This window comes from Nanorana parkeri, unplaced genomic scaffold (genome assembly GCF_000935625.1).
Source record: "Nanorana parkeri isolate BGI_ZX_2015 unplaced genomic scaffold, ASM93562v1 scaffold577, whole genome shotgun sequence".
Taxonomy (NCBI): Eukaryota; Metazoa; Chordata; class Amphibia; order Anura; family Dicroglossidae; genus Nanorana; species Nanorana parkeri.
Genome location: NW_017306845.1, coordinates 406,416 through 478,504, shown reverse-complemented (window position 1 = coordinate 478,504; position 72,089 = coordinate 406,416). Strand labels below are relative to the sequence as shown.

Here is a 72,089-nt window from a genome sequence, read left to right as displayed (position 1 = left end):
TGGATGCAGGCATTGTTCAGGTGTTTTGACAGCCAGCGGGGCCAGCTAGCAAGATACTGAAGTTTGGCCCATTCCTACATGGAGGAATCTGTTGCACTTTTTCCATCTGACCATAGAAAATCTGCAGAAAATCTATAGGTGTACGGCCAGCTTAACGTATGACATTTAGCTTACAGTTCTGCTGATCAACTGTACTCTTAGCAGCCACTTCTTGCCTACATTCATGTACAGGTACATCAGCAATGGCTGCATGGGATTTCTCCGAACGGGCTTCCTGATGTTAACTGTGTAATGTGTCTTGAAATAGTAATAACAACAGTAGCACAATCAGGAGATGAGGACAGAACCTTGTCACGCTACTGTATAATAGGAAGTACCTGAACAAGGACCTTCAGGCCCTATTCATATTTATTATGTATGTGACTGTGCCCAAAATCACGTGATTTTGCACTCATTCAAGAACAATGTAAGCCCTGTTTGCAGTGGCATTTCCAATGCAGCAAGCAGGGCATGCAGTCAAAAAATGTACAAAGCTTGCAGCTGAAACACATGAGCCACATGAGCTTCTTTGCGGCACACACTGTAGGGGCATAATAGAACAGGGGACAGCTGTTGCACACAGCTGAATTCCCATTGAATGACACTGAGGGCAGCTTCAAGGATATACCAGTATACAGAATAACTATAATTAGAAAGTGTTCTTTAAACAATGCATCACTAGTATTAATAAAGACACTAAGCATGAGGATTGTTACATTCACTCATGTGCAGACTTTTGTCAGCGGCTCTCTGTGAACTTCCATTCCCCTTTAGGTCTCATTCACACAGACATGCACAGAAACCTGCGCCCTTGCACATCCGTACAGGTAAAGATGCACACCCTTGGACACAGATTGTCTGCATCCAAAGGTGTGCCTCCATACATGTATGCATGTGCAAGTTTTGGTTAGCATGTAGCCATGTAGTGTAATTAAGTTGTACAGGTGGATGCACAGGGTCATACACAGCACCTGTCCCTCTCAGGAGCAGGTTTTTGGATGGTCATGCACACTGTACAGCTGTGCACGTCCATGTGAATGAGACCTTGTAGTGAACAGATGTTTTTACATAAAAAAGGCATGAAATGAAGTTTCTTGGTAGGGTTGTCATGTATAGTTAGTCATAGTAAGATTGAAAAATATTTGGCAATTTAATACCCCAGAGTAGAGCTAATACTACACCGCTAATCTATTTGGATTAGCGACAGCATTTTAAATAGATGACCCATATACTGTAAGGCTCCCATTGGGACTCACCTAAGCATACTTACCTTGGAGGGGGCGCCAGGGCATACCCAGAATATAGTAAAGGAATTATATATCTACCAGCTAGCCATGTAATTCCTTAGAATTCCCAAGAATATTATTCTTCTATGCCCAGGATTTGCCAGGCATGAACAGAGCACATGTTTACATTAAAATAAAATACAGTTAAACCCTCGATTTACGCCAGGGTTAGGTTCCAGAAGGAATGGTTGCAAATAGAAACCGATGTAAATTGAAACCCAGTATAAAATGTATGTCAATGGGAAGTGAGGGAGTTAGGTTCCAGGCCTCTCACAAAAATGACATAAGTGACATAATACACTATATTTAAAGCTTTGAAATTAATGCTCCAATGGTAACCCTATGCCCCTAGCGTGGCTCAGTGTGCTTCCATATCTCCAAATGAACCTATCTGTACCATATCTACAAGTGTACCTCTTTGCTCTTCTGTATCTCCAAGTGCACCCCGTTCTCCTCTGTATCTCCAGGTGTACCCCTGTTCTCCTCCAGATCTCCAAGGGTAGACCTGTGCTCCTCCATATCTCCAAGTGTACCCCTGTGCTCCTTCATATCTCCAAGTGTACCCCTGTTCTTCTCTGTATTTCCAAGTGTCCCTCTGTGTATGTCCATGTGTACCTCTGTGCTTCTGTGTATGTCCAAGTGTACCTCTATGCTCCTCCATATCTCCAAGTGTACTCCCTGTGCCTCCAGCATGGCTCTCTGTGCCTGTGTATATCTATATATGTATCCCTGTGCCACCAGTGCATCTCCATGTGGGCACCACCATACCTCCAAGTGTCCCTCTGTGTGTCCACAGATTTTTGATTGCTCAGAACCCCTTCCCAAGCCGCGATCCTCCACCTCTGCCCCGGTCTAGCTGCCAGAGACTCTGCACAGTACTGTGCTGTTTTATTATAGCCACTTGCAATTGTATAACATAACACTAGGTGGCGGTGTTGTTTCAATGGCGGTCACGTGACCGCCAAAAAAGGGCGCTATTTTCTCTTCAATATGTTTTATTAGGTTTGTGAGATACAAAGAGTTCAGATAAACATCAGAAACATTTGTGTGTCGGAGCAACATAATGCCCGTACATTGGGCGGCATAAAACAATAGGCATAGTCAAAAAAGGGGGGGGGGACCCATGGGAAGGGCGCTATTTTGAATTGGCGCAAACATGAGCAGCGTAGTAGAGATGCACCGAAATTGAATTTTTAGACTTTAGAAAAAAAATACATTTGTCAGGTCAAAACCAAAAATTACATTTTTTTTCCAACCTTTTTAAAAATGTTTACATTATTTTTTAATTGTTATTTATTTATTTTTTTACTTTACTGTCGGGGGCTCTGGGGAAATATTAGGGGTCTAAAAAGACTCCTGATATTTCCCTTTTAAAATAGAAATAGAGAATGAGGACACAGAGTCCTAAATCTTGTTTTCTGCAGCCCCAGTTATGAATGAACAGGAAACCTCTTTACTGAGTGCTCCTGTCCATTCATAAACTGCAGAGATAATATCAGTTTCTATGTCCACAATAATGAATGAACAAGAAGTGATGCAGAACACTTCCTGTTTATTCATAACTGGGGACACAGTAAGCATACAATGCCCTCCGTTATTTGCTAACACATCAGCTATTCGCTGAGTGCTTTTAAGCTGCTCTCCATCCTAACTCTCCGCCGGTCACAGGAGTCGAGCGGGGAGGTGCAGGAGGAGAGCTCGGCCTCCATTGACAGCTGTGTCTGCCCTACACTACCCCGGTCGGCATCCTGAGCTGTCTCCTCCCCGTTTGGCCTCCTGAAACCTTTTCTTCTCTCCGCTGGGCACCAGTCTGTGTCCCCTCGGATCCCCACTAGCTGCTGATATGGGTGTGGGAGAGCAGCGAGCATCGGAGGGGACACAGACCGGCACCCAGTGGGTAGGAGAAAAGCAGTTAGGATGCACTGAATTTGTGGCTGATATGGTACTTTTGGCATGTTTTGGTGCCCGAAATTTCAGTGCATCTCTAAAAAAAAGTGGTGAAAGCAGTATTTCATGGAAAAAAGAAACATGGCAATTGCTTATGATACACAGTGCTTTAGCAAACTAAATATCATTCAAGTGTAGAGATGTAGTATTTTTGTAAAGTCTTTTTTTTTGTATTTTTATGATCTTATAGTGAACTTTAGTCAGCTTAGAGTGTAAGTTAGTATGCCTAAAGCTGGTCATACACCTGTAGTTTTTTTTCTGTCAAGCTATTGTATTATAACAGCCGGCACCAGCTGCTTTCAAAATACTCAAACAGTGACTGCAACTGTTTGGCTGCAGTCACTTAGGGCATATGGATGTGGGAAGCTGCAAGGGTCTCCTCTCCTGGGAGGACTCCTTGAAAATATTGACTGCCATGGAGTGCTTTTTGGGTCTAGAGGAAGCAGACTGCGGTCGTCACCCAAATGGAGAAGGTGAGTGTCTGAGTGAGTTAGAAAGCAACACAGGAACGTTTCCATTGCTGCCCTGCCTTGTAGTTTAAGACCACTTAAACCTCAGTTTTTGAAGTGTAAGGGCCCATTCACACCAGATGTATTGGGGCTGTGGTGGCCATTTTTTCCAGCTGGCCGTTTTTCCAGCGCAAAACCCAAAAAAAGGCCATTTGCCTTGTCACGAATTAACACCATTCACAGCACCTCTTTGCAGTGGAATGCTGTGGTGTGCGCTTGAAAAAATAAAATAGCATACAGTACTTTTTTTTAGTGCAGCAGGATGTATAGGAACTTCCTATACTAATCAGCTCCATTTAGGGGCGCTAGTGCCGCGTGAATGATAGCCAGGTGGAACTTTTATAAACCCCTTCATTTTATTCTTCCCTGACATTACTGTAAGCACTGAACCTCCAGCACTGAGACCAACAGTTCTGGATCTCATAGGGTAAAGAAGAGGGTATTTTACTCTCAATGTTCCTCTGCCCTTGTCAATTTACAAGAGGAGAGGAGGATGAACATCAGGACCTCTGCTTGTCCATTCACAAGAGGAAGGTGGGATGAACATCAGGACCCCTGCTTCTCCATTCACAAGAGGAGGGTAGGGTGAACACAAGGACCTTTGCTTGTCCATTCACAAGATTAGGGTAGGATGAACACCAGAACCTGCTTGTCCATTCACAAGAGGAGGATCGGATGAACACCAGGACCTCTGGTTGTTCAATCACAGAATGCCTTGTATTCTCGGTCAAAAAATACACAAGATGCTCTGTGAATGGATGAGGGGAGAGAAAGGTGGAGAGCAAGCATTTCTCTTTTTTACTGTATGAAAGCTGGAACTGTCAGTCTCAACGCACAAAGCTTGACGGTTACACTGGTGTCAGGAAAGAAATGGTACACTCATCATTAGGGGCCCATTCACACTTGCCCATGCTGCATTTTAGCTAATGCATTGTGGCAGCTCTGGCAATGTGCATTGTATAGCACTACATTTTCTTTATTTATTGGTGGTGTACAATGTGTACACTCCATTCAGCTATTCACACATCAGTGCAGTGGGCTGCACTAAAACAAAAGCAGCATGTGTGCATTTTTCTGAAGTGCACCACCCATCACACCCGCATTGTGGTGTGAATGGGACTCAGAAAACATGTTATCTTTGTCCTTGTAGTTACCTGCACTGATCTGGTTTGCTACAACGCAGGTCACCAAAGTATGTGTGAAGGGGCCCTAAAGGTAAATTATTTTTACATAGCAAATGTGCAAATCTAGTTTCTCCCTTCAGAGTTCAGCTTTAACAGATTGTACTCCAAGACCAAAATTCGGATATACCGTAGTAAAAACAATTTATTCCACTTGCGGAGTGTGGACAGGAATTAAATTACTCTTTACTAGTGACTGTTTTGTATGATTTTGGCTCCTCGTTCACCCAAACTGTGTCCCTTCATAGCAAATAAAAGGATCATATTTAAATGCTTTGTATTCAAAATTACATAATCATCCTACTGGTATCCTTAATATAGTACCTATGCAAATTAAAACAATACTTGTTCTGCCTGAAAAATACATACTATGCAAAATTGTATGAAAATTTTTTTTTGCATAAACTAACTCAATTTTCTGCAAGACCTACAGCTCAAGACAGCAGCTGTCAGAATTTGGTAGATAATGTATAGAGGATGTTTACAGACAATAGTTAATGAGAGGAGAATTGTTGTTTAAAGCAGAACTCCAGGCACATGTTTTAAATTAACCCTTGCATTGGGGCTTCCCCTGCTCTGCAAGGGTTAAGTTCTTGTTTTTGTCTAGGTTAAAAAAAATGTATACTTACCCGATCCTCCGAGCCTCTCTTCCCCTCTGCTGTAGCAGTCTAAAGTCCCATAAACCATCACGTTCTGTACACAGTGTAGAGAGGTGAGGAAGGTGAGGAATATTCCAATGCTGCAGCGTAGAAAGAGAGAAGCTTCAGGGACCGGAGAAGCAGGCAGCCGTCTCGGCGGTTCAGGTGAGTATAACTTTATTTTTTAGCATCTAGATGAGCACTTAAACCTTTCATTGCGGGGTGCAATAAAATATATACAACTATATATTCCCTATAATGCCCTTCTGGTGTATGTTCTTTATTAAAATCCAGGAATTTTCATATCATATCCTATTGAGGATACATTGCTTTTTTCTGCATTACACTGCTGGCCTCTGTACTCGGCATTACACCACACCACTGGCCATTGTACTATGCGTCAACCCGGCTGGTCTCTGTACTCGGCATTACACCACTGGCCTCTGCACTCTGCATTGTTACTGATCTCTGATCTCTGTGTCACACCACTGACCTGGCGGAGTTAAGGGCGGGGCACGGTAGGGGTCAGGTGGCGCGACTGGTGGCGAGTAACTCTTAAGGCCTGGCTAGTAGCTCAGGACTTGAAATTTTGAGCCCTGTCCTATTGGCACCCTCTCAGGTGCCTTGTGTGTAGAAAAATGGGAAGTGAGCCAATACTGTAACAATGTCATGATTTGTAAACACACCCATGGTAAAGAACTGGCCCAATGTACTAAGTATATTTAGGAGTAAAGAGCCTGTGTTGGTGAAAATTGTCTTTTAAAGAATTTCATATTCCCCTACATGGGAGTGGACAGGAGTGGTCTGGTATGAAGCAGTAGATATGGCCCTTTGTCTTAATAATTCCCCAATGTGCACACTACATTCAGATTCCCACAGGGCAAAGTATGGCACTGCACTGCTGTGTGGCGAAGTGTGCTGTGATAAAATACAGCATGTTTGCATTTTTATCACAGCGCCCACTGCTTTGTGGTTTGGATGGTACACATAGAAAACAATTGTAGTTACGGTATAATCACCATTCACATAGCTGAAAGAACAAAGCATGTACACTGCCTGTCCAAAAAAAGTCGCACACTCTAAAAATGTATTGGACTGCCTTCAGCTTTGATTACGGCATGCATTTGCTGTGGCATTGTTTCAATAAGCTTATGTAATGTCACAACATTTATTTTCCCTCCAGAGTTGCAATCATTTTTCACCAAGATCGTGTAGTGATGATGGGAGAGTCGGAGCACTGTGTATAGTCTTCTCCAGAACATCCCAAAGATTCTCAATGGGGTTAAGTTCTGGACTCTGTGGTGGTCAATCCATGTGAGAAAATGATGTCTCATGCTCTCCGAACCACTATTTCACAATTTGAGCCTGATGAATCCTGGCATCTTGTAGTATGACCGGCCATCAGGGCATAAAAAAACCCATTGATGGAAAAACCTCGTCATTCAGTATTTTCAGGCAGGCAGTGACCTCTTTTTGTTGGGCACATAATGTTAGAACTATTATCCAAAGGAAGACGCTTACCTGTTTGCTTAGCTAAATCCAAGTGGTGACTTTTTTTTTTGGAGAGGCAGTGCATGTATATATTCCCAGAAGTAGCCACTACACTTTATTTGTAAGGTAAATGCCCGGGTGTACATCTATACAAATATCCATACAAATCCAAAGTAGATAAAGAGCGACTTATGGATCTTGTAGCAGAGATAAGTCACAGAATCAATGTTTTATTGTTGATGTTTCCATGGAATAAAAAGAACCCCTGTGTGTATACAGATCTATACTTAAAGCCGAACTAAAGTCTGCTATACTCACCTACTATTCAGCAATACAATGTCCACAAGCTCCGTCACCCATGCCACCATATTCCCCTAGTCTTCTCCTAGGTTCGACATCTTCAACCATCTTCACTGGCCAGCCCAGGATGACCTAATTCCCGCACATGCGCACTGGGGTTAATTCATCCTGGCGCCATGGTGTGTTGAGAACATAAACTTAGCAGCACATGCATGTACATTCTTAAAAAAGTTTGTGAAAAGCAAGGTAAGATGCTTTTATTGCAGAAGGCAAACATTGTTTTCTAAAGTTCTGCTTTGAGAGTAAATACCCTCAGCAACGATCTTATTAGGTATAGCTATGTGGTATGAATAAAGGGATGCACAAGGTCAGGAAAAACACCAAGGTACATCATGTAGTGGCAATCATATGAAGTTAATTTGTATGAGGTGTATGTGCAGGGGGCAGGATATAGAGGAATGACTAATGCAGGGGTAGGTCCCCCAGCTGTGGTGAAACTACAAATCCTATTAAGCATTGCAAGACTCTGACAGTCATAAGCATGACTTCCAGAGGTAGAGGTATGATGGAACTTGTTATTAGTGAAGAGTTTCCAGGACCCTTTTACCAAAATAACAGTGGCAGGGGTCAGCAACCTGCGGCTCCAGAGCCGCATGTGGCTCTTTTATCCCTCTGCTGCGGCTCCCTGTCCAGGTGTTCAGTCCTGGAACAGCTGTTCGGTCCTGAAATGTCACTTCTATCCGACTTTGTGAGTGCGGTGGAATGTGAGTTTGCACTCACAGGGTCGGATAGAAGTGACATTTCAGGACCAATCAGCTGTTCCAGGGCAGATCAGTTCTCCTGCACGTACGATTTGCGATGCTGATCTGCCATAGAACAGCTGAGAAAGCGTTGGAATGCTTGACCTATGCTTGGTCACACATTCCACTGCCAAAAAATCGGGGCGGGATTACATTGAAATGTGTGACCACGTCACCGGTCACACATTGTAACGTAGTCACAAACTTTGATAGAACACCAGGGGGGTACAGCCGGTACCCATGTGAGGGGTCTGGGCAGCCTGGGGGGCCTCTTACATGAGTATCAACTGCACCAGAGGTGGTATGGCAGAGGTGACGGGAGAGGGGGTGGAAGAGGCCAGGCCCCAGCAGCAGCAGGTAAGAGGAGTTGGAAGGAGGTACAGGGAAAGGGACCCCGGCGACCAGGCCACCTGAGGCCCTGCAGAGCCCACCATAGAGAGTCTCGGATGGCTGTGCAGGATCTATGGTGTGCTCTGCAGGGTCACTCTCAGGTGGGCTCTGCGGGTCTCAGGTAAGCCCAGAGTCCAGTGCGCTACTAAGCCCAGAGTCCAGTGCGCTACTAAGCCCAGAGTCCAGTGCGCTACTAAGCCCAGAGTCCAGTGCGCTACTTAGCCCAGAGTCCAGTGCGCTACTTAGCCCAGAGTCCAGTGCATTACTAAGCCCAGAGTCCAGTGCGTTACTAAGCCCAGAGTCCAGTGCGTTACTAAGCCCAGAGTCCAGTGCGTTACTAAGCCCAGAGTCCAGTGCGTTGCTAAGCCCTGAGTCCAGTGCGTTACTATGCACACATATACCTATATACATGCTATACATAGCATAAAGGTAAAAAACGATATATATCGTGTTATCTTCATTTTAGATGTCAAAAGTGTTTTGTGGCTCCCAGTGTTTTCTTTTTTTGTGGGAAACGTGTCCAAATGGCTCTCTGAGTGTTTAAGGTTGCTGACCCCTGAACTAGGGGCAAATAGGTTGCACATAAATCCCCTCGCCAACTCTACATTCCTATACCACTGTTCAGAAAAAAGCCCAATGACCATCTGAACGGGGGTGGTGTTTTGAGAGGCATGCCTCATTTCAGGGCTCCCTTCCTGAAGTATATAGTGGTACTGAAAGTAATAAAGGATGTCATCAATATGGAGGGAACCATAAACTCGAACTCCGTGGGGAAAGCAGTCTTTATGTCTGGTCGTCTTGGACAAGGAGAGTGATGACTTCTGAAACATTTTAACAAACACAAACAAGTTAAAAACAAATGGGAGGAGGAAAACAGATTATGAAAAAATATTGTCCTGTGACTTTTTGTACACATACTGCTTTACAGCAAACTGAATCAAAAAAAATAATAAGACATAAGATCAAGGACAACTAGCCTGCCCTAGGGAAGCATATAATATTTAAAGGATGAATCACTGCAACTCTTCATTTTTGTCAGATATGATTCACTGTAATGCACGGTGCATTGAAGGATTCAAATAGAAAGCTAATTAGCCTTCATTAGCCCTCAGAGGCTTTCTAGGATTGTGAAAAGAGCAATTAAATAGCATGCAGTCCATTACCAGTCATAACAGGAGCTTACTTTGTAATTATCAAAAACTTTTATTGTAAGGGTTTAAAGGAAACTTATCAAATTGGCTGTTAACTGTACCATCTGGTGATAGCGAATGCCTGGGGTTTCAGATGTGATTGTTAATTTCAGTGAACACCAGTGTAGTAGCACACATGGCAACATATCTGCTTCAGGACTAGTAGCAGTCCCAAGAGTCAGGCAATAGTAGAACTGCTTGTGAGCCTCAGGTGTGATAGGCAACAGCTTACTTGACAGGGTCCCTTTTAAGGTCTCTTTAGTCAAAGAGATTGTTATATTAGCAATACTGTCTCCCAGGTCCCCTAGTGGAATATCAATATCAATAGATATATATGAAAAATGCTGCTCACAACTCTCACACACAAGACAATTGTTGTATTGATCAGCCATATGCATATTAAATTCCAGCTCTGATGAAGGGGAAACTCTCTGAAAACGCGTTCAGTTAAGTCAGCTAGTTTCTGCTGGTCTAGCAGCATATTTGGATTGTTTTCGCTGACTGCTAGGAATCTGCATGTATTTATGTCCAACACGCTTTTTATCCACCTCTTTTGTGAGTACCATTTATCACTTTTAATCTTAATCTTTCTAAACAAATAAAAGGATTATTTGCACCGGGAAAGGCGCTTGGTGTTTCTTTTTTATATTAAATTCCAGGTATAAGAATATTCAGGTCTTGATAGAGAAAACAGTAACACAGTTTGTCTGTCTTTAAAATGGTTTTAAAATGTTGTGCTATACAAAAATGACTTTGTAAAAAGAAATTAAAAATTGCAACTGTATGTCAAGTTGATAAATTATGTTGGCCCTCTTAATTACCTTTCAGGTCTGAATATCAATGCTGATTTGAATCCTAGGTTCAGCTATCGTTGCTGGCAGGGGCGTAACTAGAAATCACAGGGCCCCATAGCAAAATTTTGTATGGGGCCCTGTGATTTCTAGTTACGCCCACCTGATAACCCAAACAGCCCACCTAAGGGTGACCCTGCAGAGCCCACCATAGACTCTCTATGGTAGGCTCTGCAGGGTCTCAGGCGGGCGGTCAAGCCCTCTTATCTGTCAGCCCTGATCCTCTGTTCCGCCTCCTTCTCCTCCACAATCGACTCCTCCGTCACTGGGCCCCGCCTCCTCGATCACTGCCGATGACGGGCCCAGCCACCTCCTGCGAAGCTGCTGGTTGTCCCCAACTCAGCAGCGGCTGTGAGAAAGAAACGGAGCGTTCCTCCTCACAGCCGCCAGTGACAGCCAGCAGCCTGGCTGTCCGAGCAAGATGCCATAGAGACCCAGGCGGCCCGCATGGCATCAGGGCGATGCCCTGGCCGGGCACCGCCGTGCCTCGGGCCCCATAGCGGCCGCCTTCTATCATATTCTAAACAGTGGGCGGTTCCCTTAGTACCATATCTGCCAGCCCTGGTCCGGAGTTTTTTACTTGGTTAGGACAGCAGTGGTACATTCTAACACTCCAATCTGAACTCCTTAGGAAAGTCAAATTGGATCAAACGCGTAGTTTGTGAAAATGATGTGATTGTGTGTGACCTCATCACTCTGATTGATGCTTAGAGACTCCGCACACATGTAACATGTAATGGAGCACCTTGGGGCACATGCGGTCTATGTTGATGCTGTCTTAAAGCACAGATACATGCGAGTGGTTTTATTTGTTTTAAGGTGTTGCTAATAAATAATTTTACTACACTATGGTGCGCATTTCTCTGTTTTCCCTGATGTGAGTTTAAAACAAAGTACGTTTTTTGATCATATTGTCCAAGGATCTAACGTGTTTATCCTGGTGACTAGTGATGGGTCAAACACCTCCCTGTTCAGTTCGAATTTGAATGTTAGAACATGTAAAAAGTTTGAATTCAAACTCAATGCAAGTCTTTGGGGGTAGAACTTTAAAAATCAAATGTCCCAATATTGAAGCCTTATATGCAATTTATTGGCCATAAAAAGGGTATGGGGATCCGGGTACTGCCCTGGGGGACAGGAATCAATTACATTATTATTATTATTTTTTTTAAATACCATTTTTAAAGGAGCAGTAATTTTAACATCACTTAAAGTGAAACAATAAAATAAAAAAATTCCTTTTAATATTGTGCCTGGGGGGTCCCCTTAAACTGCCTGTAAAGTGGTACATCTGTACGATGTATAGAACCTACTGCAACAAAAATGACATTTGTAAAAGCTGCAGTTTTTAAAGCAAGCAAAATACTTTCTTGTATTAAAAAGGGGTATAGACTCTAGAGAGAGAGAGAGAGAGACATAATCCTGCCCCTGTACAAAGCATTAGTAAGACCTCATCCGGAATATGCAGTTCAGTTTTGGGCGCCAGTTCACAAAAATGGATGTTGTGGAACTGGAGAAAGTGCAGCGAAGTGCGACTAAGCTCATAAGAGGCATGAAGGAGCTCAGCTATGAGGAAAGATTAACTGACCTGAATTTGTTCTCTGTGGAGAAGAGGCAATTAAGGGGGGACATGATCACCATCTATAAATACATAAATGGTCCATATAGTGAGCTTGGTGACAAAATTATTCACTTTAAGGTCACTGCAAAGGACAAGGGGGCACGCTTTGCGTCTGGAGGAAAAGAGGTTTAACCTTTGCATACGGAAAGGAATCTTCACAGTTAGATCTGTGAAAATGTGAAATAGACTCCCCCAGGAGCTAGTTCTAGCTAGCTCAGTTAATTGTTTATAAGAAAATCTGGATGTATTCCTAAATGCACAAAATAATACTAGATATTGAGTTCTTATAGGTATATTAAGCATCAAAGATTGTTGATTCTGGGAATATCCAATTGGCTTATGGGATCAGGAAGGAATTTTTTCCCCCTATTGGAACAAATTGAACCATGCTTTAAAGCCTTGGTTCTCAACTGGTGGGTCGTGACCCAAAAGTGGGTCGCTACTCCGTGCTCAGTGGGTCACCGCATGACTTCCACTTTTCAAGGTGAGAGGTTCCTCTGCCTCCCCCTAGTGCAGCACTGTCAGTTCTCGTGCCAAGCAGCCATTTTGTGTATGTATGTCCGTGTTTTTGAATACTCGTTCACATTAGTACAGTGCATTTATCGCATAGTGCCTTGCGATTAACGCACAGTATCACGCAATCACACCTACCGTGGATTCTGGTGTGGGAGGTGTGTTGCGTTGCCCATCATTTGAATGGTACCCCAAACGCACCTCCCACCCACAGGTCATACGCCCGCACCGGAAGGCGTGGTGCCCTAATGCCGTACGTTCCATTGCAGTGCGACTTGGGTCGCAACTTAATGACCAAGGACAAATGTGGGTCCTGAGGTTACACAGGTTGAGAACCACTGCTTTAAAAGGTTTTTTTTTCCCCCTTGCTTCTGGATCAACAGTGAGTAATTGGGGGCATAGGGTTCTGTTTAGGCTTTTCTTCTTTGTCTTCATATCTCTATAGGTTAAACTCGATGGACATGTGTCTTTTTTCAACCTGATTATGTAAAGAAAAAAATAACATTTGAAAAGAAAAAAAAAACTGTGCGGTTCTCCCTCCCAAACAATACCAGACCCTTTAGGTCTGGTAGGAATTTTAGGAGGAGCCCAATTTAAAAAACAAAAAGAAAAAAAATTGGGTGGGGTTTCCCCTCAAAGTCATATCAGGCCCTTGAGGTCTGTTAGGAATTTTAAAGAGGAACCCCACCCCCAAAAATGGGGGAAAAAAACATGGGGTCCCTTTTAAAATTCCCAACCAGACCCTTGATCCAAGCACAGGCCTGGCAGAGCAGCAAAGGGGGGGGGGGGGATTGACGAGCGAATGCACCCCCCTCCTCCCTGCAAAACCGGGCCACATGCCCTCTGCACTGGGAGGGTACTTTTCCAGGGTCGCCCCTGGAAAAGCACATTGTCCCCATGCCAATGGGAACGAAGGCCTCTTCCCCACAATCCCTGGGGCGTTGGTTGTGGGGGTGCAGGCAAGGGGCTTATGGATCCACCAACGTAATCCAGGGTCAATCACGATGTCCAGCGTTGTCCACAACGATGATGGCTTGGCGAAATAAAAAATACATTGAAATAATAAAAAATAAATAAATAAACGACGACCGCCGTCCCGTGTGCTCGTGATGAACTCCCACCCAACTGTTTACAGTTTTACGGCATCTGACAGGTGAGACATGATTGGGCAAAGTCATCATGACTTTGCCCAATCATGGCTCTTACAGAGTACTGGGCCCTGATTGGGCAAAGCCTTGCACCTGACCTGTGCTCAAGTGCAAGGCTTTAACCAATCAAGGCTCCACAAGGCACTGCACTGGGCGCAGTGCCTTGCAAGGTGCTCGGCGGGCGGAAAGCCTGCCGAACGCCCTGACAGTTTGTGTGTTCGCCGAACAGACGATGTTTGAGTCGAGCCGAGCCCATCACTACTGGTGATGCAACTATTGGGGGATCCAGGTGTGAATAGTATAATGCTTATTTGGCCTTCCAGGGATCAGTCTAATCTGGTGAGTATTCATTTCTGGTGGAGGTTTCATCACTGTGTTTGGATGCAACTTTGAAGCTTTTCATGGATTTGATTAGGGCTGCAACCAACTAATTGATCGATAATAATCGATAATGAGAATTGTTTCAACTATTCTCATTATCGATTAGTTGGTTGGATCCCCTACCTCTCGTCTCCATGCTGGGAGCCAGTGTTTCATCAGCTCTGTGTGCCCTTTAATAGGAGAGGACACAGACTCCTGCAGCCAGCGCCCAGTGGTGAGGAAAGCACATCCATACCTCCCCTAAAACAAACCACCACCACTCTGCAGCTCTCTCCTTCCTCCGCTGCACAGACCACTACAGCCAGTACCCAGCAGGGAGGGCAGACCGATTGTCAGCCAATGCCACTGTGATTTTTCAAACCCCCGCCCCACAATAGCCTATTTCAAATTGCAATAGCCAATAGCAGGCTGGCTATTGCACCTGCCCACTGCCTGCTGGCAATCAACAGAGGAGCGGACCTCAGACTGACAGCAAGCAGTAGGTGGGTGCAATAGCCAGCCTGCTATTGCAATTTGAAATAGCCAATAGTAGGTTGGCTATTGCACTAGCCCACTACCTGCTGTATTTCCATTCAGCTGCCGTCTGCGGAATCTTGCCTCTGGCAGCTGTCATTCCCTGGCTGAAGCTATTCAAGTGTCATGTGCTAACAATCATTTATAAAAATTTAAAAAAAAAATGGAAAAAAAGGTGGGAAATAAGTTATTTTCGGTTTCAGCCTGACAAATTCTGTGGCACGATATGGGTTGCGGGTGCAATTATGTCAATGGTACCCCAAATGCGCTTCCCATCTGCAGTGTGATCGCCTGCACTGGAACGCATGGTACTGCAATGCCATGCATTCCAGTCCATGCAATTGCAAAAAATTGTACATGTAGTTTTATTCTGAAGTAATCTTTATGTTTGTGTATTTTTTCATTTTTTTGCACCCATGCTATATTCCACATTTTAGGCCTGAAAATTACTTAAAACCCCCAAACATTATATATTTTCTGAAAGCCAACAGTGAAAGCAAATAGTGGCAGTTGCAAATTTTTATGTTGCACAATATTTTTTTTGTAAAAAAATAAAAGATGAGGCTATGACTAGTAAATAGATACCCAACATGCCTAGGTTAAAAATAGTGTGTGTCTGTGAAACGGCGACCAAATTCAGTACGCCAAAAAGTCCATAGATGACGCTTTAAAAGCTCCTGCAGATCATCAGTTTAGGGATACATGTAAATATTGGCACTATTGGCACTCTGGTGTGTGTGGCGATATCCAACATGTTTAGCGCGATTGTTGTTTTCGTATGTAGGCGCACCTGTTGCTTGTTTACGTCAATATGCACGCGCTCGCGGGGTCGGGGTACTTTTAAAAAATGTTTACATTAATTTTACATTTTTTTTATTTGATATTATTTTTAAAAACTGTTTTTTTTTCTTTAGCTTAATTGCTATCATATAGGGAGGCTTCCAAGCCCCCCATGTGATAGCATATTGGCAGTGACAGGTCCTCTATAAGATGATACTGGTGGTCCAAAAGACCCCTAGTGTCACCTTTCCATTCTAAATAAGCTATTGAAGTGCAAATCACACTTCACAGGCACTTTACCGGCCCGTGGAAGCGATCTGGTGGCTCACACTACCACAACGCTGTGGTTTGCGCTAAAAAAAAGTACCACATCCCGCATGTCAACACAGCATATTGTGACATAATACTTTGTGACATTTCAATATAGTTAAAAAAAAGTTAAGTGTGATCCATTGAAATCAGCACATTGCACATCGGATCACAGTGCACACTAGCAGCTGTGCAGTAGTGCATGCTGCTCGTGTGAACAGGTCCATAATGTCGCCTATGGAATATTTTACTGCATTTTTAAACGTTTCACAGGCGCACAAGATCTTGAGGCTTGACATATTTGATACCCATGTACTTGACACAACCTCATTGTATATATTTAATCCAAAAATGGTGAGTATATTGTGATTATGTGCAATAGGTTCGTTTGTGTGTATTTTTTTTACTGTAAAGTATCTTGTAATGTAAAAAATTGCACCTTCCACCATTTTATTCTACAGGGTCTCTGCTTTCAAAAAAACAGGTAATTTAAAGGCTACTCCCAAACCGCAAGGGTTAACTGCTGGTTTTGTCTGCAAGATCTGGGCAAGGGCTTGTTCACACCAAATCTGGATGCGTTTCTGCACAATGTTGATGCATTTTTTACGTGTTCTGGTGGGTTTTTTTTTCCAATTGGTTTTGCCTGCGTTATAAGCTCCTAACAGTGCGTTCTAGTGTGTTTAGATGCATTTTTGTGCATTCCAGTGTGAAGAAAAAATGCAGCATACTGTACTTTTTTATTAAAAGCTCTGCACCTGAACACAGTGGTGTGAACTGACCTCATTTAAAACCATTGAAATTACTGTGTATGCATTTTTGCTGCAAAACATTTTGGCCTGGAGATTGTGTAAACAGGCCCTCAAGATCTTTTATTTAGTTGTTCCCCACTCCCGCTGGCTCCAAATCCGGTGCGCAAGGCCTACTGTTGTCCTCACGTACAATGCAAGGCTTATAGCCTTACATTATACATGAGGGCAGTCCACAAGCTGGAGCGGAGGGAAGAGAGGTGAGTGCTGACAACTGGGGGAGCATGTAATTAAAAGACCTTTGCACAGGTCCTCTGTACAAAATGAGCAGTTAACCCCAAGTGTAACTTCGCTGTATAGGTAGTGTTTTTTTAAGCGACAGATCAAAATTAAATTAAGCATAAATTAGGCTTTCAGGTGCAGTCCAGTGCGTTTGCATGCTTTTTTGATGCATTTTTTTGCGTTCAGGTGCAGCTAAAATGTGGCAAGCAGGTTTTTTTCTGACTGCATCGGAAATGACTGCACTGGTTGAATAGAGCACCAGAAATCCCTTTGGAAAGCATTGTGATGTGATTTTGATGCAGCGGCCAAACTGAACAGACTGCATCACAACTGCATCTAGTGCGAACTAGCCCTAGGTGTGTAATTATGTATGCGATATGCACCTTAATATGTCTGTGCAAAATACAAACAAAAAAAACTGGCAGCAAAAAGGTTAAACCACTGAAGCTCTGAGCTCCTATGCTGTTTCTCCTACATATAGTTCACGGCTGACTTTCCGTTCTGACAGAATAATTACAAATGCAAAAAAAAAAAAAAATCCACATTATAGAGCAATTAATTTTGGGGTCTAGTATGAAGCTCTAGTCCAAATTAGATTCACAAAGGACGGCTGGCAGTATACAAGCGCCCATAAGGATCATTTTTATGTACTGGCAGTGTCAAGCACCCCACTCCAGCCAACCACACATTGCCTCGTCTGACACATTGCTTCCGCCCGCATTAAATATGTCAGAAAGCTGGTAACAGCCAGCAGCCAATCACCAGCCAGTATAATGTGGTACTTGCGACGGATATGTCCGATACGGAACAGCTGCCCCAGTATGTGGAGTTCCTGTGAGTGTTGCGTTCCGGCGTGCTCTGCAGGTTGGATGTCTAGCTGCCAGTGGCGATGATCCCGATCCCGCTGGTGGTGGTGGTACTGGGAGGATGGTGTGCCATTTATCTGGCTGATGCTTTCCTGACGGTGAGACAGCATAGGAGGAAGCTTTCCTTTCTCTAGCCGCATATACATATTGTGGTCACATGATTTATAGTGTGTGTACATGAACGAGGGGGGCGGGATCCATCATCATACATGAGAATCATGGAATGAAAAATTAACAATATGTATGACGTTGTGATCAGGAGATTGAAATTCCTTTAGTTGATGTTATATTTTATTACCTCTGCAGCTCTCCCTTGAGTACCCATTTAGGAAGCAGATGTGTCAGTATCATTGCCACTGTCATACATTCAGCTGAGGACGTTTTACAAGAAAAACATGCTAAAAACATATTTAGAGATAAAAACAGAACTAGATAAAAATGTAAATAGCCAATTAAAGTACCGGTATAAAATAACAAAACCAGCATGAATACAGAGCTTTCCCTGGCAATACTGCTTTTCTGCCACTGGATGTCCTCATTCTGATGGCCAGCCTCATTCAACCCAATTTCTCTGAGCCCAGGTTGTCCTGGACTGGCCACAGCCAGTGATTGGACTGTAAAAGGAGAAGCAGCACAAGGATTAGCTCATTTTCTGTCACTCTGCTCTCTTCTCCTGTCAACAGGCTTCTTGTCAGCACAAAGGTTGACAGCACAGGCTCCTTGTTCTTACTCTCACACTCCAGCCCTACTGTATGGTAAGAGGCTTTTATTCATTTTTTGCATTAGAGCCTGCAAAACATTGCCCCCATGATCAGTGGGTCATCAGACTCTTGCAGACTGTCCCTCCACCCCCAGGCCTGCACTGAGCTATGGACTTTCATGGACCTGGAGAAGTTATCAGTCAAGTGCAGTGACATCCCGTCACTTGTACTCCATTAAGAACTCTGCCGCAGTGGTTGATGGGACGTGTAGTTTTTTTTTCATTCACAGATCTTGTGAATGGATCTGTGAATGAATGATGCAGCTATGCGGGTCAACCCACATCACGTCAACCCACATCACGTTGAAGAATAGACAGGCAGTGAGGGAGGTGTGGCTTAAAGGTAAGGGGATAAACATGGTCTAAAACTTGGAATTAGCCTTTAAAACCCGATGTAAAAAAATATTGTAGCTTACCAGGTATTTGTTGTGGCTGTTAGCTTTCTCTTTCCATGCCTTTTTCCCCATTATTTTTACCTGGTGATCCCTGCAAGGGGTAACTGCTTGTTTATGTCTAGGGGGGCTGTGTAAAGAATTTGTACTTACTTGATCCCCGCTTCGCCGACAGTTGGCGCTCCACTTTGGATTGTGGACTGTACCTCTGCTTCCACACGTATAATGCAGGGATAAGGGCGCAAGGGGGAAGAGGATGTGGGCATCGGTCTAAAGGTGCCCATACACTGCACGATTATCGTACGATAATCGTATGCGATCGGTTTTTCGTACGATAATCGAGCAGTGTGAACGGAGACGTGCGACCGTTTCTACTGTATGGTCGCACGTCTTCTGTCGAACCAGCATGTTCGAAAACCAGCCGGGAATCGTACGATTCTCGGCTGGTTAGAACGGTGCTCGGAAGACAAATGCTGAACGGGCCGGTGTGCGCACGCGCACACTGCCCGTTCAGCATTGCGGTCATCGGAAGCCCGCCCCTCAGGGGGGTGGGCTTGCGATGATCGAGAGTGCGATCTGCCTGTCCAAGATAGGCAGATCGTACGTTTTTTAAAATCCCTGTACAACCATCGCAAGACTAAAGTCTTGCGATGGTTGTAGAGTGTATGGCCACCTTTATAGCCATCAGGAGCGGAAGTCAGGAATACACAATACTCCGTAGACAAAAATGAGCAGGCAACCCTTGCAGCGTGTTTTTTTTTTTTATTGGAGGTGTGTGTGTTTAAAACTTAGGAGTACTTTGGGAAGTGCCTGTTTTGGAATGTGTTTAAAACTTGATGCTCTTAGATTGTCAACCAATTGAGTCTTAATGACCACGTGTATATGGTATTGGGCTATTGCACTTCGCTGGCATATTACAATTGAATGGTTTGGATTTTTCTCTGCTCTTTGCTATGGTTCCCACCAGATAACGGCTGTATAAACATATATAACCTTGAGTAATAATAATACATATCTTTAAGCACATGTACATTGAAGGAAAAAAAATATTTGCAGTGGAAATGGCAATATGATGTGACTGCCATATAATGCCTGTAACCAAACAGATTTGATGAGTAGGCCAGTTGATAACAGAAAACAATGAATTGCTTTAACCTTTTAATAGCAAATGAAAACCCTTCTTCTGTTATTTATTTGCAGTCCTCAAAAACATACAAGAGTTCATATGAAGAATGGCTTTCTGCTAGAGGATTGAGCATCTCCCCCTTCCATATTCGGTGGCAAACCGCACTTTTCAATCGTTTGTTTTATAAGTGGGGAAGGTGGAAACCATATTTCTTGTACTTATGGTAAGTGTCTGCATTTGTGTGTATACAGGGTTTATTATAGACATCACAGGGAAAGTGCAAACATTGAACACTGCTAGATCCCAGTTTACTGGGTCATCATAAAAGCTGGCCATACAACTATAGATTTATTTATTTTTTCTATCAGCCTATGCTCAGATGGAAAAAGTGCAACTGATTCCGCCATCTACGTTAAACTGTGTGGATGGAGGAATCTCCCACTGGGCCAAGCTTCAGTATCTTGCTAGTCGGTCCCGCCGGCTCTCAAAACGCCTGAACTATGCCTGCATCCAATCAGATTGTTCAGGTATTTTGAGAGCCAGCGGGGCCGAATAGCAAGACACTGAAGCTTGGCCTAGCGGGAGATTCCTCCATCCACACAGTTTAACTTAGATGGAGGAATCTGTTGCACTTTTTCAATCTGACCATAGAAACTCTGCAGATGATCTATAGGTGTATGGTGCTGACCTTTCCTGGTCAGTTATATTTTTAGCTAATTCCATTGTTTGTCATTAACAAAAGCCAGACATTACATTAATGACAATCAGTTTGCATACATTGCTGAGAAAACCCAACGTTGCTTTGATTTTGTGACAGTTTTAGTACCTCAGCTAGTTGCAGATTATAATGGAAGTATCCTATCTATCTATCTATCTATCTATCTATCTATCTATCTATCTATCTATCTATCTATTTTGTAATAAAAGTGGAGTCACCCTTTAAAGTGTTATGTAAAATAGTGTTACCACTGGAACTTCCAGGTGCCTGCTGCATACATAGTTTATGGCCAGAGCTCAACAATTCTTCCAAAAGACAGGCCTTTCTATTACTGAAACTTTGATCAGATTTTTCATGGTCATGCCATCCAACTACACTTGCCTCCCTATTAGCCAAAATGTGTGACTGTTGGCTTCATGTTTCAAGGTGAGAGAAATGGTAAGAGGCAGGCTGCTGCACAGCTATGTGTGATCAGGTTTCTTTTCCGATAGGGGTCAACCCAGGTTGCTCAATTATCTGGAGTAAGGGTCTGGTATCAATTTTAAGAGTAGACCCCATGCAAAAACACACAAAAAGTGTGGTTCCCCCTTCATATCAGAACCCCCACCCCTTTTACACCAGAATCCCCCCTTTCACATCAGAGCCTCTCTTTACATCAGGAGCTTCATTCTTTTACATTGGAGTCACCCCCGCTCACTAGGAGTCCACCATTCTTTTTAATCAGAAGCCCCCATTCACAACTGAGACCCCTCCTTGCACAACTGAGACCCCTTTTTCATATCGGAGTCCCTCCTTCACATAGGAGCACCCTTTTACACCAGGAGCCCCCCTTTACACCGAGTGCCCCCTTTACATCGAGTTCCCCCTTTGCATCAAGTTCCCCTTTTCATCAGAACCCCCCTTCTATCAAAGTCCTAGCATCACATTAGAAGCTACAGCTGTGGCAGCATGGCGGGGAGTAGGATGCTGAGCTGAATGGAGGTGAACTTCTGTCCTTTTCTGAGTGGATTCCACCCTACCTGGAACCGGCCCACCTGCATGATGAAAAGGCATGACACTGTGCGAAAATTTTCAAGGTACCCTTATCTCTTCACCATAAACATTCATAATGATCCCAGTTTGAGTGAAACGGAAAGAATCTGGTACATCACAGAAAGAATCTATCAAGTGAAAAGAAAATGCTCCAAAGTAATAGAAACATTCGATTAGAGCTGCAGCTAACGATTATTTTCAAAATCGATTAGTTAGCTGATTATTAAGTTCGATTAATCGGTTAATCGGCTAAATAATACAATTTAAAAAATGGCTCCATTGATGGACTACTAGTTTGTATTGAGATTGCACTCCATCACAGGAGCAAGCTTGGAGCGGTGGAAGTAAAAAAGAAAAAAAATAGTGTGGCGTGTAATATAGTGAAAAGGAAAGTGTAAAATTATACAGCAATGAATGCAGAATGGCACCGACTACAGAGGACTACAAATCCCAGCAATAGTACATTATAGCTGGTGGTATTCTGCATTGCGCTGTATAATGTACTATTGCTGGGATTTGTTTTACTCCTCTATAGCTGGTGGTTTTCCGCATTGCGCTGTATAATTATTATTCCTTGATTTGTAGTCCTCTATACAGTGCAGTGCAGAATATCACCAGCTATATACCAAGAATACAACAAATCCCAGCAATACATTATGCATACAGTGTATAATGTATTGCTGGGATTTTGTATTCCTCTATAGCTGATGGTACATTGCTCTGTATAATATACAGTACAGCACAATGTACCATCAGCTATAGAAGAATACAAATCCCAGCAATACATTATAGAGCACCATGTGTGGGAAAGTGCAGGCTTACCTGAGCACAGTCTTCCAGCAACTTGCTTCTGAGATCGGACCTGTCTATCGGCGGCTGTCATCCCCCCACACCTGCACCTCCTTACTACATCTCCCCGCGTCCCTGTGCCGATCGTGGATGTGGGCGGGCGGTGAATGTGAGGCGGGGAGGAGGTGCGGCGTAAAGAGCGTCCATGCAGGCGGGTCTGGCAGCGGCGAGTGTGAGGTGGGGAGGAGGTGCGGCGCATAACGTGTGTGGAGCCGTGAACAGGGCCAACTGATCGGAAGCCGATTAATCGATTATTGAAAAAGTTGACAACTTTTTCAATAATCGATTATGTCGATTAGTTGTTGCAGCCCTACATTCGATTAAAAAAAAATATAGAAATGCCACGTCAAGATAATCATTTGCATACAGCACCAGTCATCTTTGAGGTTCTTACATGCTTTCTTATTTTGCAGGTTCAGCTTGGGTATGGTGTTTGGGATTATTGCCATGTTTGGATCCATAATTCTTTTGGGGAAAACACTGATACAGACCCTAAATCAAATGATGTCTGAGAGCCCGGGAAACCTGAATGATCGCATGCTGCAAGTTGTGGTTAGTCTTCTTTTTTTATTTGATTGGCTTATCATTAATGATTTTGTTTCTTACTATTAACTGTGTCCTATTTGGGTTCTTCTATTTGCTTAGTGGTTAGTACCTCTACCTTGCAGCACTGAGGGGTCCCAGGTTCAAATGTTTGCGTGTCTGCCTGTGCTTGCAGGGGGGTATTCTTCGGGGTAAACTGGTTTTCTCCTTCACTCAAAAGCATGTGGGATAGGGACCTTAGACTGTAAACTCCTTGTGGGCAGGGATTGATGTGAGTGTGCAGTATGTAAAGAGCTGCATAAATTGTCGGCACTATATGTATGTGTGTGTGTGTGTGTGTGTATATGTGCACAACAAAAAAAATCGTTTACAGATGAAATAAATGAAAACGAAAAACGTTTTCATTTGTTTCGTCAAAGGAAACAAATTTTTATGTTGTGTCGGATTCGGAGGCAACGAGTCTCCGGATCCGAAACGGCAGTACGAGCTGCGGCCATATCGGCCGCCGGCGCCATTTTGGAGTAGATCTGGGTATATACCAAGATGGCGGCTCGTTCACCGTGTGCCGTCAACGTCATGTGACATCACACGCTCCGCCTTGAGGTAGCTCAAAGTTCTATAACTCATTTATATGACCCTTCAAAGACTGGGTCACAAAAGAGACTGTACCGCAGCTATGGACCTAGAAAGGCTCTGTGGCTAACTAACACAGTACATATAGATCTGGAAAGCGCCACAATGCAGAACCTTGTGCCTGGAGGTCACATTCCAGGCTAGCTCAGCAATCTTTAGCCTAGAGGATACAGGTAGTGTCTGCAAAGCTGTTGCTGAGGATTCGCCAATACAGATAGCTGCTGCTGCCAGATGCAGAGGCTAGCTCAACCAGATGCATAGAATTCTTAAGTGAAGTCAGAGGAAACATTATCAGCAGTGTATCAAGATTACTGATAAAAAAAAGTTACAAAATAAAGAAAAATCTTGAACAAATTAGGGCTAGTGAAAGGAAAAAAAGAGCTTAAGAAATAAACGCATCCACCCTCCCAGGACACTGGAAAAAACAGAGGCATGCTGGGTAGAGGAGGGGTTACACTGGGCCTGGCCTTCAACTGTGTTTTTTTATTTGCCAATGTCCAAACCTCCTGTAGGCAGCAGTTTAACGTGACTGTAATAGCATTTTTAATTTCCAGGGGGTCCGAATAGACAATATACCTATATAGTGGTACTATGATAACAGATTGCATCAGTATATGTTGTTACAAGTGATCTGTCATATAGTGCCCATGCCTGATAAAATGTGCCACCTTACATCCACCACCGTCTCACAAGCCCGAACCTCTGCCAGATAGGAGACATGTAGCCGGCAGTAGAAAGTCGGCAACAAGTCTCCCATCCAGCGGCTGGGAGCAATAGCCAGCCTGCTATTGGCTTTTTGAAATCGCAATAGCCAAAAGCAGACTGGCTATTGCACCCGCCCACTGCCTTCTGTCAGTCAGAAGAGGAGGACCTGAAGGAGAACTTCCTCCATAAGGTCCCTTCTCTGCTGATTTAACAACAGGCAGTGGGCGGGTGCTATAGCCAGCCTGCTATTGGCTTTTTGAAATCGCAATAGCCAAAAGCAGACTGGCTATTGCACCCGCCCACTGCCTTCTGTCAGTCAGAAGAGGAGGACCTGAAGGAGAACTTCCTCCATAAGGTCCCTTCTCTGCTGATTTAACAACAGGCAGTGGGCGGGTGCTATAGCCAGCCTGCTATTGGCTATTGTGATTTAAAAAAGCCAATAGCAGGCTGGCTATTGCTCTCAGCCGCTGCCTACTGTATTTTATATTCCCCATCTAAAGCTATCTAAGTGGAAAGGTGACACTAGGGTTCTAATAGAGACCCCTAATGTCACGTTAAAGAGAACCTGTCGCTACCAATGTGCTATCGCATAGGGGGGCTTTGTGAGCCCCATTTTATAGCAATAAAGTTAAGTAAAAAAAAAAGTTAAAGTAAAATTTAAAAATACCCCCCATAAAATGTCAAGTCCCCTGACCATGCGAGTGCGCGCATACTAACTGAAACACGCGTCAGGTGTACTTGCGTGTGAAAACGACGATTGCACTACTCATGTTAGGTATCGCTGCTTGTGGCATAGTGAAAGCAATCATTTTCTGACCAATATTCATGGCTTACTCTAAACTGAGGACCGGGCTTTGTTTCATTTAAAAGTTTGGTTATTTTATTGGTCGAAGTTTTTCAATGCAGATTATTTTAAATCAATGAAACGAATCAAAATGTCTAATATAATACATACAATTATTTAAAAGAAATTAAAGGTGGGGAAAAAAAGTAATTTTCAGTTTCAGCCTGAAAAATTCTGCGGCGGCATGTGCGTTGTGGTGCCATTCATTAAAATGGCACCCCAAAAAGGCTCCCGCCCACAGTGTGATCGCCCGCACTAGAATGTGCGGTAGCACTATGCCGTGCATTCCAGTGCAGTGTAATTGCAAAAAATGTGCATGCAGTTTTACTCTGAAGTAAACGTTATGTTTGTAATGCTCCATTTGTGTATTTTAAATAAAAGATGGTATTTTTTTTTATCCGATTAATCGAAAAAAATTTGGCCAAAAATAAACGTTCGTTGCAGCCCAAATTAAAATATATGCAATATCAAAAGTGTTTTTTTTTTTTTATTGGATAGAGGTTTTTATTTCTTTATTTTTCTGTGTCCCTTTTGGGGGGGGTTCTTCCTCTCCCAGAAAGTGTTAAAGTCCCTCTAACCCGAGGAAAAATATCTCGGACAGCTGTCGCCAAAAACGTTGTCCCCATTGGGTGAGTTACCCTCGTCTCCTGTTCTGATGACAACTTTAAAATTTTGTTTTTTTCATTATTTACTCTACGGGTGACAATGGCCACAAAATAAATAGAAAGGGTGTCTCAACCCGGCACGGACTAAGATGGCTATAAAAACCTGGCAGAGGTTTTAACCCTTCACCACTGTAAGTTTTGGCCTTAGACACTGGTTTCTTATTATTTTACAGAATTCTACCACCCTGGAACATGCATGCAGAACAAGGACTTTAGACATTGTTGTTCTAGGCTGATGGGACGCTAGAGGGTGATGGTTAGGATGATAGCCTTGGAATCTTTGTCTTTAAAAAAAACCCCGCAATGGCAGCTCCCATAATTTTACCTTCACATCTTCTGATAAATGGCTCACTAGTTTCAGATACACAAAAGGCTTGTCAGTAGTCAATAGATCCTTGTGGGGTGATATGAAAGATTAATGATTTAGCTGCCTAGAAGACAGGCTCACAATAAGACATTCAAATGTTTTCATGTGCAAAATAATGAACTCATGACATGGGCATAAAGACACATTTGATGGCAAAGTATTGTTGAATGGATCCGAAAAAAGATGAAATGCAGTGTAGCTGCAAAGATGAAAAAAAGTATGGGATGACAATTCTATCCAAGCGTGTATATACAATCAACGGCCACTTTATTAGGTACACCTTGCTAGTACCCGGTAGGACCCCTTTTGCCTTCAGAGCTGTCCTAATTATTCATGGCATAGATTTAACAAGGTGTTGGAAACATTCTTTTGAGATTTTGGTCCATATTGACATGATAGCATCACGGGGCCCAAAATGTGCCAAGAAAATATCCCCCACAGGGCAGGATGGATCCATGCTTTTATGTTGTTTAAGCCAAGTTCTAACCCTACCATCTGAATGTCGCAGATGAAATCGACTCATCAGACCAGGCAATGTTTTTCCTATCTTCTATTGTCCAATTTTGGTGAGCCTGTGCGAATTGTAGCCTCTGTTAGCTGGCAGGAGTGGCACCTGGTGTGGTCTTCTGCTACTGTAGCCCATCTGCTTCAAGGTTCAACGTGTTGTGCGTTCAGAGATGGTATTCTGCATACCTCGGATGTAGCGAGTGGTTATTACTGTTGCCTTTCTATCATCTCGAACCAGTCTGCCCATTCTCCTCTGACATCAAAAAGTCATTTTCATTCGATCAACTGCCGCTCACTGGATATTTTCTCTTTTTCGGACCATTCTCTGTAAACCGTAGAGATGGTAGTGTGTGAAAAATCCCCAGTAGATCAGCAGTTGCTGAAATACTCCAGGGCCGCGGAATTCCTATCGCCCGACGCCCGGGACATGCAAAAAAAAATCAGGCGCTGGGCAAGTAGTTTTTTTTTTTACATTTTGCCCTGCTTCGGACAAGCAGAGCTAAATGTACAGCGTGCAGCTGCTGCTCGTTTTTATACAAGTGATCTGATCAGATCACTTGTATGAGAAGTCGCAGCAGCAATCGTGGGTCTTTCGTGCTGTGGTTTTCGGGGTCCCCCGCTCCTCTGGGGGACCCGTGACCACGGCACATGAGCTCACCATAGAGCACGTAGAGCAGACGAAGAACATCCGTTTTTCGTCTGCTCTGTGTGATCACTGAGACCGGAGTACTGTAATCACAGTGCCACCTGTCTCAGCTGTCAAGAACTGCAGAGAACATCTGTTCTGTGTAAAATATATAAAAATGATAAAGAAAAAAATTAAAACCAACCCCGTTGCCCCCGCCATCTGCATGCAAATAAATGCATGCATAGGACATTGTGTGTGTGCACGTTGGGTGCTGCCTCCATTCCATTGTGTGCCATATTGTGGTAGCCATGCAGCAGAACTCTCCTACACGCACAATGTGCATTGAAGGATAATTTCACTTTCCCAGGTACTATGGGAAAATTGAATTGCCTGATCAAATCTGGCCCGGTCTCTCCCAAACCGCTGTCCTGTAGTGCTGTCCAGGGCAGTCCTTCCCTATGCATTTTAAATTTCGCTTGCAAATTGCAAGACCAATGATTAGCGCTATTTAGCACAGTCAAATACAGTTTTGATTAGGGATGCACCAATACAGAGTATTTGGGCTAGTACTTGTACTTGCCCAAATGCTCCGATACCTTCCCCAATACCGCAACTTCCGGTCAGCAGAAGATTTCCTCTGACCGGCAGTGCCGTAGGGTAACATGAAGCAGGGCAACGACTAATGTCCCTTCTCCCAGCATCCTGATTGGCCGTAAAGCCAGCTCCTTGCTGATTGGCTGGGAAGCCGACTCGATCAGGTCATTACTCGCCGCCTGGTTTCCTGATTGGCCTGGAAACCGACTTTCCTGCCAATCACAATCAAGCCGGCCAGACAACATGGAGCGGGCTTCCCTGGCAATCAGGAAGCAGGGTAGGATGTCATTACCCGCTGCCTGGGTTCCTGATTGCCCGGGAAGCCTGCTTCATGCCAACGGAAGCACCAATACTCGGTATCTGTGAGTACCGAAAGCAAAATATCAGTACCCGTACTCGATACCCAAAAAACGGTATTGGTGCATTCCTAGTTTTGATTAAAACAATTTTTTTTTTGTATTGGGACAAGTAGATTTGGGCCCCGCTTTAGCCCTTGGACAAGCAGTTTATTAAAAAATTTCCACACCCCTGTACTCAGACCAGCCCGTCTGGCACCAACAACCATGCCACATTCAAAGTCACTTAAATCCCCTTTCTTCCCCATTCTGATGCTCAGTTTGAACTTCACCAAGTCTTCTTCACCATGCCTACCGTGTTTCCCCGAAAATAAGAGGGTGTCTTCTATTTTTTTTTCCAAGAAAAAAGACACTAGGTCTTATTTTCGGGGCATGTCTTATGTGTACCTGGCTGCAGCGGTCCGCTCTCCGCTCGTGCGTGCGGGTGGGAGGGAGGGAGGGAACTGTGGCCGCTAAATGTAAAATGTAATTATACGGTGCAGCTACCCCGAAAATAAGACCTAGTTCGGTGGTAGGTCTTATATTACAGAAATCCCTGATAGCGCTAGGTCTTACTTTCGGGGAAACACAGTAGATGCCCAAATGCATTGAGTTGCTGCCATGTGATTGGCTGATTAGCAATTTGTGTTACCAAGCAATTGAACAGGTGTACCTAATAAAGTGGCTGGTGAGTGTATATTGCAAGGATCCTAAATGCATTGCAGATGCTTAGTTGCCTCTATCCTGTAGACAAAGAGAGGGACCATGAGGCTGGGTTCACACCTTAAATTCACGGTTAAAAAAACGCGCGTTTCCGAGGGCTACTTGGCTGTATCCCAATGGAAACGCGCGACAAAAACGCCCCAAAGAAGCTCCTGTACTTCTTTGGGCGTAGGACGTTTTGTAGCGCGTTCATACGGCCTGTAACACACTCAGGTGTGAACCATACCGATAGGAAATAAAGGGATTTCGGTGTCTGAGCGTTTTGCAGAGCGTTCAAACGTGCTACAAAGCGCCCAGGTGTGAACCGGGCCTGACAGTAACTTAATAATCAGTTTTAGTATTGTAATACTGCATACTTTTAGCACCTTTTGGCCAAGTATATTCATCAAAGATGAATGAAGGCCACTGAGAGGTGACATGTCAGCTGGCTGTGGGCCACATAGTAACGGCTCGCAGGCCGGAGTTGGCCTGCGGACCACTACTTGGAGACCCAAATTTCCACTCGCCCTCACCTTATTTTTACTCGCCAAATGCGAGCAGGCGAGTGGAAATTTTGAGCCCTGCCTTAGACCACTGCAGTGGTGGGGAAGAGAGGCTCCAGGGACCGATCCAAGAGCAAGCCGGTTTCCAGGATCGGGTGTGTGCATTCGCCTTGACTTCCTGTCAGGTGAGGAATTCATGGGAAATCTCACTACACATGTACATAACCACACAATCTTTATTTTACAAATAAACATTTATTATAATACAGATTATCACCAGACAATTACCAAAGAATGATGAGTTTTGTAAAGAAATACAGCAGTAGCTTCTTCCTTTTAGATATTCTGTATCTACTTAAATCTCCCAAAGGGTCCATTTGTAGGGAGGGATAACTGCTCTAACTCTGACTGTTGTGTGGTGAATGTTATCTTATGTTATGAAGCTCTATAAATGAGGCTTTTACAACAGGCGGTAAGGAGAAAGTGAAAAACATGTGAAAATAGGTTGAGCGCTCCCCCTGCTGGCTCAAAATAAAAATCCAATATGTATTTTTGAATTGTATTTTGACCCCCTGGACACAAATAGTAGCCTAAGTTGCATTTGAAAACCAGCCCACTCTTTTTTTCTTTCCTGAAGCTTGTTACGTATTTTAAAGGGAGTGCTACCATATTTTAAAGGGAGTGATGCCCACTGTCTTTACTATATGGTAAGATCTCAGGAAGAGGCAATCATGTTTCTTTTATGTGAATTGTCTACTAAAATTCTTAAATAAAAGCTTTATTGTCAATCGTTTAAATTTACAATATACTGTACTTTAATCTGGTATTGCATGACGCCTAAAGCTAAAAGTACACTTGTCTGGCAGTCTGTTGCCTTTATGCTAAAGTAAATGAAGCATGAAATATATGAATATTCATGCAGGAACACAACAATGTCAATGGCCTTTAAACTGTGTCAACAATATCAAATGGTACTGGAGCTATCAAATTGTCTCTTCTTATAGAGAGAAAGGATGGCATTAAGCCATTTCCACTATCAAAAGAGAAAAAAAAATATTGAAAGTTCTCCATATGAAGATTACAATCACAAGAGACAATTAATAAGTATTGGGGTTCTGGATTGTAAGCTTGTGTGGGCAGGTCCCTCTCTCCTATTGTTTCATTGCTAGGCTTTGCTAAGCTGTATGTACTAGTCTTTGGAAACATTTATGTATTGTATTGCCTGCTAGAATTACCCTCCTTTGTTATATTTATGACTTTGTACTGCGCCAGGGGAAATAGGGGCACCTAATAAATAAAGAATGCATTCAAGGATAAAAGCTGCCTTGCTCAGTATTTAATAAGTCATATTAATACATTTGTTTTTTTTTTATAGGAGCTATATACCTGTAGAGCTAACCATAAACCAGCAGGTTGCATCAGTAACGGTTGAACGGACGGATATTTGCATGGATCTATGGGGCTTATTAATATAAATGAATACATTAATATAAAACTAACTCCAGGCTACATAGTTACATAGTTAAGTTGAGAAAAGACACAAGTCCATCGAGTTCAACCTATAGAGATACGGGGGAAAGAAAACAAAACAAAAAGAGAAGAAAAGCCTAAACCGAACGATATGCCCACAGCTACCCCCTGTTGATCCAGAGGAAGGCAAAAAAAACCCCTATAAAGCATGGTTCAATTTGCTCCAACAGGGGGAAAAAATTCCTTCCTGATCCCATAAGGCAATCGGATATTCCCTGGATCAACTATCTCTGATGCTTAATATACCTATAAGAACTCCAGTAATATTCTCGCTAGGCTAGCAGTGAAATATACATATGTGACCCATGTTATGTTCCAAAAGATAAATAATTCTTTTTTTTTTAGCCAGCCTTGTGATCCCTGCCAAATAACATAACCAGTTTTTTTAACCTTTACTGCAGTTTAAAAGTAGTACACCTAGGTCAAGGACCCACCCCAGCATGTTGATTGGACAGTAAGGGAGCTTCACCACACCTATCCACACAGCCTGTCAGCAAGCTTCCCCTATTAGACTGACTGCACTGTAGCAGAGCTTGAGTGACGACTAATATCTGTCCTTCCATTTACAGTCTTGTACAGGATATCACAGGAAGCTGATATTAATACAAATTCCAATGATTACACTAGTTGTCTTCACAGAATGCATTTATTCATTTTTGCATGAATACGTAACGGCATTAAATTATGTTTTTATATCTGCCTAAAGTTTAGCCAGTATTTCTACCCTGCTGTGATCATGGCATCTGGATATTTTTGGTCTCCATATTTTACTATAATCAGCCCCTTTTATATGTTGTTTGAGAAATTTGTTTTGACATTTATTGAATTATATATTTGAGGCCTGGTTCACATCTAGGCAGCCCGGGGCCGCGCGGTCACGTGCCGTGGTTGCTGCGCGGCCCCGTTTATTTCAGTGAGGTCATATCTGCGCAGCAAGAAGGCTCATGCACCTTTTTTTCACATGAAACAGTGTGGATCGCTCAGATGTGAACAGGCCTTAACCTCAAAAGTATGAAATGTAGCTTTTAGATGTTGTATGAAAAGTGAATTCACCCCTTAGTTTTCTATTTATCTATGCTGTTTTTGTATTCTCAGTTTGCCTTTTACACTGAATTTAAATGAACTCTGGTTTTGGGTGGAGTATGTATTGAATTGGTTCCTGTATACATGATTTTGCTGGAAATGTTTGAAATTCCTTGCCTGTTCAGGGCATAGTAGCATTGCAGATGGAGGCTGTCTGTATAGATGTAAAGATCCATTTGTCATTGCAGCTGGTTTTCTATTCAGAATAATGTATACATAGGAGCGTCTCATATTTAATGTTTTGTCTGCTTCCCCACTCCAACAGGTGCCGGGTGTAAACCTTCCCATCAGCCAGCTGACATACTTCTTCTCCACAATTTTCATCAGTGGTGTCTTTCATGAGGTTGGGCATGGAGTGGCAGCCGTAAGGTAATGCGATCTTCCTCTTTGTGTGCTGGGCAAAACTTGGAGCGTCAGTTTGTGTGCACATGAATATTTAACACATGGTTGGCCAACAGTGTAAACAGGATCAAATATTTATACCTGATTGTGTCATTATTAAAAGCTTCCTTCTCTGTATGTCCTTTCAGGATTTTCGGATGCTAGTGGAATTTCAATCATAATAGAGTTTAATTAATTTATAATATTAGGGCATATACACTGCCTGGCCAAAACACATACCCTAATATTTTGTTAGGCCGCCTTTAGCTTTGATTACGGCATGCATTCGCCATGACATTGTTTCGATAAGCAAATGCAATGCTACAACATTTATTACTGTCCAGATTTGTACTAATTTTTCAACAAACTCTTGTAGAGATGATACAAGAGTCAGACCACTGCGTAAAGTCTTCTCCAGCACATCCCAAAGATTCTCAATATGGATAAATTCTGCGCCCTGTGGTGGCCAATTCATGTGTGAAAAGTATGTCTCATGTTCCCTGAACCACTCTTTCACTATTTGAGCCTTATGAATCCTGGCATTGTCATCTTGGAATATGCCCATGCCAACATGGTCATTCGGTATGTTCAGGTAGGCAGATGGGGACATCTTTGGGGACATAACGTTGCTGAACTTAGAGCTGACTAACTGAGGCAACCCTAGACCATAACACTTTTTTTCCAATGGAAGGTTCTTACCTATTTGCTTAGTTAGATCCAGGTGGTGACTTTTTTTTGGCCAGGCAGTCTATAATTATCATTTATTTTCATTCACAAGCATTGTATTGGTTTTGGCAAGGGAAATACAACAGAATTATGCCACAAATATTCAGCCTGAATTCATGATTTCAGCAGGCCTTTTTTCTAGTGAAGGAATTTGAAAGAGGCTACTTTTCCAACTGTAAATCTGCAATACTCATTACAGTCTTTAGATCTACCAACAACTACGATATGCAATGCCCCATGTGGTTTTATAAAAAAAAAAAAAAAATGAGTTGTTTAGGAAGACCCTTACTTTACCTAATTTTTGTAACTAAAGAAGATTGTACAACAGGGATGCGAAAAGGAGCCAGGTAGCCAATGGTCCTCAAAATGTACAGCTAGTGCCTAACCTTTGAGGTTTTCTCTAGTTGTCGGTGAAGCTGGCTCCTAAACCAAATCCTGCTGGCTCTTGGATTTCATATTAAAGTGTCCACCTCATTGTACAATACGAATGTAACATGTATGACCAGCTCTGTTTTACAGTTTCATATATTTGTAGTAATAGACTATCAAACTCAGAGGTATTGCTTCTTATGGTGTACATACCTAGCTATAAGTCAAGTGATGCTAAGGAGGAAGTGCCCCCAGTAGCTCAAATTGACTTTGCAGTGTTCTGTCATCAGTATAAAAAGGTCTGTTGGATGATATGGGATACTGCAATTTACACTTCTGCTTTATTTTTGTACTGTCCTAATAAAGATATATGGCAGTTTTTTTGTATGATCTGTATGACAGCAGTTATATGCACTGTATTTAGTCTGGCTAGTGGTGCTGTACCCCAACATCATTTTTTTGGAAGGTAGGTCAGGTGAGCTTACAGATTGAGCACACATCTATCAGTGCTATTTTTTTTTGTATTATTATTATTTATTCTGCCATCTATACACAACATATATGGTGGCTTGTTTTGGTGTATGATTATTTGTGTACCCTGTCAGCCATATTTATATTAAAAATAGGTAGGGATGTCCCGATACCATTTTTTCAAGACCAAGTACAAGTACTGTCCCTCATGTACTTGCCGATTTCCAATTACCGATACTTTTTTCTTAAGGGGCATGTGAAATTTTTTCTAAAACAATACAGACTAATGATTTTAGGGCAGTTTCTCACCAGGGCTGCCTGCATTGGAGGTGACAGGTTCTCTTTAAGGTGACATTAGGGTTCTTTTAGACCTCTAGTGTCACTTTTCCACTTCACTGAATGTAAATACAGCAGGCAGTGGCTGGGAGCAATAGCCAGCCTGCTATTGGATATTTTAAATTGCAATAGCAGGCTGGCTATTGTACCCGCCCACTGCCTGCTGTCAATCATCAAAGGAGGGAACTGAAGACAAAGTTCTCCATCAGGTCCTCTCTGCTGATTGACAGCAGGTAATGGGCGGGTACAATAGCCAGCCTGCTATTGGCTATTGCAATTTAAAATATCCAATAGCAGGCTGGCTATTGTTACAAGTGTCCATTCCTTTTCCACTTGATTAAACTGTTTGCTTTTGGTGATACATCTCAAAGTGTCTGTCAGTTGTCTGTGCTCCTTATGTGTTTAAAAATGCCCTCACCAGAGTACACAGAGGTTTTCCCTCTCCATGAAAGAAGGCAAGGTCCGTTCTTTGTAAAGGCAAAATTTACAGCTTCTCTCCTCTCCCCCCCCTTCCCCCCCCGTGAACACACAGAACTGACATTCTCGTCTTTCATTGAGAGTGAAAACATCTGTGTACGTCGGGTGAATGCAGTAATAAAACAAAAAGGAGCACGGACATCTCACACTTTGTGATATATCACCAAAAGGAAACAGTTTCATCAAGTTGAAAAGGAGGGGACACGGAAGGACGGAGGAGCAGCAGCAGCGGAGGTACAAGGGGGGGCGTGGGGGAATTCAGAGTCCCAGCCATAGTCTCTTCTCCCCACTCGTGCTGGCTACAGAGGTCTGTGAAAGGGACACAGACCGCTGCAGCCAGCACCAGCAGGGAGAAGAGACTGTCCACACAGACTTACCGCCCGCCATGCTGTCACACTTCCGTCCGGAGAGGTCAGAGCGGAGAGGCAGCCTGCATTTGGTGGAGAGATATTCTGGGGGAGGGGCTATGCGGGTCAATGGCCGAAGCTAGTTGATAAAAATTTAAAGGGCCGGTATCGATGCATCGGGGCATTTTCAGGAGTACAAGTACTCCTGAAAATGCCCTGCATCGGCCCTGATACTGATGCTAGTATTGGGACATCCCTAAAAATAGGTATGCTGGTCCGGTAGACAGTTATAACACAAATCGATTCCTTTTGTTCAGAAATTCAATATATATCCAAGTAATATGGGAAATGGGAGATAAAGGGTAGCTAGTAGCTCAGGACTTGAAATTGTGATCCCTGCCTAGTCATAATATTATACATTTCCTTTAAAATCAAGATTTAGTGTTTCAGACTGTGCCATTTGCTGTGCAACATAATATCTGATCCATCTTGTTTTCAGAACGGTTTCTGATGCATGTCAAGTAAAAGAAACATTAACTGTATTTTAGCAGTTACCACTATATAAAATGAATACCTCTAAAAATATTTTCACTCCCACACAGGGAAACAGTACGATTTAATGGCTTTGGGATGTTCATATTCGTGGTGTACCCTGGAGCATTTGTTGATCTGTTCACCACACATCTACAGCTGGTGTCACCTGTCCAACAGTTGCGGATTTTTTGTGCAGGTAAATGTTGTGGAAACAGCTTTATTCATTTTTACGGTATATGTAAACCCAATCACTACAATCCCATATAAGCCTCAACATGTTAATGTAATTTTCGCTATTCACTAAAAATATAGGGTTTCTGGAGAGGTAGAATAGACCATGCATATATAAATATGTATAAAAATATCAAAATTTTATTTAAACATACATATAGATAAACAAAAATTATACTGATTACAAAACATGATTCAAACAATGCCTGTCGGAGAATTCCAATAGAATTATGTCCAGTATGTACATTCATAGTCCATATACATATAGTTGTGCTAACATGATCATATTAATAATGCTGGCATTGGTACAATGACCAGTAAGATATCTAACTTGTTTAGCCCTGACGCGTTTTTCAAGTGCCTTCTTCAGGGGACCCGTATTTATTGATCTAACAATAAAAAGATGATTTTAAATTAATAGAATCATCCTGTAGGAGTATAGCCGTATATAATCAAATATGTAAATATGTAGATTTTTAGTTTATAAACAATTTCTTTTAAGATATACAGATTCACAGCATCATGAGAAATTGGACAATACAACATTTCAAGAGTAGCTTATTATAACCCTCCAAATCAATCCCTCGTCACACCTGGGACCTCGGGGCAAAGCGGGGAAAAGCAGCCTAAAGGTGCCCATACACCTTACGACCATCGCAAGACCTTTGTCTTGCGATGGTCGTAAGCTCATTGAAAGCTCGTACGATCTGCCCATCTTGGACGAGACGATCGTACTTACGGGCAGTGTGCGCGTGCGCACACCGGCCTGTTTGGCAGTTGTCGAACAAGCAGGCCACTAACTCGCTGAGAATCGTATGATTCTCGGCGGGTTTTCAAGCCTGCTTGTTCGACGGAAGACGTGCGACCGTACAGTAGAAACGGTTGCACGCCTTCCATACACTGTACGATTGCGGGATTTCCCTTGATTCTTGTACGAGAATCGTACAGTGTATGGGCACCTTAAGGGACTCTCTGCAAGCTCAGCTGGTTTTGCTGGAATGTTAGGTCAGAGTAGACATTTGTTGGAATAAGTCTTGGCTGATAAGGAAAGGTATCCTATTCGGTCCCCCTGTTAAATATAAAAGGATGGGGAACGTCTATGAGTTGTGTATATGTCTATTTTGGCTAATTTGCCTGTATCTAATTAATTATTCCAATTAGCTACCCCTGTGTGTGAACTGTGTATTACCTAGTCATCCCTGTATGTTGTCTTTTGATTTTCTATGGTCAGATGGAAAAGATGCAACAGATTCCTCAATCTATATTTAACTGTGTGGATGGAGTAATCTCCACCTGGGCCAATCTGTTGCACTTTTTCCATCTGACCACAGAAAATCTGCAGATAATTGTAAGGTGTATGGGCACCTTTAGAAAGTCAGTGTATACCCAGTGATAAGGTTCCTAAGTGAGAAAACTCTATTTAGTATTATGTCAAAAGTAACCCAAGTGCATTTATATTACATCCATAAATATAGGCATATATATATATATATATACATACATACATACATACATACATACATACATAATACACCTATATATGTTAAAACCCTATGGTGTTCATATATATTGTGGGTAGTGAACTTGTTAGGATTGGTTAGCCATTCTGTGCTTGATATAAAAAACTCTCATAACAAAAATCACTCCAAATCAACATCCCAGCAAAACCAGCTGAGCTTGCAGAGAGTCCCCTAGGCTGCTTTTCCCCGCTTTGCCCCGAGGTCCCAGGTGTGATGAAGGATTGATTTGGAGGGTTGGGTTATCCCGGCCCTCATCATGTCGGTCCTCCAAACGTCGGTCCTACCCCACACATTGAATGTGCATGGTGAGTGCCAAGTGACCATACCCTTTTGGGATTGCTCATCTATATTGGTAAATTATAATAAGCTACTCTTGAAATGTTGTATTGTCTAATTCCTCATGATGCTGTGAATCTGTATATCTTAAAATAAATTGTTTATAAACTAAAAATCTACATATTTGATTATATACGGATATACTCCTACAGGATGATTCTATTCATTTAAAATAATCTTTTTATTGTTAGATCAATAAATACGGGTCCCCTGAAGAAGCCACCTGCGAAATGCGTCGGGACTAAACAAGTTAGATATTTTACTGGCCATTGTACCAATGCCAGCTCTATTAATATGATCATGTTAGCACAACTTCATGGATATGGACTATGAATGTACATAGTTCTATTGTAATTATCTGACAGGCATGGTTTGAATCATGTTTTGTAATCAGTTTTAATTTTTGTTTATCTATATGTATGTTTAAATATTTTTTTAATATTTGTATACATATTTATATACGGTATGCATGGTCCATTATACCTCTCCAGAAACCCTATATTTTTTTTTCTTAATTTTCATATTCTACCTATCATAGGGGGAGGGGTAAAATTAGGGTGCCTATAGTGAGGCAATCCACGGCTTGTATTTTGAAACTGCCGCATAGGATCAGCAACACTGTGATGCAGCAAAGGATGACAAAAGGTGATAATCGTGTTTTCATATAAAAATGGAATGAAAATTGTTTATGATACACAGGGGGGAATTTATCAAAACTGGAGCAAACAAAATCTGGAGCAGTTGCCCAGGGCAACCAATTAGCTTCTCTCTCTCATTTTTAAATCTTACATGAGCAAACTGATGAGAAGCTGATTGGTTGCCATGGGCAACTGCTCCAGATTTAGTTTGCTCCAGTTTTGATAAATTCCCTTCACGGTGTTTTAGCAAACTAAATGTGATTCACAAGTATAAACACACTGAAAAAGCATATCTATGCAGCAGCATTTGTGTGGACCTAGGGTTAAAGATTGACACAGTTGTAATGGATGGGATTCAATGCTGTATTTCAATTGTTTAAAATTCATTCAAATAAAAGGTTTCTCTGTATTATGTTCACAATATATGGTGCTACATAACTTCAGAACTTTAGAAGTTATGGCAGCAGAAACAATTTCAGCAGTGACACTTCCAAAAGCATTTGGTATGCAAAGCTCTTTAGTAGCCCATATGTTGTGCAGTTCTGCTTCCAGACATTACTAATCTATGCATCAGGGGTAGGCAACCTCGCACTCCAGCTGTTGTGAAACTACCAGTTACATAAGGCATTCCAAGACAACCATAGGCATGACATTCAGAGGTAGACGCATGATGGGTTTTGTAGTTCCACCACAGCTGAGAGGCAGAGGTTGCCTACCTCTGCTATACATTATCAATCTACCAAATGTAAAAGATAGTGGAGGCTTACTATGCCATATTGTTCCTGAGTTCCAGTTTGTTAGCCCCTGCTATGGATTGTGGCATAGTTGCTGGGATCTTAGAGCAGACCTATAAATAAAGAGACAGTCCACCCAAAATGTTTTTTTTAGTAGGTGCTGGAGAGTTATCCTAGATGACAATTATATTTCTCTGCTGGTGAGCTATCCGTGCAGAGGGGTGCACCGTTGGTGCAGACTGTGCGATTGCACAAAGGCCCTCCTGAGATTTAGGGGCCTGCTTACATGGTGGCTGATGGGACTCCTTCCCCTGCCATCCTGTAGACCTGGGTGCTGTTCACATCAAGGGCAGGTGCGAAATGAGAGCCATAATGTATAATGCTCTACTCATTCCCCCAAACTGATTAAGGGGGAGGGGCCCAAAAATTGTTCTTACACAATTTTTTGGACTTGGTTGCTGACTGTGTCCACCATTGTATATGTGTTTGAGTTTCTGGGTCTGCACACCTCAGGGGGCCATTATCAGTGGGCCCTGATCTGTCCCAATTTTTATTTTATTATGGAGAATGCAAAAGAAGGAGCTGGAACATGCAAAGGTAGACAAGACAACCCATAACTGCCGTGTGGACAAAACTTGTGGCAGAAAGATCTCACTGTTTGAGAATCTAAGGGCTGACTCAGATGCCCCTATAACTAAAATATCACTGTTGGGTGGACTGGCCTTTTAAGGTCAGATTTAAAACCTAGGTCCCTGCTTAGAGGTTCTCCTCTCATTTCCTGCCTTGGTGACCGCACGGGAGGTATGAGAACATTTTTATGAGCTTTTTAATGCTGTATTTACCCTTGTTTGGGGAGATTTTCCTTTCCTTCCTTTGTTACATCCAACACTAGGACAAGATTTAAGGACAAATGTTTCCAACAGGGATACAAACCGCAGTAAAAATACTTTTTTTTTTTGTCAAGCTGGGAGAAGTTAGAGCCTTTTATCATGTTTTTATTGCTGTGGTTGTGCACACTGGAGAGGTTTCCCTTCACTGTTCTGTGTCTTGGTGATGGGTGTCTCTGGGACAGGAACTAGGGGGCAAATTGCCACACATTTACTGACAGAGGCTCTAACCCTTTCCCAATGCTACCAGAAATATGTGTATGGCTGTCTGTGTCCCCATTGACAAGATTCCCCTTACTTCCTTTCCTAGGGAGCACAAAGTGAGTGAGGGGAAATCTCTACTATTAGGACACAGTAACCAAGTCCTACTTTAAAGTGAACCATTTACAAACAAAGGCAATTCAAATGTATTATTTGATGTATAATCAGAGAATACCCTAAAGCTGAACTCCAAATATAAAGATATAAAAGACACAAATGAATGCAGCTCTGTAATAATTTTTTTTTTTTAAATTCAAGCAGTGTAAGTACCTGAATTTGACCTGTTTTTAGCCTCTTGCAGTCCAGGTACAGCAGGGCTGGAGTGTAGGAACAAGAAGTAGCACAATGAGGATCTCTTGATAAGGACAATATTAAAAATACTCTCTAAACGGCTGCAGGAGATTCTGAAGTGTGCAATCTGTAATTGAGCCATAACCTTCAGCTAGTGCACCTCGTATGCAGGATTTACATGCCCAGTCCATTCCTTTTTAACCAGATGGATTAAAACATAAGTATGCATTTTATACACACACAAAATACACAGACAGGTTATTCAGGGACTTGCAATGAAATCACATTACTAAGCAGGTGAGCGCATTTCCACCATCATATCCTAATGACCGCTTAATTATAGCCAAAAATTTGCTGACCTTTTTGTCAAGTGGTACTTCAGAAAGGGCCTTAACCAAATTGTGATAAATGGTGCGCCCAGATGGAAAGAATATTGTAATCTTTTCCCATTGAGCAGAGAACACAAATATCCACTAGATGGCATGCTAGCTCTTTTGTCCATCCATGTAATGGTGTCTTGTTCTTCAAAAAGAAAAAAAAAATGGTTAAAATTTGTGTACTTACTCTTCTGACAATAGCTTTAAGCAAATGATTTATATATATATAATCTCTGTGTGTGTCGTTATCTTTGTATATTTATGTAGCTATAGACTTCATTATATGTATATATCATTCAAATTGTACTTTTTATGCAGGTGTGTGGCACAATTTTATCCTTGGTGTTGTGGGCCTCTTGATACTGTTTCCACTTCCCGTGTTCCTGTATCCATTTTACTACACAGGCGTCGGAGCCTTGGTCACTGAACTCTCAGAGGTAAAACCTGAAAATAGTTTTTAATCGTCTGTAGCCTCTTCTTTCTAAAAGTTACAGTTAGGTTAAATCTGATAGTATTTGGCCTCCTTCACAAAACTATCTGAAAGAACAACAAATGTTGGTCATAGCAGCCGGTTAAAAGATCTTTATGTGAGTCTTCTATGGTCACTAGCAATTTAAAAGAGGAAATATGGCTGCTTTTTATGTTGTTCATGAGAGCCTTTGGGTCCTGGCCAGTATTAAAGTGGGAATGTGTGGAGCTTACATTTGTAGGTCTACCACTTGGAGTATCGATATTAAAGGCAATGTGAATAAACAATAGGAAATCTCTTACTGTAATTGACTGATCCATACAAATAGTCTTAACTTCACTATCACCATTTTACTTAATGGATGTGGTACAGTTTCACAGTTTACCAGCCGATGGTGCTACACATACAATGTGTAAATGCAGTTTCCAGTTCTGATAGGGCTCAGAACCCTTGCAGATAGGAGGAGACCTCACGGAGTGGTTACAAACAAGCAGTGTTACAAATCCTCCTCAAAGCAAAATGTGCCTTTGTTAAAGATTGTAAATTGTACTCCAGCCTTTGGTGCAAGCACGTCTAGGTGCCTACACACATCCTTAGGCCCCTAAGACCTTTGAAACCTAGGGTACTCTGTTCTTCAGACTTCTTCTTGATTTAGCATGAATTCTGGCCTGCCTCCTCCCACCACTTATCCTTGCATATTGTCCAATAAGGCTGCTCATCACACTTACTGGCCAATAGGCAAGTGTTTGGGCAGTGGACAAGGTGGGTGAGCTGGTGCTCTGTTCGCAGGTTGCATAAAAGGGGGCCTAGGTTTTGAGGCTTCCTAAGCCCCCTGAGAATACATTCGTTGTACGTAGGAACCTACAATCCTATAGACAAAAAAACCCAGCAGCCTGCCAATGCAGGTGTATTTTACACTGTACGTTTATATGCCTGTATTTGCGCTCATGTGCATGAGCCCGAAAAATGGTAGTGGAGTATATTTCTTTCAAATGACAGCTGCAAAAATGGAAACGTTGCTGAAATTGCAGGCCTTGTGTTTTGACATATTTTTTTTGTGTTTCAGATTGTATGGTTGCGATGATATGTTTTTCTCATAATAGCTCCACTTCTGCAAAAACATGCATCATTGTCTTTACCAATATAGAGAAGACATTTAGATCCAATAGGTTAGATCACACATGTTAAGGCATGTGAAAAGAAAGGAGAGAAAATAATCCCAAATATTAAATGATTCAATTTCAGTATATGTGGCAGTGTAACGAAAACTCATTATATAAATGTGTTATATAAGAGCCTTTTAAGCTCTTACATAATAACAAGTGCTATATCTGGGGGCTAAATTACAGGCTGTCATCAATTATTGTCTGCCAATTATAGTAATTCCTAGCCTACAGTTTGTGCACATCTCAGTCCACTTAAAATGGCGAAGAATGCTCAGTCTTGCTATTTCATTGTAGCAACTGTGACACGCAGTAGGCAAATCTGCTTGTCTGCCTGTGTGTCACCAAATTAAAAAGTGTTACTAGTATGTTGAAACTACTTTTCAAGTGCATCTGAACTCAAAAGTGAATATTTGCCATGTTATAGTGAACGTATAGAAATGTTAATTGTACCTAAGCAGTACCATGAAACATGCCCCCATTGCATTGATTTCCTTCTAAAAAATGAATGTTAATTTCACCCCATTTACTATTAAAATGAACATCCCGAAAACAAATGTTTTTGAATAAAATTCTACTGGAATATGGCCAGCTTAAGGGGTATTTATTTACCCTCTCTTATGCTCCTCTACTTCCTTGATCTGTCACCAGAACCCAGGGAAATAGCCAGTATTTCTGAGCGTGGGGTGGGGGGCATATGACCGTACCCCTGCCTTCCCGCAATGCAGTGTTATGTGCCCGAGTGGCTGGCTGCCCAAATGTTTTCATGCGGGAGCAGGTGGTGCCTACTAGTTAGTTGAATCTTACACAGGGTGGCCTGGCTCCGATTAGCAGGAGATGCATGACAAGAAAGTACACACTCCTTTGGGTTTTCAACTGTAAAGTTAACTTATCATCATGTCCATTGTAGGCAAAGTAGAGCTTAAATTGTGTAGTAGCACTCTTTCTTAGTGGATGCATTCAGAAGAACACAGCATTCAAAAATGAATGCCCAGTTAAAGTCACAGAGAGGGATATAGATGTCATGCTTACCACCTTCATTTTCATGGTCTTACCTCAACTTTCTTACAGTAATTGTGCACGGTGTCTCAATATGGTATGATATGTCCACTAGGCATCAGAGTTAGACCCAGTGCTCTCAGATGCTGCCAGCATAGAGAACTGGATACAAAGTCCAAAAGTAGCATTTATATATCTGAGAATAAAGTATTTCTTTAAAAAGTATATCAGGCAAACGTCAGGCACAATGAATAACGTATTGGGGAACAGGACTAGAAAGAGATACAAATTTGTAACACTACAGTTGGACTTTAAAGGAGAACTAGGGGGTTAGGGCTTTTCCCCATAGTTCTCCTAAGGGTAACGGGAGAGACACAAACTAGCGTCCTCCTGTCACCCAAAGCTCAGTATACGGCGAGCTACAGGTATACTGAGACGCCGCAGCCGGAACGGATCCTGACAATTATGTCTGGATCCACCCAGCTGCGTGAGTGAAAATCACTCGCCTCATAATTCTCCTTTTAAGCATAGAAATGCACAGGGAACAACTGCCTGCTCAGAACTTCAGTTTTTCATCTTTAGTGTACCAGTCAGTAAATATGGTGATTTGGGAACCCATTTTTGCTCATCTGTTTATGGTGAGGAGAGATGTTCTCTAAAGTTTCTCGTATACACAAAACCTGATGTATGGAAGCATCAGTACTAAGAAGCACTTTACAACCACCATCTGCGTTGGAAGTGTGTTTGTGTTACATCAAGCAGAGGGTCAGAAAAAGTTACACTGAACATGGTTTTCCGAAAAAGACCATCCTGCACCATAGTGGAGGGATTTTGTGAAATACACAAAAGCCAGATCATTTTATGTTGAGTTAAGTTTCTGACTTTAACACAATTAAAGTCTTTTTGGATAGCACTAGGAGTTCACTGGTTGGTTTTGTTTAGTACTTAAAGAGACTTCGCCCATTCAGGTGGGTTTTCAAGAAGCCATGCCACTTGCCCATTCAGGTGAAATTTCCAGAGGCCCCATCACTTTTCCCCATTCAGGTGGACTTTTGAAAGGTTCTGTTACATTGCCAGCTGTGTTTTCAAGAGAATCCATCCCTTTTCCTATTCAGGTGTGCTTTATAGAGGCTCTGTCACTTTGTCCATTCTGGTGGGCTTTCAAATGGCTCTGTTACATTGCCCATTCAGCTGGGTTTTCAAGAGGCCCTGTCGCTTTGACCTTTTAAGCTAGGCTTTCAAGAGACTCCATCACTTTCCCCTTTCAGGTAGGCTTTTGAAAGGCTGTCACATTGCCCATTCAACTGGGCTTTCAACTTTCAACTGGGCTGCATTTTTGACCATTCAGGTGGGCTGTCAATAGACTCTGTGACTTTGCCCATTTAGTTGGTCTATTTTTTTTTGTCCGGCATTACCTCCCTGTATACAGAACCATTTGGCTTTGCTTGTGCCATTTACTGTGGACTGCTTATGACACTGACAAAATCCATGCAGTATGCAGTTTGGTTGAGTACCTGTTAGTGTTATGTCTTCCTCAGTTGTAGGATTGATTTCTCTTTTAAATACCAGGAAGCCCTGGGGTTTACTTGCAGATTGCTTGGCAACTGCTCTCTGCAGATGTGCTGTGGTTGCTGATTGCTGGAGGACTCTTAATGATTACAGAGCTGCATTCTCTCAATGGCTTCTAAGTGATGCTAAACACAGCCATATACAGTATTAAGACAGATGCCTCACTAAAAAGGATGGCAGTAAAACATCTTTCCTTCCTTAAGCCTGCAGGGACTGGCCACAATAATAATCTGCACTATTTTGGCCTAGGGGAAAAGGGGAGGATTAGGCCCAGCTCACACAGACATTTTCCCAAAAGTTGTATAATCTCTGTTTTAGAATAATGAGATGGCTGGAAGGACTCATTATCATGTCTTGAGAAGCACTACATGAGCTGATTGAAACAATGAGCCAGATGTGGCCCCCTAAAAGTTTCTCACTCACAACCTAGAAGCCTGTGATAGCATTATAAAATATTTCTTAAAGCATAAGTGAATTTACATAAGACGTCCACCAAATTAAGAGACTCTATCACTCTGTCCATTCATAGCAATGTCTTATAAGAGCCCTCCACCAACTAATGCCTACCTTCCCTGTGCTCTTATGCCCCTCCAGTGCTCTGTTGAATCTCTAACCCTGTGTAAGCTCCATTTCATTACAAGAACACCTGTCATTTTTTCAGGTGGATCTGATCAGAAGCCCAATGTTAGTTTATGGGCAGCCAGATCTAAACGGAAGTGCATCTGTTTACATGCAATTACCCCCAACTCTGTATGGGTTCTGTTTTGGTAGACCTGATCATGACGAATTAGAGGTAATCACATGTAAACGGACACAAATCAGCTTGCATCCAACTCCTCATTGACCTAACATGGGTCCATACAGCTCAGTTTTTTTCTGCCATTGCAAGATGAAGTAAAAAACCGAAGGGACATGGATGTCAGAAGAGTGACTTCTGTTTCGTTCTGCCCTGATCAGCAGGGGATCTGTACACGGATCCTGCTGATCGGAGTGGATGAGGCCCATGTGAAAGAGGCCTTACTTTATACATAATGCAAGATTAAAAACTTGTTTTTAACTTGAGGGTTTAGTGACACTTTAACTTCATCCTTCTCCTCCTGACAGTGTTCGAGTCTGGCAGTTGGAGGGGTGAATGGAACGGTGTGCACGCTGCAAGAGAGTGGAAAGTGGTTAAAGCGACAGATGACTAAAGCTGGGTATGAACAATTAGAATTTCGTATGGAGGTTCCTACGAAAAATCTTGTCAAAACATTTAATAATGCCATCAAACTTGACAAATGTAATTCCAAATGTCATGAGATTTTAACATTCAGTTTTGGAATGAACGAAGGTTCCCGAATGAAAACCACATTCACTGTTTGAAATGTGTTTGTTCAAGGAAAAAATGTTGCTTTTGTTTTTTCCACTGTGAAAACGATCATCAATTTGACCCCATTAACTATTAGCAAATTGAAAGAATGTTTGGAAAATAATTTTTTTTTAACACAATTATAAGTGCATATACCCAGCTTAAAGTTATGTTAAAGTCAAAAGGTTTTTAAGGGATTTCAAATGTTGATGAAATCACTTACAATGGATGCTGCTCCTTGATGTTTAGAAAGTTATAGCTTCCTGCAGAGTCAGCTGGTCCCCTGAGCGCCAGACCTGATATCCTGTTTTAGGATCTCTCCTTTCTCTTGCACAGTCCTATGGAGCCACCCTTGTGTGTGCTAACAAGCTGTGTGCCTCGTAGGCACAGCAGGGTCAGCCGCTTTTCTACTTCCTGCTCCCCGCTCCTTTTTCCTCCCTTCTTCCTCCCTTCTTCCTCCCTTCTCTATGCTAGTAGACGGAGAGTTGTAGACTGTGCTGTCCCTTGTGATCTTGTACTGGACAGGAAGTTCAGGGAAGCTGAGAGAGTTGGAGACAGTCGTTTGGAAACATGATTATATTCAGAAAAACTTTGCAGGACAATGTATATTTGTTTGATCTGGATTCATTGTAGGAAAAAAAAATGACTTTATAACTACTTTAAGTAACATGATGGCCTTCAAGATTAGCAAAGTCTGATTGAGTAAAGTAAAGCTATAGGGAAAAAAACTGATGAGGTCCTGGAGAGTGGGAGGAGGCAGAATGACAGAAGATAATAAATCTTTAATATAAATATTTCCACTTTTTGGTTTATAAAGTGACAAGAGAGCAGCACTAAGCAATTTTGGAATTTAGATAATGTGAAATATTTTAGGTAATAGATTATCAGTGCAGGAATAAAAATTATACAGTGACCTTAAGGTACCCCTAGAAATACAGGGACAGTTCCCTGATCTATTCTCTCTGCAGACTGACTTCCCTGAGGGTGGTCAGATTTTGCTTGCATGAATGAATGCCCTTTTAATTCTAGCCGCATTTTCATATGGATATTACATGCAAGAATGAAACATGTGTTCATTAATATTTGTTTGTGTTTGTGACTGGGTTCTTTTTCTGACAGCTTTTCTGAAAGCTTTCATGATAAGTAATTAAACTGCAGATGCCTTAAAGGGAATCTAGGTTTCATCCCTCTGTGCTTCCTTTCCTAAAATGAAATGTTTAAAAAATCTTTTTAATTGGGTAACTAGACTATTTCATGCTTATCAATTGTATATGTCAGGGCAAAAATTTGCAGCATATCTCTGGAGCAGTCCTTGTAGATTTCCCCATCTTCTATCCCTTTAAAGGAGAAATATGGGGAGAGGGAAATACACTCAATACACTCATTTCATTCCGCTATACAGAACTGTGCTACCACGATCAGTGCATTGTGGGTTCTTGCATTGTTTACCTCCCAGCTCTAGGTCCAGACAGAGGTATGAACCTAGTGATATGGGGCTGAAGGAAATACCAAATGAACAACAAGTGCGGTGATGTCACTGCCCTGCTGCCGATCCATTCTGCTGATTCCCTCTGCCACAGTGGCAGATGGGACTTATAGTCATTTAATTGATGGATCTATGTGAATGGATAACCTGGCTGTGTGTGCATGGCCATGCTAAATTAAAAATAATCACAAATTGACATTACAAAGAACTCTGCGATTCAGGTAAGGAGGGGAGCGGTTTGGGTCTAGAGGGGTTGGTGTACAGTATGTGACTATGTTTATTGTTACACCCTAAATATGTAACATGAAACATTAAACTTGGTCTAAAAAGTGGACTCTGCATTTTAATAGAGCATAAGATAACAGTAAAAATATGGCAGAGGTTTTATTCCTTCAGTCTATTAAAAAACTAAAATACCTAATCTTGGCCTGACTTACAATCTAACCTGGTAAAAGCATACAAATAAAGCTAACCAAAAGCCTTTATTGTCTCCCTTTTTAATTGATCCTTTGTAGTCAACATGAATGATGCTCCTGGAACTATAATCAATATAAAGTAATGCTACTCCCCCCACTCACTAACCAAGCAAAGACTCATTTTAGTCTGTGCTGTGTTATGCATTATGCAGCATTTGCCATGTATCATTTTTCAGTGCAATATACTGAAATATAGTATATAAAGTTTACATTAGACCAGTGGGCTCCAAACTTTTCAGTGCGAGGGCCACATTGCAGATTTTACATATATTTGTGGCCCGAAAAAAAACAAAACAAAGCGGTTTTATAGATGAATTGATATATTTTACATTAATGTGTAAGTTATCACACATCACTCAAGTGTATCCCATAAAGAGAAGAAGCAAAATAAAACAACCCATTACAAGCTTTCAGAAACCATTCTTATCAGCTGCAGTCAATTAATACACTTTGTAAAAAAAGATTTAATCATAGTGCTGTCTTTGAGAAAGTTCAACTGTGTTTTCCTTTTTTCCATAGGATTCTCCAGCAAGTGGTCCAAGAGGATTGTTTATCCGTGACATTGTAACTCAAGTCCAAGATTGCACTATTACTAATGTCGATGACTGGCACACGTGCTTGGATGTCATCTCACAGAAGCCACAGATCGGTTATTGCATAAACACTTTAACTCTAAAGCAGCTGCATTACCCTAGCAGAGGTAGAATCCCTTCAGAATAAAAAAAAAGAATCTCTTGCATATTTATAGCAGTGAGTGTGAGAACAAATACATTAGTGCGTGTGTATGTATATGTGTGTGTGTGTGTATGTGTGTGTATATATTATATATATATATATATGTGTATGTGTGTGTGTATATATATTGTATATATTTCTCAAAATTGCATATTTATTTTGCATCCAGGCAACTTGTGAATTTCCATGGTGCAGATCGCAGATTTCCTTGCATCTTTTCTGTTTTGCGATTGGCTTTATTATCTTGGGTTGGGTTGCTAAGACAACAACTAAGAGTTATACAAAAGAACAAATCCAACACTTACACTGACTTTAGGCCAGGCAAACACCAGTAGAATTTTGTTGGAACAAATTTGTTTTCAGAATGTTCGATTTTCTAATAGTTAACAGGGTCATATCGACAATCGTTTTTGACCGTAGGAACAGAAAAGAAAAATACGAAAGCAGCATGATGGGAAATGTTTTTTAAACTCTAAAAGCCACATTCTCTGAAATTCTAACAGAGAATGTGGCTTTCATTTGTGCATGTGTATGTGTGTTTCATTTAGGAAACTCCATTCATTCCAAAATCGAATGTTAAAATCAAAGGAAATTTGAACATTTGTCAAGCCTCTGATGACATTATCAAATGTTCTAATGAAGTTTTTTCGTATACATGTTTGTATGACAATCTAGCAGTGTATGACCAGCTTTATAATCCTGAGTGATTCAGATTTATTTACTGAAAAAATCATTTGTTATAGTAAGAAGAAACCAAGCCAGTTTGTAATTCATAGTAACTTTATTTCTGTGTTTTGTTTTTTTTTCATCCTTCAGTCTAATATATACACAATTATAGTGTAATGTGAGAAGTAAGAGTATGATTTTCAAGTAAACAGCTGCTGAAACCACTAAATACAACCATTTTACCTACTTTTCTTGCAATGTGAAAACAAATTCTATAGAGTCCCAGAGAGGAGTTTTGACAGAGCTTCCCTTTTACTGTAACTTTTTAAGTGTTACTCCAAATGGAGGTTTTGCACTACTAGATCCTTTAAAATATATTTAAGTTGTACTATTGGTTCACAAACAATACTGCCCTGTCAAGAAGAAGAGACACAGCATTACACTGTGCCCTACATTTTACAATGGTAGAAATTGCTCCAGACCATAAAGTTAACAGTGAAAATGGCATTTATTTTTAGCAATGTATTTGTGGAATGTCTTTAAGTATACAGTAGTAATAATTGCAGTTTTCTTTGTTTTTAGTTTATAGGCGGCTGGATGGTTCTATTGAGTGTTGCAGTAACAACAGTCTCACTGATGTCTGTTTTTCATATAGTGGTAATAGGGAAAGTCAGCAGGTACGTTTGTGTCATGGCCTAATGGTGTTCTTTACCTACAGTATATATAAATAAAAACGACTGTGTGCTAACAGAAACCTGTAGTTTGAGCCCAAATTTCTTAGTCTCTGTTCACCCATTACTGATATTTCAAGTCTATGGATCTGAGTCAACTATTGGCTTCTCTCTCTGGCAGTTAAATATCTCTGTTGTAATTCAAACTCTACTTTGTCCATCTTAAAGCCTCACCTATTCTCCTAAAGAAGCTAGAGCCTCACTTCTGCCATATCCTGCATAATGCAGAATAGTGAAAGAGATCTAATAAATAATTTAAGGCACTTTTTCAGGTCCGATGAGTGTCAAGAAAATACCAAGCATTTATATCTACGCAGGTAGGACAGACAACTTACTCTTATCACCATGGAAAAGCAGATGTTGATTTTCCCTAAGGTGCAGGAAAACTGCTGAGTGTTGACCTATAGAATTTGCCCTTCTATGTCAGACCATTCGTGTGTTTAGAGGTTGTTTTGCCTCCCCAATGTACAAGTCTTTGTATTGCTCAAAATAATACACTAAGACAGAAGCTTCTACATCCAAAAGACCCAACATCCAAACACAAACATAGTGAGGAATACAAAAGACTTTGTACTAGAGGTGCACCAAAATGAAAATTTCAAAACCGAAATGAAAAAAAATGTCAGGCCGAAACCGAAAATGTATTTTATAGTAACTTCCAATTTTTTAAAAATATGTAATTTGTATTTATTTTTTTATAAACTTTTAAATTTTTCATATTATTTGTATTCCTTTTTATTAAATATTTTTATTTTTTACTTTGCTTTTAGGGGCTTCTGGGAAATATTAGGGGTCTAAATAGACCCCTGATATTTCCCTTTTAAAATATAAAAAGAGATTGAGGGCACAGAGTCCTCAATCTTTTTTTTTTTTCTGCAGCCCCAATTATGAATAAACAGGAATCGGCTATACTGAGTGTTCCTGTTCATTTATAACTTGTGGACATAGTATGTTTACTATATCAACAATCATGAATGAACAGGAGGGGATCTAGATCACTTCCCATTCATTCATAATTGAGGATACAGTAAACATACTCTGTCATACAACATACATAATTCTTTACAAACATTCAGCGACCACTGAGTGTTTGTACCCGCTCTCTATCCTGACATGCTGTTACAGAAGGCTGGGCAGGGTGGTGCGGGAGGAGAGCTCAGCCACCTGTGACTGCAATTACAGCTGTCTCCACCAACACCGCCGTTGTCCTGATCTGTGACAGGAGGCTGTGCTGTGCGGGGAGGAGAGACACCAGCCGCTCACAGCGCTCTCCTCCCGCACCGCTCGGCCTCCTGTGACCATTTCTCTCTGCAGGGACATAGAGCAGCGCCCAGCGGGGAGGAGAGAAATCACGAATGCACCACTATTTCGGCCAAAAAATTGCACTTTCGGCATTTTGCCAAAAGTGCCATTTTTCTGCTGATATGTTTCGGCGGCCGATAAATCGATGCATCCCTACTTTCTACATTGGGTAGACAAAACAAACCGTCAACAAACAAATGACCCAACATACAAGGTCAAATTTTACAGGTCAAGGCTGAGCAGTTTTTCTACACCATAAGTAATAGGGACATTCTTTCGAGGATAGTGAGATGCACATTTTGGACTGAGAGGGACAACTGGTTTGCAAGAGGTGTGAAAGAGGCCATTTTTGTCAAATTGGAACAACCATTCTTGAATGGGACGGGGGGCTTCGAAACCATCTGTCTCCAACGTATAATGTATTTTAACATCTATACCATGGCGTTTTGACAAAAGTTCAAAACTTCAGTCATGTAAACTAAAGGTTTAACAATTATTCAGCATTCCTGGCACGAAGAATGGGATTATGTTACTAGAACAGGTTGGTTCCATAACTTTCACACCTGCCATCCTGTTGATTAGAGTAGGGTGTCTGTGTTACTTGTTTGGATAAAAATGCTTATTGAGTATTTTCCTGACTCTCAATAGAACAAAATCGTATTGGATAAGCTACGAAATGTCTGTAACATCACAGAACTAGTTGAATATGACTAAACACTACTAGTTATACCATGACCTAGATAAATAAAAACCTTCACAGACACAGCGACTGAGATCCTTCATGATGGCTGCAGGCATGCGGAAACCAACCAGAGATATTACCACTGGAGACCCCTTGAGATAAGGGAACCAATGTGTAATTAGACGTGTGCATATCTGTGCCACCATTTGCATATTACAGACTATATCTTGAATCAATTTCTAATTGGCTTTTTAAAAGTAAGGTGCACATCATAGAGGGGCTTTGCACAGAACAAAGACACAAAAAAAAATTCTCAGCACACTTACCAGCTAGCCAGAAAAAAACGTTTGTAATTTGATTTTTTTTTTTTTAACTGTAAAAATATGACCCTTTTAACATCTTTGGGATTCATTGATAGTAACAAAGTGTTAAAGTGTTTTTTTTTTTTTTTTTTCAAAAAGTTATCAAACATGTATTTCATCTCATAGTTTGTTGATTTTGTGCATTGGTTTTTATGATGTTTTAGCAAATGTCTTGATCTCTCATCACTGTTGACAGTATGCTTGTCTGCCAGCAAGGAAAGCAATCCAAGCCAGCCTTGAGTGTCGATCTAATATAGACTGTAAGAAGGCAGCTCCAAACAGTGTCTGTGCCATCCCATCAATAGAGAACCAGACTCGCCTCATCAGAGTCAAGCATCCACCACAACTTGACATGTTGTTTATAGGCTTTCCTGTGCACCTAGAATATGGAGGTGAGTGCCCATGGTATTAAAATAACATCCAGGCAATATAGGTCTTCGTAATTTTAATATTTTGAAGGAATTTTCTGCACTGATCCATAAAGCTGGATAAAAAAAGGAGTGTTTACCTTAAAGGAGAACTATGAGGTGAGTGCTTTTCACTTGCCTCATAGTTCTAGCCGACCTGTGACAATGAGAATGTCACAGGTCGGCTCAGTAGATCGGGAGGTGAGCGAACACATACCGGCGTTCGCTCACCTCTCGATCCTGTCACGGCTCTCTGTTGTGACAGGGGAGGGGCTGGATTCCCCTCTCCCCGCTCCGATCTGCCAGCGCTGACTGGCGGAACGGACGGGGGAGGGGGTGGGTACAGCTGGCTCTGCCTCTAGATAGGCAGAGCAAGCTGTCAGTCACGCAGCTGGGCACAATTGTCGGGATCCGCTTCAGCTGCGCCGTCTCTGTATACCGCGAGCTACAGCCTAGACTGAGCCTAGCCTAGGGAGGGAGGACGCTAGTTTGTGAAAAGACTTAACCCCATAGTTCTCCTTTAAAGGATCACTATGACAATTTCAAAATAAATTCTGATGCACAAAGTAAACGGACCTTTTACAGGGGCTCTTTCCCTACACTAACCTGCCATGGGCACTAGCTGGCTTTGATCTAGACAGGGCCTTGTTGAACATCACTCTCCCACTTGGTGCTGATACCTTTGGCAAATTCTGACCTCTAGTAGTGAACTAATTTCCAGCTGTAATTACTCCAGCGGGTGAATTCTATCCACACTGTTTAATGTGGATGGGGGAATCTAGTGCATGGCTGAACAAGAAAAAAATGGATGCTACTTCTCCTTTCACTGTTCAGGCAGAGGCTGGCAGAGAAACAAGATCTGAAAGTGTTACTTAACTGCTGCACAGCAAAATCGGGTCTTCTGCCCAGCCAGAGAAGGATGTGCTGTAAGGCAGAGCTGTGTTGATCTCAGGCCTGCATGGACAGAAATACAACTCTTTTGGCAGTTAAAACTGCTCTTAAACATGTATTTAGCGGTTTGCCTGAAATTTGGCTTTAATTTATCAGGTTTGCTTTTTTGTCTTTGTCTTTGGCAATCCCCATACCAAAGAGGCATGCTTGTGTCAATAAGGCACTCACTTGTCTTACCAGCTTGCCTGAAGCCTTCCATAATCCAAAGCGTACTGTGGTAATTCAGTGGTGCTTTGTCAATTGAATTAGAAAGTTGAATGGAACAGAGGTTAATTTCTGTCTCTCCAGACATTCCTGGAAATCTTAGACTGTGGGCAGCTTTGTACAGTATGTCTGATTTCAGATGTGCCAGGTTCTCTGTAATTAATCATATTAATGATGTAGGTAATACAATCGTTTGAGCTTATTACCTTGTGTAAATGCTCCCTCCCTGTTGGATAATCGAACAACAGACTGGTAACTGTATCACCTAACCGCCTGTTCTTATTTCCACAGTGAGCCTAAGCAGTTTCATTCCACGATACCAGGTTCTTAGCATAGACCTTCCAGTGATGATTGAGACATTCTGCAAGTATCCTTTTAGTAATGACTTTAATAGCCTCAAGACCAGCCAGTATTATAATGCATACATGCTGTAAATGTCTCTAATCTTCAGCTTCGCGCCAAGCCTCTGAGTTAGCAGCAAGCACTTAATCCAGTCAAAATACCAGATATCACAAATACAAATAATAGATGTGCCGTGCTATCCTCTCCTCACAAATAGTGAACTAAAAGTGCACCTCTTACACAAAGAAAATTATAAATAAACATGAAAAATATAACATAAATATAACTAAACACAATGCAAGCTTCAAAGATTATTAACATCAAATGTGTTAATGCAACAATACAAAGTGAACATACAGTATATAGAGTGTCCAAAGAAGCTAAAGACTTTAAAGTATTATTTTATACAACACAAAATGAGTCCATGTGTCAGTCCATGCCAAAGTCAGTAATATAATCCACCAGTGCAACAGTGCACCCCAACACTCACTATCCCAGTGATCTTCACCACAACCACTTCCAAGAATGCCGCTCACCGTATTTTCTGACCTCTATAGTAAGATCTCAATCCGCTACCCCCCTTTATATCCCAGGTGGGAGGAAACCCCAAAGATATTAGCAAAACTGAGGCCCATCCACCTTCTCCTCTATTCCTTCTTGTTTTATAACATCCGCCTATCTGGTATATAAACAGTTAATATCATAAGACTTCCCAATACACTTCCTTTTTAAAGGAGAACTATGGGGTTAGGGCTTTTCCCCATAGTGCTCCTTAGGGTAACGGGAGGACACAAACTAGCGTCCTCCCGTCACCCTAAGCTCAGTATACCGCAAACTAAAGCTCGCGGTATACTGAGACGCTGAAGCGGATCCCGACAATTATGCCAGGATCTGCCCACCTGTGTGACTGACAGCTCCGTTCCGCAGACTGGCGGACGGTCCGTTCCGCCAGTCAGCGCTGGCGGGGCGGGGAGGGGGAAATCCAGCCCCTCCCCTGTCAGGGCAGAGAGCCGTGACAGGATCGAGAGGTGAGCGAACGCCGGTATGTGTTCGCTCCCCTCCCGATCTACTGAGCCGACCTGTGACAGTCTCATTGTTGTCTCGCAGGTTGTCTGACAGTCTCACAGGTCGGCTAGAACTATGAGGTGAGTGAAAAGCACTCACCTCATAGTTCTCCTTTAAGCTCCACGGTACATGTTATAGGCAAAAGAGAAGCTCCATAGTGCACACCATTAAAACTTTCTAAAAGGCTTTATTAAAATGCTACTTACATTAGATCATATGAGATCGCATACATACAGTACGGTGCAAACGTTTTAGGCAGGTGTGAAAAATTCTGTAAAGTAAGAATGCTTTCAGAAATAAAAGTGTTAGTTTATTTTCATCAATAAACAAAATGGAAATTAAATGAACAGAATAGAAATCCAAATCAATATTTGGCGTGACCACCCTTTGCCTTCTAAACAGCATCAATTCTTCTAGGTACACTCGCAGTTTTTGAAGTAACTCGGCAGGTAGGTTGTTCCAAACATCTTGGGGAACTAACCACAGATCATCTGTGGATGTCGGCTGCCTCAAATCCCTTTGTCTCTTCATGTAATCCCAGGCAGACTCAATGATGTTGAGATCAGGGCTCTTTGGGGGCCAAACCATCACTTCCAGGACTGTTCTTCTTAGGCTGAAGATGGTTTTAATGGTATTGGCTGTATGTTTGGAATCGTTTTCCTGCTGCAGAATAAATGTGGGGCCAATCATACGCTTCCCTCATACTATGGTATGATGGATAAGTAGCTGCTTGTATTTCTCAGCATTGAGGACACCATTGATCTTGACCAAATCCCCAACTTAATTTGCAGCAATGCAGCACCAGACTTTCAAGGAACCTCCACCATGCTTCACTGTTGCTTGCAGACACTCATTATTGTACCGCTCTCCAGCCCCTCGGCAAACTGCTTCCTGCTACAGCCAAATATTCGAAATTTCAGTCCAGAGCACCTGCTGTCTTTTTTTCTGCACCCCAGTTCCTATGTTTTCATGCATAGCTGAGTCTCTTAGCCTTGTTTCAACATTGGAGGTATAGCTTTTTGGCCAAAAAGCCTTTTGCACAGTACTGTAAACTGGCTCTGATCATAGGTACAAACAACACCTCTGTCCTTGCTCCAATGCAACAAGCCGATCCTCATTCCCCCAGCTCCACCCTACATGCCGGGGTCACCCTACATGTTAGGTCAATAGGACGACTTTGTCGTCCCACACAATATGTTTTTATGTGTTTGTATGTTGTCCTTTTCCAGGCACTGGTTCTCCTCGCCCGGCTTGAGCACGCCTGGCATCTTTTAAATAAAAAAAAAAAATAACGTATAAAATCCAAGAGTTTTCAGTCTGGAGAGCTCATATGTCCTCTTCACTCTTTATTCCACCAGATCTTGAATGCTGTAGATAGTGGTGCCACATAATGATAGGGTACTGATCTCTGCAATATTCTCCCATGAGTCTAGGTCTGCAACAACTAATCGATTCAATTGATAATGAGAATCGTTGTCAATGATTCTCATTATCGATTAGTTGAATTTTGAATTGCAATAGCCAATAGCAGGCTGGCTATTGCACCCGCCCACAGCCTGCTGTCAATTAGCAGAGGAGGACCTGAAGGAGAACTTTCTCCTTTGGTCCCTCCTCTGCTGATTGACAACAGGCAGTAGACAGGTGTAATAGCCAGTCTGCTATTGGTTATTGCAGTTTGAAATAGCCAATAGCAGGCTGGCTATTGCTCCCAGCCACTGCATGCTGTATTTACATTCAGCTGCCTCAGTAGGCAGCTGTCATTCCCCAGTGAAATGGAAGGGTGACACTAGGGGTCTAAAAGACTGTGCCCAGTAAATTTTTAGATTTCAATTTAGATTATTTTAAATCCATGAAACAAATTAAATGTCTAATAGAATACATTCAATTATTTGTTTTAAAACGTTGGGGAAAAAGGTAATTTCGCTTTGACCTGACAAATTCTGCTGCGGAATGTGCAATGTGGTGCCATACATTTGAATAGCACCCCAAATGCGCTATCCGCCTGCAGTGTGATTGCCCACACTGTAACGCGTTGTACTGCAATGCCGTGTGGTGCGATTACAAAAAAATTGTGCATGCAGTTTTATTCTGAAATAAACTTTGTAAAACTCCACTTGTGTATTTGAAATAAAAGATGGTTTGTTTTTTTCCGATTTGGTCGATTTTAATCGTAAAAATAATCGGGCAACTAATCGATTATTAAAAAAAGTTAGTTGCAGCCCTACATGAGTTTGTGGCTCACAGGAAGTGGGTTTAATGACACTGGTAGTTATTCAAACCAGAAGAGTAGTCTGGGCTTTAAGCAACATCCTTTAAAACGGTTCCCATGTTTGCACTATGCTTCATGTTCTTGTATGCCTACTTGTATTATTTATGTTTTCTCTTTTTATTCTAGTTTGGTTATTTAATGCTTAATTGCCTTCAGATATTTAATTTCCCTTTCTGGGGCCTTGGCAGTGATCAATGCAGTGCCATGCTTTGCTTTAGATGGACAATGGATACTGAACTCTTTCCTGGAAGCCACATTAAGTTCCATAATCGTTGAAAAGGAGAACAGAGAGCTCTTGGGGTTTTTTATTCTGCTGGGAGGCAGCGCCCTGTTGACTGCTAATGTGGTACTTGGACTATGGATGGTGACGGCTCGGTAGCCTTGCTTTAGGTTTAAGAAACTTATTGCTGGATAATCTTACTCAGTTTAATGAGAATTACATTTATGAATGATGAACGGCTAATTATTATTTTTTTTTTTTATGCAGAATAAATTGGACCGAAACAACAAAAGGTTGTTGTTCGTGTTTAGGGACTAAACGTTTTATGGTTGTTTAGATATTATCCTTGCAGATATACATTGCATGCAAACATTGATTTTGGCCATAGAATGAGGTAATGAAGATGCACTTTGACAATTAAAGAAGTCTGCTAAGCAGCGTTTACATGTAAACTGGCCACTTAACATACTCCCAGTACAGTTTTAGAAAAACAACCCTTTACATAAAAAAAAAGGGGTCTTATGGTCTAAACAGTGAACGGATCGATGTCCTAAAGCATTACCCACAGCAACCAATCCGAATCCATCCAAAAGGTACATTCTGATTGGTTGTTGTTCCCTTGCACTTAGCATGTTGCCCTTTGTGCTGTTTAATAGATAAACCTGATTAACAGGGTCTCCATGCCTCCAACAGATGACTGTAGAAGGACTAAACATAAGGACTTATGTGTGGCCACTGGTCCTCTTTAGACTGAGATACATGAGAAGATCTGAACTAAGACAAAAAGTATTGCAATAGGATGTTCGATAATTTTAGATTATGCGAATTCTGCTGTCAGATTGAATCAAATGGTATAAGGAGTGGGCACAGACACAAAATAAGACAAAATGTCAAATGCTGTACTATACATTATATGCTCTTCCATTGAAAATAAATGAGAAAGAAGTATTAATATGTTGTATGTAATGATTTCAACAGCTTCTAATTTTTAACCAAAATTATTTTGTAAAACTGAAATGGACAGTCTCATCACTATGACATTCCTGTTTATCAAGGTGGTTGAAGAACTGTGTATTGTTTAATGTAAATGTAAACCATATATAAACCAGTGACATGCATTACCTCTTGTTCCGGGTGAGGCATTCCACGGCCTCGCCCCCAGCACGTCCTGCCCTGCCCCCGTCGTCAGAGCCCCAAGCTAGTGTGAAGGAGGAACGGAGGAGACGGGGCAGCCTCCCTTTCCCTCACTTGCTCGTCACTGCTGAGACATCGAGATCAATGGGCTCAGTGGGTTTTTTTTCTTTTTTTGATTGGACAGCTTGGACCAATGGCGCTTTGCCATTGGCCCAAGCCATCCACCGAGCTCACGCCTCTAACAAAGAGTAGCCTCAATAGTTAGGTTACACAAACAGTGGGGAAGCCCGCTGCTGTGTAACCTAACTACCTGTCAAAAGCTGGTTGCATTGGTGCCTGTAATTAACAGTCAACGCTCCGTCCATGACAGGTTACACAGTGGGGAGGATTTCCCTGCTCTGTAACCTGATAGACTTGAAGCTCTCAGCTTTTTCCTCCATAATACTAGGAGAGGCTCTGCCTCACCTGCCTCTCCTGACTGCACATCCCTGATATACACACCACATATACACATAGATGCTAACCTAAGCACTTCCTGCAATTATTTAGCTTCTGCAGATCCCCAAGAAGCCACCTTGCCCAAATAAATCATATCTGCAGATAACACCCTCACTGCAACATACTCTGGGGGTGCTCATGTTAGCTTCTTTCCTGTTTTTTAGCCATGATAACCATGTGTTTTTCGTGTATATACTTCACAATGATAAAACAGAAAGTGTAGCTAACCCAATATATCTATTTACCCAAAAGCAAAAATGTAATATTGCAGCTTACTAATTCTTATATTTGGTGGTTGCATTCGTTTTCTTTTCTTTTTTTAACGTATTTTTCCCCTCTATTTTCACCTGGCGATCTGGTTAGTAATTGTGCTATTTTTCAACTTCCAAAGGAATCAAATCAAAAGGAAAAACTGGTTTCTGTAACTGCTCACAATCTGTTAGCTGGTGTTCGGCTTTAATTTGTTAGTCAAGTCTGTGTAAATCTGCTAGTGCATCTAAGTGGCACACCCGCCTGCTGGCAAAATACAATCTACACAGTGGGAGATTCATCCATCCAGTGTATGACAAGCTTAATACTAACTCTCCACAGGCTGACAATGCTGCTGTCCAATGCTGGCTTCATTGCTCCACCATAGAGTGGAGGCATCCTAAGACAGGATCACAAGGTGAAAATAAAAGACAAAAAGCCTGAAAAAAGAAAAGAAATGCCGCTGCCACATCTAAAGACCATTTAAACTGCAATATATTTCATTTTGTTTTTGGGTTTAGATACGCTTTAAGTGATACCCTATTTGGCTAACGTAAAGCAGTCTCGCCTTTTTTAATATTTTTCACATCTTAGACATCTGACTCCCACAGTATATGTTACTTTACTGTGCAGTAGAATCTGAGATACAAACTTTGACAGTTCACTCCTCTTCATTCTTGACCACACCCTGTGAAGAAGACAGACTCTTGATTGACAGCTCTTATCTCGCGATCTCTGCACTTTGCTAACACAATACAAGGCTACCTTTCAGTTCTAGTGCCCGTGCTGTTTCATGTGAGAGAGCGTGTCTCCTTCCTCTGCATTTATGTGATGTGGCATGTGTCTGGAAAGTGCCGGGACAGTAAAATAAAAGCTGTCAGTCAGGAGGCCGTCTCCTTTGCAGAGCATGGTCAGGAATGAAGAGGAGTGAGCTCTCAAAGTCTGTAACTCAGTTTCTCATGCTTACAGGAGCATGGGATCCAAAGCAACATATACAGTACTGTGGGAGATATGTGACTAAGCTGCTACAGCGACCCTGCCTTCTGCAGTTGTGTCACTATTAAATTTAGTGTTATTGTTGGACTATAGTCAGCCTGGATATCTATTTATCTGTGTTCTGCAGGTTTTCCCTAACCCTGGTAGGTTGATTGATTCCCCCTGTTACTGGGATGGGGCTCCAGCATACAGTGTGGGAGGGTCAACTGCAAAGTTATGAATATGTGTCTGACTCCACCAATCCCTGAGCAGGCTGACTCAGAGGTATGGCTGGGGGAGAGGATACATATTTAGAAGCACATTTCCAGAAGTCTTTCCCCTGAGGCTTCTCTAAATAAAAAAAACTGTCAATCAGGAGGCTGTCTCCTTTGCAAAGCATGGTCAGGAATGAAGAGGAGTGAGCTGTCAAAGTCTAACTCAGTCTCTCATGCTCATGGAAGCATGGGATACAAAGCAACATATACTGTACTGTGGGAGTTATGTGACTGAACTGGTATAGCGACCCTGCCTTCTGCAGTTGTGTCACTATTACATTTAGTGTTACTGTTGGACTGTAGTCAGTCTGAATATCTATTTATCTGTGTTCTGCGTGTTTTCACTGACCCTGGTAGGTTGATTGAACCCTGGGAGGATGACCATGCCTCAGCAAGTGCCATGTGCTGGGGGTTATGAGGCCTAAGTTATGGCAGCAATGGATACTTTATGGAAGCTGGGTTGGAGATAGGATCTTGTTGCAGAGGAGCTGCAGTCTGGGCATTGTAAGAAGGATTCATCTTCCATAGCTCCAGGTACCTTGCAGAGGGAACAGAAGCCAATTGGTGTATTACAAACCATGTCACTGCACTTACAGAGTCATAGATTTAAATAGCTTACCTCTGCTTATCAGAATGTAATTTTTTTCACTCTTATAGAACCTGATGTTATTGCTGCTACTATTTCAGAAGATATTGTTGTGCTTTTGTGTATCCTGTAACCCTAGGCTGTCTCTCCTGAGTTTTCTACCAATGAGCAATAAATCATAACAAGATTTCATTACAAGAAGTGTCAGTGTTGTTGGAGCTGAAAACTGGGACGTTAACTGCAAAACAGGTAGGAGGGCCTAAAATTAGCGGCTCCTCCGAGGGTCAGCACTACACTGGGAAAAAATAATACAAGGAGAGACTTCTATAATGTATTAAAGATGCAAGCTTTCAGGATTCCTTACATCCTTTTTAAACTCCAAACTTTCTGCACTGAGGGTTTGTTCACACCATTTTCTGGTCCAGAACTGGAGCAGATCTGCAGACGCGGTGCTATGCGTGCAGTGCGTTTGACGTGTTTTTACCGCGTTCCAGTTAAAAAAAAAATATACATATATATATTTATTTTTGGGAGTGGGACAGTCAGTATGTTAGCTGTAGTGCGGTACGTTTTCGTTGCATTCTTGTTGCGTTTGTGCGTTTCTGGACCGGAGAAAATGTGACATGCAGTATTTTTTTTCTGTCCGGAAGGGACTGCGCTGGTCAGAACTGTAGCCTATAACACACATAGGGAGACATTGGGATGCATTTTGAGTGCAGGAGCGCACGGTTCTTGTCCGGACAGAATCCAGACATTGTGTGAACAAGCCCTGACTGATGGCTAACACTGCATTTTACTCTACTACTGCTACAATCATAACCCACCCCACCCCCAAAAAAAACCTCCAAGTTCTATCTTGTCTTATAACAATAATAATGTTTCAACTTTGTTTAATATTATTGCTAAAAAAAGTTGGATGCCACATTTTTTCACTCTGAAGGATTCAGTACAATTTTATCTGCTGTTCAAGTTTTTGCTATGGGAAAAAACAATAATTATAATTTATAGAAGAACAGCACAACATTGCTGTCATTTGCAAAGCGTTATTGGGCGCATAACACAATGTTAAAGCATTGCTGGTTTGCGAAAAAAAAAAAAATGACCTGCAATAGAAGAGGAATTAAAATTGTCTGTCTTGCTGCCCCTTTTACTAATCTTTGCTAATAACTAAAAAATTACTATTAGATGAGCTGATCCTTTAAAGAAGTACTCCAGGAATTTAAATGTTTTTTCTTTGCAGTGGGGTTACTCTAAGTAAGGTCTAAATGCTCATTTTATCTAGAGGGTTTAAGTAGTTTAACTTACCTGATCCTCAGTCCCATGTCGGTCAGTGTTCACTTGTCTCACTCTCCGCTCTGGCTTTGGAATGTCCCTTGGTGTCCTCATGTCAATAGACCTGCATTAGATGTGATGATGTCAGCAGTCCTTAGACCGCCAGAACCTAGGGGAGAAGAAGCTGTGGGGACTAGTCTAACAGCCCAGCAAGACCATGGATCAGGTGAGTAATACAGTTTTATTTGAGCCCACTAGAGCAAAATGAGCACTCAACCCTTGCAGTGCAGGGGTACCCCATTGCAAGGATTTGTTTTTTAAAATTTTCTGAAATTATTTTTTACATTTTGTTTCAAAGTTACAAAATAGTGTTTTTAAATCAACGGTTTGATTTTAAATGGAAAGATATGTGTATAGATAATGTAATCCCAATCAGCCGACCAATCACATCTCAATATGGAACAAGATTCAGGGCGCATCATTCCATTTTGCGATTGGGTGAAGAGTATTTTTTACCGTTATCCATTTTTATGTCAGTAACGTTTGTTGATATTATTATGCTATTATCAATGTCATTGTTTTCTTATCATGATACTGTGCCCCTGTCATTATAGTATTAGTCACAGGGATTACATCCTCTTTACGGGTTAGGCCTAGGGGTTAGGATGGGGGTGAAAGGTTATGTTGACTCGCTTATTTCAGGGTTAGCGGTTTGGCTCTGGATAATTGCTATTTACTTAGTTTAGTGTTAGCAATGTTTGCAACTAAATGTACCATGCCCTAGCTATTGTGACTAAAATCAATGTACAGATTCAGAGAACAGATTCACACCATCTGACAATATAATAATAGCCGTAACTTTGTTATACTGTAACGTAGGCCTCAGTGACAATGCTCTATACTGTCTTGATATGTAGATAAAAAAATGTTAATAAAATCTCTTAATCCTTGTTTTTTCCCTCTGGTGCCCCACCCCCCTTTACTAATCACCCCCGTGGGCAGTTTCAGTTATACAAAGTTGGTTGAATGACATTGGCTGTGTTTTAACCCATAAAAGGACTGAAGCTGGATGACAGAGGAGTCAGAGGGTGCTTAGAGATTTGGAAGTCTTTGTTTTTTGGACCGGGCAAAGAGGGGTTTTTTTTTTTTTGTGTAGTTTTGGTTTGAATGGCAAAGGTTTAAAACTTCTTTCAGGTTTTAAATTATGCCATTGAAGTTGAAGACATGTTCCTGTCTGATTTTTAAAGCTGTCTACATAAAAAAGATTTTCTCTTCCATCATTATTGGGACAGGAAGTGAGGGAAATCTCCCTTATGGAAAAATAGACAGACAGCTATCAAAATCCTGACAGAAGTACTCCACTTCTTTACTGGACTAGAATTTTTTTTTATTGCTGCCTGTGGGAGATTTCACCTCACTTCCTGCTCTCATGCCTATCAAATAGACGGGATGTGAGGAGAAATCTTTCCACATTCCATCCAAAACAATATTTTAGCTAGAATTAAGCTGAGTATACATGGTTCTATTTATTTGTTTTTTGTTCAACCCACGGGATGAATAAAAAATATAGAACAGGTTCTTCCCTCAATGCTTACAAGCAGTGATGGACGATTTCCCCACTGTCAGAATATATAAAATGGTGCTATCAGCTAATTAGCTGCTAGCTCCGTTCAGCCAGGAATTTTTCAACCTGCTCCTTCGATCAGCTCGTGGGATGCCGAGCGGAGGGGTGCCAACAGCGGCACCCACGCAGTGAAATTCAAAGCTTGTATTGCCCACTTTAGGCTTTGGTGGAAGCTGGACAAAGGATTATTGTGTGTTAATGGTGTGTATTTTATGATGGAAGATTGCTGATGTACTCTTCTGTTTGTAAAGATTGAAATATTCAAACTGATTGTTGAGTGGAGATAAGGGAGAAGTCAGCGCAATAATGACCCTTCTAATCCCAGCACAGCCTCCTCCTGTACTCTGGTAGAAGGAACAGATGGGAGACTGTGCACCAGAATAATAGGTCAGTTCATTGGCCTACTGCCCCACTTTAAGATCAAAGCAAATGCTAACCTCCATATGGCAATGTTAACTGCCTGCCTGCCTGCTTCTGGCTTTAGTCATTTCCAAGCAGGAACATGCATTCAGTTAATCATGGCATCAGTCCTAATCTGGATACTTAAAGGCAAATTCCATTTTTGTTGAGGAAAAAAAAATCCTCTCTGGCTAATCAATGTACATTGCAAAGATATTAATGAACTTTGTTGCAAATTCCTGTTTCTGTTCTAAGGGCCGGTTCACACGCTCTCCAGTGCATTCCTGCACAGTTAGCGGCCGGAACGCACTGGATCGCATAATTGAGCTTCCCTGCATTCTGGGGCGGGAGGGGGTGTGGTGGTGCCGTTCAAGTCAATGGCACCTCAGCTATGCTTCCCGCCCACAGTGGGAAAGCATGGCACAGCAATGCCCGAGGTGCTATCGCAAAAAATAGTGCATGGCACCACCATGCCACCTCCCACCCCAGAAGGCAGGGAGGTTTAATTGTGTACACCAATGGTGTACATAAAGCCTCCAGGTTGCCATATTGCATTGAATTTTTTGAACATTCTTAGAAAATTAAGCTTCAGATTAAAATGGAAAGGTCATTTAAAAAAATAACATTATAGCATGTATAGCAATTTTTATTATATTAATTTGGAGTTTAAAGCAGCATGGCAGCTAGAAAACGTGGTCTTTCATATCACTGACAGCCAATCACAGTGATCACATGATCAGGACCCCGTCCTTGGCTCCTGATTGTAAACAATGACTGTTATGTGCACTTCCAGCCCAAAACAGTGGACGCATATATGTGGTGCCGGGCGTTAAAGCCCACCTTCTTGTGACCGCTGTGGCAGTGCATGGCAATGCCACTGCGTTATCTCCATTCCTGTGTCCAGAATCTGAGTGGCCAGCGCATGCTGATGGCACAGGTGTGCACAGCCTTTAAATTAAAGTTGTTGGGAAGGGTTCAAGACTCCACCTGGGAGACAGGAAGGCCCCACCCAGGAGTCAGAGTGGAGTCCAGTGCAGCAGGGTGCTGCGGATTGGGAACAATCCCCCAGTGTGCAAGTTAGCACATGACTGAGGCTGTCTGGAGGAACAGACAGTGGGCTGAGGCCGGAGCAGCGGTGCTGCAAATGCAAAGCCAGGAGGCTGGATGGGCATGTGCTCCCATGAGATGCTAAAGAACCCCTGCGAGGGTAATTGTTCTGTTTTTGTGAACTTTCATTTAATAAAAGTGGGCAAGGAAGCCCTTGAATGAAGATTGCAGCGAGTGGATGCGTCCTTAATGCGCTACCATTGGAAGCTAAATCTCACACCGCATATCGTTGGCTGCTAATTAGTGGTTAAAGAAGAACTGCTCTAAAAGACATACAAGGGCTGCCATGCTGCATCACAAATAAGAAAAAACTGACAGTACCGCCTGTAACAGTACACCAATAATAACTGAAACAGCCACCCATCCAGGATAATTCTGACACACATCATCACTAGTAAACGGTTTATATTTATGTGTACAGATGTGATCATTGCTTTTATGATTTGTTTAATTTCATGTTGTCAGAAAAAAAAAGAGTCCTACCTCAAGCTTTGAATTTCCTTGAAATATATACTTCCAAAATAATTATTACCGAGTAGTAATTGTGTTTGTAGATTTTGTTGTTTACGAATGACATTAAAGATAGCTAACTGGAATGTTCATGGATGTTTCTTTCTATAAAATCAAAAAGATCCTGCTTCAAAGTAACTAAAGTGAAACTCCAGGCAAACCTCTTTTCTGTTGATAGTGTTGAAATCTAGAGCAGGGGTTACACTCCGCCCCTTTCTTCATTAACACACGTTTGCCAGGTTAGCGGAACTGATGTTGCATGTTTATGAAGCTTAAAGCCCAAACTCCTAGCTCAGCAGTGTCCACATGTATCCTCCGCAATCCTTACAGCGTTTATGACCATACAGTAAATGGATGTGCTTGCAGTGATGATCACAGATGGCGCCGTGCAAAGCTAAGTCTTGATGCAAATGAAGATCACCAGCACTCAATGAATACCTGTAAATTCTGGTTTGTATTTACTTGAAAAGGTGCGTCACGTGCAAAAACCAACGTTTCGGGGCCATACAGGGCCCCTTCATCAGGGTGACATGCAAACAAGAATTTACAACTCCTAGCTCAGGCTTCTCTCCCATATTTGCCTCCTTCCTCAATTGTAACACCCCCCGAAAAACCTAAAAGAAAGTGTCCCCTTTTTACCAGGTATATTTTTTGTGGTTTGTTTGCATGGAAGGGAGGCACAGCTTTGATGTTTTTTTAACAAATGTTTGAATTACTAATTTTCTAGTGGATTTCCGCATCACTCTCTCCCATGCACGGGTGCCTACATCAGCTAAGCGGTTGCTGTGAAGGCACCCGTGCGTGCTAGTTCCTGGCCATGGCTGCAGTAGCTGTATGTGTCCAGGCCACGCCCCTAATCTCCGCCCAACAGGTTGATTGATGGCAGAAGAAGCCTATGACGTCGACAATCGGCGCTGACAGGTAAGTGTGGGGGACACAGAAAGGTACTGGGCATTTTTTTACCTAATGCAGAGAATGCATTAAGGTAAACAAATGCACTCCCTTTTAATACTACTTTAATGAGAGAGAGGGCACCAAGGATTCCTAGTAGTTTGAACTTCCATCTTCCCGGATGAGCCAAAAGAAGAAGAAAGATATTCAGTGGTCAATATGTGAAAATGGCTTTTTGGGTTTAGTAATGCTTTAGAGCCCATTCATAATGCCAACGCAATGGACCACGGTAAACAGTAATGCACTAATGTTTCGATGCAGGTCTGTTGCAGTGGCAGCCAATTCAAATAAATGGCCTGCCGACACACATTTACTTTGCAAAGTGAGCATTCAGTCTACTAGGTCAACAGCCTCTACTTCTTTAGTGAATCAATCCCAATGAGTCATCAGAGCAGTGACTCATACTTGAGGTTTCAATCAGACACCTGGAGCCTCAAAGCAAGCAAGCTTTGTCTGTTGCACAATCTCACACATAGTGCTTTGGGAATCCTTTGTCATGTATTAAATTTGATTAATTTGTAAGAAAAAGATGACATATACATAGTAAAAACATAACATATCATATGAAGTCATTGGAGGAAATAGTTATTTCCTAGGATCCTTAGCTCCATCTAGTGGCCATAATGTTTGATTTTCCTGATTCACTAATCTTAGGAATTAATTACACTTGGCCTTGAAAGAAAATATACTGACCTGTTTTTGCCCTATTAGCTCAGAATGAATGTACATGCAGTTTCAGGTAAAAAATGGTTCTGTGAATGTTGTATAAATACACCCCTAAGTGTTTCTGTTTTCGGGTTTAGTTATGCTTTAAGAGACTTCTGTTGGCATCAGATCTAAAGTGTACAATTTGACCAATTTCTGCTGATACGATGCAAACACTTTTTTTTTCCTGATTGAGTTATGTTATATGTACTTGACATTCCTACTCTCATAATGAGTGTGATACTTGTTTAACTCCAGTCAAAACATTGCTATTTAGTTTTGGGTAGAGTAGGGAAAGCACATCTGTCAGGTTTGAATTGCTTTATGTGTCTGCATTGGGGTGTTTTCCCTGACTCCTTGTCACTAAGACTGGGGGAACATCTTCCAACACAGACAGCAAAAAAAATGATGTAGGTTTTAGTCCCATCATACTCTTCTAAATTTAGGTGTTTGAACTGCTGTCTGTGTTCCCTTTTCTATCACTTCTTGTCCTGGTGACCATTTGTACAGGAACTAGGAGAAATTTCCGAATTCTGTTTGTGGAGACACAAAAAGCTTACTAGCACACACAAGGGTGGCTCCATAGGACCCTGCAAGGGAAAGGTGTCACCCTAAAACAGGATATCAGGACCAGTGGTCAGGGGGCCAGCTAATTCTACAGGAAACTAAAACATTTAAACAACAGCATCCATTGTAAGTAATTTAATCAGAATTTGAAATACCTTCATAACCTTTAATATCACTTTACGTATTTTGAGCTTTACAGATAGCCTATCCAGGAATATAGTAACAGTACAGATTTTAAAATGGATGAGTTTAATCAACCTGTTATCATAATCCATACTGGAAAACAATCATAGTGAGATGCATCAGGTCAGCTTAATTGTGGGGAAATCTGCTTAATGCTCTTACCATCTGATACCATTAATGCTGCGTTCAGATTATGAAGATTCTAGTCTTTAGAGATGCTAGAATATGGAATAAAGTATGTTATTGATGATACATATGGCAATGAATAAATCATTTACTGGAAATTAAAAATGTCAGATACGTTAAACGTATAACATGAGTCGGAGGTCTAAAAAATATGTGAGTTAAATGGCATTTTCAATAAGATATTGCTGTGCTTGCCTTAACCCTTTCACTGTCACCAACATATGGCATACGGTGGAACACAACCGCTTGCAGCTGGCCACACCAGTATGCCATACAGCTGTGGCTTTCACCCTTCTGCTATAACCTCATGGTTGTTTTATTGACCATGAACTTATATCGGAACAAGTAAAGAAATAACGTCACCAGCACTCCAAAGGATAATCAAGCAATAGTCCATTTATTGGCACATTGCCATTCAAATGCAAGCGCTTTCGGGGCCTCAAAGGGTCCCCTTCATCATGACCTCATTCTGAGCCTGATGAAGGGGACCCTTTGAGGCCCCGAAAGCGCTTGCATTTGAATGGCAATGTGCCAATAAATGGACTATTGCTTGATTATCCTTTGGAGTGCTGGTGACGTTATTTCTTTACTTGAGTTTCCCACGGTGCCATCCGTGGTCACTACAAGCACCCACCCGTCCCTGCGGGTCTTTTGATTCTTCGGTAAGGAGTTTTTCTTTTCAAAATAACATTTTGTTGTGATACGCTGTGTTGCGATTAAATGTATACCTGCACCATTTTATCACGACACACACCAGCGTAGCACACAAATTATATTTAACATAAGTTGCTTATTTTCAGTTTTGGGTTTCTTCATTTTTTTTACCATTTCGCAAAAAGGTGCAATTTATACATTCAGTTATTTATTAACTCATTTTTACTTTAACTTATTTTTTTCTGCACCAATGCTGATTTTAGTGTGCGTTTATCAATTTAATTGTGAATTTTTATAGGTTTAATAATGATGTGATAACATTTGCGCAATTATCGCAGGAACTACAAAATTAGTAGCACCATCTTTTTATTCTTCCGGCCCTGTGCTTTCAGAAAATATATGGTTGGGGGGGGTGGGGTGTCTTTTACAAACTTTATCAATGCAGCAGTACAAATTCAAAACAGCTGAGGTTAAAAGTGTTCCAGAGGGCTTGGCAGTGAAAGGGTAAACCTGTAGTTCTACTTTTGCACCATCTCTGTGTGTTATGTGTTCCTATTCACACTGCGTATCAAAAAAAACATTTTTAAAATATATTTCTTACCTTTTAGCTGTTTCTTTGGTGAAGGTCTTTGTGCAGATTCCAGGCTTGCATTATGCTTTGCGATCGTAGCACACTGGATGCCGGGCATTGTTTTACCACGCGGTCCTGTGCGGCCGATCTGCGTGTCTGCAGTGCCATTGACATGAATGGCGCTGGCATGCCCCCCCACCCCAGAACACAAGGAGACTTTGTAAACATAACTTCCAACAACCCCCTCTTTAACATTACTTAGGAGGATGATAGGTAGGATTTTTAAGCACATATAAAGCACTTAAAAATGTAAGAAGAAATGTTTAATTGTTATGCAATGTAAATATGTGCAAAAGTGGAAATATGCTTTAAAGTCATTTTTGACAAGACGTTCCAATTTTTAAAGAAAACTTCTAATGATAAAATATATAGGCTGCCAATGCTAAACTCTATTTTTGAAAAAACTAGCTTCCTGGCTGCCATATTGATCCAAAGGCTTCTTTACTTTGAGGCACTGTGTGTCTGCTGAAATTGTGCTATCTCCTGCTCCCATGGTGTATGCATTGCTGCCATAAGAAAAGCAGCAAGCAGGTACAGCAATGCCTTCCTCTTGGATGTGTGAGCCCTGGTGTAATACTGAAGAAGAAGAAGGCATCCCCAGCATCCCTTTACATGTGAACACTTCTTACATACTTATGATGACTGGCGCTGCCCCATCTGTAAGTCAGTTACTATAATTATTATACAGGATTTAGGCCTCATTCACACGGGGCTAACTCAGGGCGTACACATCCGTGTGGCATGCACGCCTATAATGGGCCATCCCTGGGAGGGACAGGTGCTGCGTGTGATTGCGTGCAGCAGCCTGTTCTTTCCTTATGGGAGGACGCGGCCATGCGCGGATCCGGGTGTCCATGCTCGGACGCAGACAGGATCCATCCTGTCTAAGTCCGAGTACGGACACCCGGACCCGCACAGATGTGC

The 72,089-nt window shown here is 41.8% G+C and overlaps 1 protein-coding gene across 1 annotated transcript; it reads left to right on the top strand.

Annotated features, from left to right (window-relative positions):
• Nucleotides 1-17,754: 17,754 nt before the first annotated feature.
• Nucleotides 17,755-58,827, top strand: MBTPS2 (membrane bound transcription factor peptidase, site 2). The gene is made up of 11 exons (XM_018562429.1): nucleotides 17,755-17,879; nucleotides 20,134-20,282; nucleotides 23,072-23,210; nucleotides 32,563-32,666; nucleotides 36,007-36,134; nucleotides 41,532-41,650; nucleotides 49,243-49,423; nucleotides 50,707-50,801; nucleotides 53,398-53,593; nucleotides 55,055-55,130; nucleotides 58,596-58,827. The coding sequence occupies exons 1-11, from the start codon at nucleotides 17,805-17,807 to the stop codon at nucleotides 58,816-58,818; spliced, it is 1,485 nt and encodes a 494-aa protein (XP_018417931.1). The 5' UTR covers nucleotides 17,755-17,804; the 3' UTR covers nucleotides 58,819-58,827.
• Nucleotides 58,828-72,089: the final 13,262 nt, after the last annotated feature.

What these genes read in the sequence shown, in the direction of transcription:
- MBTPS2 (XM_018562429.1), top strand. Translation starts at nt 17,805, where the DNA reads ATGATCCCGATCCCGCTGGTGGTGGTGGTACTGGGAGGATGGTGTGCC. An exon ending in ATCGCATGCTGCAAGTTGTG is followed by an intron (nt 23,211 to 32,562) that starts GTTAGTCTTCTT and finishes CCACTCCAACAG; the next exon opens with GTGCCGGGTGTAAACCTTCC. An exon ending in CATGGAGTGGCAGCCGTAAG is followed by an intron (nt 32,667 to 36,006) that starts GTAATGCGATCT and finishes ACTCCCACACAG; the next exon opens with GGAAACAGTACGATTTAATG.